The following is a 52,378-nucleotide window of genomic DNA, read 5'->3' as shown; positions in this document are numbered from 1 at the left end:
TTGTGTATATGAGTATAGTACATTATAGCTGTTTTCAGACACACCAGAAGAGGGCATCAGATCCCATTACAGATGGTTGTGAGCCACCATGTGGTTGCTGGGAATTGAACTCAGGACCTCTGGAAGAGCAGTCAGTGCTCTTAACCACTGAGCCATCTCTTCAGCCCTATATTGAGAATCTTAAGGGAAAAGGAAGGTTTTTTTTTTTTTAATTGTTTTGTTTTCTTGAGATAGGGTTTCTTCATGTATCCTCCCCAAGTAGCTGTGAAATGTGGTATTTCTCAGTTCCACAAGTCTTCAATTCCAGGGACTACTCCCTCATCTAACAGATGCATCTGTCAGAACAGCTGTGAGTATCACAGGGACCTGGAGAGGAAGGGCCGTGGTGGACAGAAGCACAGAGGCTGGTTCACTTCAACAATAAAAAGTTTTTATTTTGCCTACTGCTGCTTATATATTGTTTAGCTATCTACTAGAGATAGCATTGCGAGCAGAATTTGAAAGAAAAATAGTATCTTTTGTGAGTTCTTCCTTCCACACGTCTCTGCAAACAGCATCTTTTATCAGCTTATCTGAGTTCTTCCTTCCTCCCTTCCTGCCCACGTGGCCTTGTTTTGCCTGGGAGGATATTCCTCCAAGGTTTTGTCTCGTGCTTAGTTTCCACAGTCATCAGACCACATTTGCGTCAGGGCTGTGCTCTACAAAGGAACTATATAAACCATCTGGACACCAAGGAGTCTCAACTATGACCCAGACGTCCGTAGATGAGAGAAAAACACAGAGAAAAGCCTTTAAGGATGCATGTTAAATGTATTTGAGTGAGGAGGAGAATACTATTAATATTAATTTTGTTTTTATATTTCTTTATTTACTTGATTTTATAATGCATTAGGTTTTTTCTCATTTTTAAGCAAACAACAACAACAACAACAACAAAACCAACCAACCAACCAAAAACCAAACCAAACCAAAAGAACAAAAACAAAACCACAGCACTTATTTCCTCTTTTCAGGTATCTTATATGGGGCATGTATTTCTCTGCCTCACGGTTGCTATTTCTGTATATAGACATATACATGTGATGTGTATATGCATATACCCCCACATGACTGATCTTGATGTTCGGGAAATGATGTCTGTATATTTTTCACATTAAACACATTGCCATGACTGAGACAAATTGCCAATGAATGTTTATTGAGTTGTGTTGAATCCAAGTGCCACTGACTAAATCTGGGCTACCGGTGAATGTTTACCTTCTCCTTATCAGTAAACTCATGTGAGACTTTAAATGTCTTTTTTTCCTTATGCACAATAATGTGACCTGAGTTATACATGAGGTCTACTCTCACTTCTATCACGGGGGTGGAGCCGGCTAAGGAAGAACCCATAAAAATATCCTTAATCTCCAGTCTTCCTCCGCTGGCTGTTCTGGAAAATGTTGTAAATTAATAAAGATGGGCCCATGTAGTCAAAGAATGGCAGACATGGGTGGAGATGTCAAGACTCCATTTTGATAAAGATTAATTCATGTCATCCATAGGGATCTCACACAAGTTTTGAGTATTTTGTTCAACTGTTTTTCCTCTATAATCACGTCGGCAACCTTATCAACTCATCCGACTTCACTATATTGATTTTACATCCAGCTCTCTGTTAGGCTAGCCTATTAATTTACAATTCACAGAATACTTTAATTTTTTAAAAATCAGAAATAACATCTAAAAGTGATGGTTTTATTTTTTCCCTTTTTTATTTTTACATTTTCAGAGGCCAGGAAATAAGCAGAAGGACATTCCCATGATGTCGCTTCATTTGTGAATCATCAACCACAATCCTGTGGTTGTGAAGCAGGAAGCCAAACAGAAATGTCATAGGCCACCCAGGTACCAGGTATCCCTTCCTGAAAATTTCTTACTTTTCTCTTAGTATGAAAACTTAACTAAATTTGAACTGATTTGACTTTTTTTCCATCAAAAACTGGAAATACAGGCAACCTTAAGCCCAATGGTTTGTAGGATCCATTCATCATTTTTTGTTTTTTGCTCTCTATGAACTTCCTTCTCTCTCTAAAAATCAAAATCATTAAAACATTCAGATCAAAACTTCCATCATGATTCTCACAGCCAACCATCAGAATGAGCATGGGGTCCCCAATAGAAGAACTAGGGGAAGGACTGAAGGAGCTGAAGAGGTTTGCAACCCCATAGGAAGAACAACAAAATCAACCAACCAACACCCCCCTCCCCAAACTTCCAGGGACTAAAGCACCAAACAGAGAGCACACAGGGAGGGACCCATGGCTCCAGCTGTATATGGAGCAGAGGATGGCTTTGTGTGGTGTCAATGGGAGGGGAACCCCTTGGTCCTGTGGAGGCTCGATGACCCATGTTTGCTAGGTTGAAGAGGCAGGAATGAATTGGGGAGCACCCCCAGAGATGGTAGGGTGAAGGGGTGAGGGAGTTTGCAGAGGGGAAACAGGGAAGGGGGACAACATTTGAAATGTAAATAAATAAAATAGCCAATAAAAAGAAAAGATCCTCAAAGCTAAATACTTTAAAAAAAAATTAAAATCATGATCAAAACTCTTTTGTTCCGTCACTGTTTCCTGTCTTCAGTTCAGATAAATTATGTGCAAACAAAAGCCCCTGCAAGAGAAAAATTCATCTTTGCCTGCAGTACAGTAAAAGATATATATATATATATATATAAGCATACACACATTTATTAACTTAAAGTTGTGAATTTTAATGCAATTTTAAACTCAATCTTAATTTTATACATTATCATAGTTTCATGGCATGTAAAAGATAGCCTTTTGTGGAAGGCTCTCACAAGACTTGCTAAAGAGGGAAAATTAATTAGTGTGGGAAGCAGATGAAGTCCTGAGGGAATTGTGTGTTATTGACAGGAACGTGGAATGGAAATGGCAAAGCCTTCCACTGATCTGGATCCAGTGCTCGCCAATGGTTAACGTTCCACGAACACGAGTGTATTTATAAAGAATTAACTTCAGCTTCCTCATGGATGACTGAACCTGAGACTTCAGATTAGCTAACACGTGTCCTGCTCATCTGCAGTATACTCTGAATTTCTAGATTGCTGTCAGTCAGACTCTGTGTTGTTCGTGTACATGCCTGTCTATGAATCGGTGACAGCCAGAGAATCGCATCAGGTGCTGGACCTCATGTGCCTTCCACATGGCTTTTGAATCAGGTCTCTTATTAGCCTAGACCAAGTAGGCAACGCTGTTTGTGTAGAATGGCCCAGGGATCTATCTGTCCCAGCCTTTTCAGGGCTGGAATTACAAGAGTATGACACTTAATTTAGCCTTTTGTTGGGGAGGGATTGAATTCAGCTATCACGTACATAAGACAAATACTTTATTTTTTTGTAGGGGTTGGAGAGATTGCCCAGTAGTTAAGCTTTTTTCCAGGGTTCTGAGTTTGACTTCTACCTCAGCAATCTGCAACATCTGTCCTGGACGACTTGAAATCCTCTGCTGACCAGCAATGGCATCAGGAATGCAAAGGGTACACAGTTATACAGGCAGCCAAAAACTCATACACATAACGTAAAACACACTTTCCCCAGTGAGCTGCCAGTTCATCACTGTGTTCTTAAGCTCTTTAGGATCGGCTTAGAGTCTAGGACAGGATCCTTCTGGTTTCTGTCCGTGCTCGGAGCTGACCCAGTGCCACAGCTCTTGGTACCCAGATCCCTCTGGGAGAGAGCTAGTCTCCCAGGAGGGCTAACACACCCAAGAGTACAGGTAAGACCACCACTTCTGCTCAGAGGAACTCTCTGGAGCCCTCAGGACACAGGAACCAAAGAGGAGTCTGGGACAGGATCCTTCCGGATTCGGTCTGCACCCAGAGCTTACCCTGTGCCACGGCTCTCTGTACCCAGATCCAACAGGGAAAGAGCTGGTCTCCCAGAAGTACTAACATAGCTGAGAGCTCAGGTAAGACCACCACTCTACTCTGAGGGACCCACCAGAGCCCTCAGGACACAGGAATCAAGAAGCAGTCTGGGACCGGACCCTTCCGGTTTTCATCTGAGCCCAGAGCTGACCCTGTGCCACAACTTTGGGACCCAAATCTGGCCGGGAGAGAGCTGTTCTGCCAGGAGTGCTGACACACAGACTTACACGAAAGTCTAGCCACTGTCAGTGACAGCAAGGCTAGGTAACACCTGAGACAACCAGATGGCGAGAGTCAAGTGCATGAACCACTTGGCATCTTCAGAACCCAGTTCTGCTACCACAGCAAGTCCTGGATGCTCAACACACTGGAAAAGCAAGATTCAGATTTAACATCATGATGATGTTAGAGGAAATTAAGAAGGACATAAATAACTCCCTCAAAGAAATACAGGACAGCATAGGTAAACAGAAAGAAGCCCTTCGAGAAGAAACACAAAAGTCCCTTAAAGAATTACAGGAAAACACAACCAAACAGGTGAAGAAACTGAACAAATCCAGGATTTAAAAATGGAAATAGAAATAATAAAGAAATCACAAAAGGAGACAATCCTGGAGATAGAAAACCTAAGAAAGAGATCAGGGGTCATAGACACAAGCATCAACAACAGAATACAAGAGATAGAAGAATCTCAGGGGCAGTAGAAACCATGGAAAACATTTACACAGCAGTCAAAGAAAATGCAAAATGATAAAAAAAAAAAACAAACTCCTAACCCAAAACATCCAGGAAATCTAGGACACAATGAGAAGACCAAACCTAAGGATAATAGATATAGAAGAAAGCGAAGATCCCCAACTTAAAGGGCCAGTAAATATCTTCAACAAAATTATAGAAGAAAACTTCCCTAACCTAAAGAAAGAGATGACCCTAAAAATGCAAGAAGCCTACAGAACTCCAAATAGATTGGACCAGAAAAGAAATTCTTCCCATCACATAATAGTCAAAACACCAAATGCATTAAATAAAGAAAAACATTAAAAGCAGTAAGGGAAAAAGGTCAAGTAACATATAAAGGCTGACCTATTAGAATTACACCTGACTTCTCACCAGAGACTATGAAAGCCAGAAGACCCTGGGCAGATGTCATACAGATTCTAAGGGAACAAAAATGTCAGTCCAGGCTACTATGTGCAGCAAAACTTTCAATTAACATAGATGGAGAAACCAAGATACTCCAGGACAAAACCCAATTTATGCAATAAATTTCCACAAGTCCATCCCTACAGAGAATAATAGATGGAAAATTCCAACACCAGGAGGGAAACTACAGCCTAGAAAAAGCAAAAAAGTAATCTTCTTACAATGAACCCAAAAGAAGATAGTCACACAATCATACTTCCACCTCTAACAACAAAAATAACAGGAAGCAATAGTCATTGGTCCCTAATATCTCTCAATGTCAGTGGACTTAATTCCCATAAAAAGACATAGATGAAGTCTGAATACGTAAACAGGACCCAGAATTTTGCTGCATATAGGAAATGCACCTCAGTGACAAAGAAAGACATTTCCTCAGAGAAAAAGGCTGGTAAAAAAATTTTCCAAGCAAATGGTCCCAAGAAACAAGCTGGAGTAGTCGTTCTAATATTTAGTAAAATCGAATTTCAACCAAATGTTATCAAAAAAGATAAGGAAGGACCCTTTAAAATCAAAGGAAAAATCCACCAAGATGAACTCTGAATTCTGAATGTCTATGTTTCAAATGCACCTACATTCATAAAAGAAATCTTGCTAAAGCTCAAAGCACACATTGCACCTCACATAATAATAGTGGAAGACACCCCACTCTAATCAATGGACAGTTCATGTAAACAGAAATTAACAGAGACACAGAAAAACTAATAGAAGTTATTAACCAAATGGATTTACCAGATATCTATAGAACATTTCATCCTAAAACAAAAGAATATACCTTCTACTCAGCACCTCATAATATCTTCTCCAGAATTGACCATATAACCAGTTACAAAACAGGCCTCAACAGATACAGGAAGATAGAAATAATCTCATGCATCTAACTGATCACCATAGACTAAGGCTGGTCTTCATTAACAACAAAAACATCAGAAAGCCCACTTACACCTGGAAGTTGAGCAACTCACTACTTGATGATAACTTGGTCAAAGAAGAAATAAAGAAAGAAATTAAAGATTTTTTTAGAATTTATTGGCAATGAAGGTACAACATACCCAAACTTAGTGGGACACAGTTTGGGAAAGCAGTGCTAAGAGGAAAACTCATAGTCTGAGTGCCTTCAAAAAGAAACTGGAGAGAGCATACACTAGTATCTTGACAGCACACCCGAAAGCCCTAGAACAAAAAGAAGAAAATACACTCAAAAGGAGTAGATGGCAGGAAATAATCAAGGTCAGGGATGAAATCAACCCAGTAGAAACAAAAAGAACTACACAAAGAATCAACAGAACGAGGAGCTGGTTTTTGAAAAAATCAAAAAGGTAGATAAACCCTTACTCAGATTAACCAGAAGGCACAAAATCAAAAAAGAAAAGTGAGTCATAATAATAGAAACTGAGGAAATTCTAAAACATCATCAGCTCCTGTTACAACAGCCTATACTCAATAAAACTGGAAAGTCTGGATGAAATGGACATTTTTCTAGATAGATATCACATACCAAATTTAAATCAGGATCAGATAAACCATCTAAACAGTCCCACAACCCCTAAAGAAATAGAAGCAGTCATTAAGTTTCCCAACCAAAAAAACCTCAGGACTAGATGGGTTTAATGCTGAAATCTATTGGACTTTCATAGAAGACCTAATACCAATACTCTCCAAATTATTCCAGAAAATAGAAACAGAAAGAACACTATTCGATTTGTTCTATGAAGTCATAATTACATTTATACCTAAACCACACAGACCCAATAAATAAAATGTACTTCAGACCAATTTTTAAAGAATGGTGATGCCAAAATATTCAATAAGATTCTCTCAGACTGAATCAAAGAACACATCAAAATGATCATCCATCATGATCAGGTAGGCTTCATCCCAGGGATGCTGAGATGGTTCAATATATGGAAATCTACCAACAAAATATTCTATATAAACAAACTCAAAATAAAAAACAACATGATCATTGCATTAGATGCTGAGAAAGCATTTGACAAAATTCAACACCCTTTCATGTTGAAAGTCTTGGGAAGATCAGAAATTCAAGGCCCATACATAAACATAATGAAAACAATATACAGCAAACCAGTAGCCAATATCAAGCTAAATGGAGAGAAACTTGCAATCTCATTAAAATCAGGTACTAGACAAGGCTGCCCAGTCTCTCTTCCTACCTACACAATATAGTACTTGAAGTCCTAGCCAGAGCGATTAGACAACAAAAAGAGGTCAAAGGGATACAGATTGGAAAAAAAGAAGTCAAAATATCACTATTAGCAGATGATATGATAGTATACTTAAGCAACATCAAAAGTTTCACCAGAGATCTCCTACAGCTGATAAACAACTTCAGCAAAGTGTCGGGGTATAAAATTAACTCAAACAAATCAGTAACTTTCTTCTACTCAAAGGATAAACAATCTGAAAAAGAAATTAGGGTAATGATACCCTTTCCAATAGTCACAAATAACATAAAATACCTGGTGTGACTCTAACCAAGTAAACGAAAGATCTGTACAAGAACTTCAAGTCTCTGAAGAAAGAAATTGAAGAATTTCTTAGAAGATGGAAAGATCTCCCATGCTCATGGATTGGCAGGACCAATATAAAAATGGCCTTCTTGTTGAAAGCAAACTACGGATTCAGTGCAAACCACCATCAAAATCCCAAGTCAATTCTTCACAGAGTTAGAAAGAGCAATTTTCAAATTCATTTGGAAGAACAAAAAACCCAAGATAGTGAAAACTATCCTCAACAATAAAAGAAATACTGGGGGGGAAAGACAGAATTTTAAACAAATGGTGCTGGTTCAACTGGCTATCAGCATGTAGAAGAATGCAAATTGATCCATTCTTATAGTCTTGTGCAAAGCTCAAATCCAATTGGATGAAGGACCTCCACATAAAACCAGATATACTGAAACTAATAGAAGAGAAAATAGTTAAGAGCCTGGAACACATGGACACAGGGCTATTATTCAATGTATACAAAGAACTCAAGAAGTTATGCTTAAGAGAATCAAATAACCCTATTCAAATATGGGGTACAAGCTAAACAAAGAATTCTCAACTGAGGAATATTGATTGAATGACTGAGAAGTACCTAAAGAAATGTTCAACATCTTTAGTCATCAAGGAAATGCAAATCAAAACAACCTTGAGATTCCACCTCACACCAGTCAAAAAGGCTAAGTTCAAAAACTCAGGTGACAACAGATGCTGTCTAGGATGTGGGGAAAGAGGAACACTCCTCCATTGTTGATCAGACTGCAAGCTGGTACAATCACTGTGGAAATCAATGTGGAGGTTCTTCAAAAAATTGGACATAGTATTACTTGATGACCCAGCTGTACCTCTCCTGGGCATATACCCAAATGATGCTCCAAAATATAACAAGGACACATGCTCCACTATGTTCATAGCAGCTTTATTTATAATAGCCAGAATCTGGAAAGAACCCAGATGTCCTTCAATGGAGGAATGAATACAGAAAACATGGTACATTTACACAATGAAGTACTACTTAGCTATCAAAACATCATGAAATTCATAGGCAAGTGATGGAACTTGAAAATATCATCCTGAGTGAGGTAATTCAATCATAAAAAGCACGCATGGTGCGCACTCACTGATAAGTGTATATTAGCTCAACAGCTTGAATTACCCAAGATACAATCCACAAACTCCATGAAACTCAAGAAGAAGGATGACCAAAGTGTGAGATGTTTCAGTCCTTCTTAGAAGGGGGAACAAAAATATTTATAGGAGAATATGGAGATAAAGTTTGGAGCAGAGACTGAAGGAATGTCTATTCAGAGACTGCCCCTCCTGGGTATCCAGTCAATATACATACAGCCAGCATACCCAGACAATATTGCTGATGCCAAGATGAGCATGCTGACAGGAGCCTGATATAGCTGTCTCTTGAGAGGCTCTACCAGACAAATACAGAGGGGAATGTTCACAGCCAAGCATTGAAATGAGAATGGGATCCCCACTGGCGGAGTTAGAGAAAGGATTGAAGGAGCTAAAGGGGTTTTCAATCCTATAAGAACAACAATACCAACCAACCAGAGGTTTCAGGGACTAAACCATCATCCAAAAAGTACACATGGACGGTCCCATGGCTCCAGCTGCATATACAGCAGAAGGTAGTCTTGTTGGGTACCAAAGGGAGGAGAAGCCCTTGGTCCTGCCAAGGCTGGACCCCTAGTGTAGGGAAATTTCAGGGCTAGGAGGCAGGAAAGGGTGGGTTGTTAGGTGGGGGAAAGGGGATAACATTTGAAATGTAAATTAAAAATATCCAATAAAAATTGTGGGAAAAAACCCTGAACATTTGTTCTAGAAATGAAACTCAAGATGGATGATCAAAATGTGAATGCTTCACTCCTTCTTTAAAAGGGGAACAAGAATACCCTTGGCAGGGAATAGAGAGGCAAAGATTAAAACAGAGACTGAAGGAACACCCATTTGGAGCCTGCCCCACATGTGGCCCATACATATACAGCCACCCAATTAGACAAGATGGATGAAGCAAAGAAGTGCAGACCGACAGGAGCCGGACGTAGATCTCTCCTGAGAGACACAGCCAGAATACAGCAAATACAGAGGCGAATGCCAGCAGCAAACCACTGAACTGAGAATAGGACCCCCGTTGAAGGAATCAGAGAAAGAACTGGAAGAGCTTGAAGGGGCTTGAGACCCCATATGTACAACAATGCCAAGCAACCAGTGCTTCCAGGGACTAAGCCACTACCTAAAGACTATACATGGACTGACCCTGGACTCTGACCTCATAGGTAGCAATGAATATCCTAGTAAGAGCACCAGTGGAAGGGGAAGCCCTGGGTCCTGCTAAGACTGAACCCCAGTGAACTAGACTGTTGGGGGAGGCGGCAAGGGGGGGGGGGTGGGGAGGGGAACACCCATAAGGAAGAGGAGGGGGGAGGGGATGTTTGCCCGGAAACCGGGAAAGGGAATAACACTCGAAATGTATATAAGAAATACTCAAGTTAATAAAAAAAAAAGAAAAGAAATTATTCTATTTGAGTCTCTTCTGTGACAATATTACATTAGATTTATGAATAAATTTGTATCCTTGTTTTAGAAAAAACAAAAAAAAAAAAAAAAAAAAGACAAACCAGCAACCAACAGATTGGGAAAAGATCTTTACCAATCCCACACCTTATAGAGGGCTAATATCCAATATATATAAGAACTCAAGAAGTTTACTCCAGAGAATCAAATAACCAGGTTAAAAAAATGTGCTACAGTGCTATACAAACAATTCTCAGCTGAGGAATATCAAATGGCCAAAAAGCACCTAAAGAAATGTTCAACATTCTTAGTCCACAAGGAAATGCAAACCAAAACAACCCTGAGATTCCACCTAACATCAGTCAGTATGGCTAAGTTCAAAAACTCAGGTGACAACAGATGCTGCCTAGCATGTGGAGAAAGAGGACCACTCCTTCATTGTTGGTGGGATTGCAGACTGGTACAACCACTGTGGAAATCAGTCTAGAAGTTCCTCAGAAAATTAGACATAGTACTACCTGAGGACCCAGCTATACCACTCCTGGGCATATACCCATAAGATTCTTCAACATATAACAAGGACACATGCTCCACTATGTTCATAGCAGCCTTATTTATAATAGCCAGAATCTGGAAAGAACCCAGATGTCCTTCAGCAGAGGAATGGATACAGAAAATGTGGTACATCTACACAATGGAGTACTAAACAACAACAACAACAACAACAACAACAACAAACCAATGACTTCATGAAATTCTTAGGCAAATGGATGGAACTGGAAAATATCATCCTGAGTAAGGTAACCCAATCACAAAAGAACACACATAGTCTGATAAGTGGATATTAGCCCAAAAGCTTGAATTACCCAAGATACAATTCACAAACCATATGAAGATCAAGAAGAAGGAAGATCATAGTGTGAATGCTTCAGACATTCTTAGAATGGGGAACAAAAATACTCACAGAAGGAAATATGGAAACAAAGCATGGGTCAGACACTGAAGGAAAGGCTATCCAGAGACTGACCCACCTGGGGATCCAGCCCATATGCAGCCACCAAAACCAGACAATATTGTGGATACCAAGAAGTGCATGCTGGCAGGAGCCTGTTACAGCTGTCTCCTGAGAGACTCTGCCAGAGCCTGACAAATATAGAAGCAGATGCTTACAGCCAACCATTGAACTGAGAACAGGGTCTCCAGTGGAGGAGTTCGAGAAAGGACTGAAGGGGCTGAAGGGGTTTGTAAACCCCATAAGAAAAACAACAATATCAATCAACCAGACACCCTAGAACTTCCAGGGACTAAACCACCATCCCTAGAGTACACAGAGATGTACCTATGGCTCCATCCGCATATGTAGCCTTGTCTGTCATCAGAGTGAGGAGAGGCCCTTGGTTCTGTCAAGGTTAGATGCCTCAGTGTAGGGGAATATCAGGGTAGGGAGGTGGGAGGGAGTTGGTGGGTGAGTGAGGGAGCAGCCTCATAGAAGCAGCGGGAGTAGTGATAGTGGCTTTCTGGAGGGGAAATCAGGAAATGAGAAAACATTTAAAATGTAAATAAAAATTATCCAATAAATGAAAAAAAGTCTATGATATAAATACATAGAGAAAAAAGATCAGCTTAAAATTATATGAGTGAAGCTCCTTATCAATGACTTTTTTCATGCATTGTATCTTTGATATTGTACATAGAGAGGCATTTCTTTGCCAAGGTGGTAAATATTTTTCTCTCTGTTTTATAATTTTGTGTTTTACCTTTAAAGATCTGTAACGTTTTTGCAATATGTGGAGCTAATGTTGTTTTTGTCCTCACATTCCTTGACTCAGTTCACTGTCGAAAACATATCAGAGCCAATACATTCAAGTGCAGGCATGTGCTATAAAAGGGAAAAAACAAACTGTGTTTCACACTATAAAGAACAAAAATGGCTTGTAAGAAAGCCATAGAGATTTTTTTCATTAAATGAAAAAGAAAAAAATCTCATGGAACTAATAATACATAATTTTGTTACTATACTAGACCTTTGTTAGAAAAATGTTTGTTGCCAATCAAAAGAAGGCCAAAATAATAAATTAGCTCTAGGCTAGTGACAAAGATAGGGTCCATACTACTTTATATATACAGAAAACAAGATTAAAATTCCCTACAAAAGAAGCTTGAAATTGGATTTTACTAAGGCCTATCTTTTATTTATTTATTTATTTATTTATTTATTTATTTATTTATTTTCCGGAGCTGGGGACCGAACCTAGGGCCTTGCGCATGCTAGGCAAGCACGCTACCACTGAGTTAAATCCCCAACCCCAGGCCTATCTTTTATATTTTTGCCACCTTTTCTCTAACATGTTTTATGCAAGGCGACATGCAACGAAATTTAATTCCAAGGGTGTTTAAGCACACACTGGTATGGAGATAGGACATAAGGAAAGTGAAGCACTCTATCTATGTAGAGTGAGTATACTTACTTCCCCTGAACAGTAAAGATGGAGAATGTTGACTCCTCCCTCTTCTATAGGGCGGACCCATTCACATTCACATTAAGATCCTATAGATGGAGTAGAGTGATGGGTAAGGAGCCATATGTGGTGACTTACGGTTCCATCTGGTATCACAATACAAAGTCCATGAAGTCTGTCATCTCAGTAAAATCCAGAATATTTGAGAGTAAGCTACTGATAGCCTCTGATTTGGAAAGTGACTGTATAGAAAGCCCTTTTTTTTTTAAGTTTTCTTTCCTTCCTTCCTTCTTTCTTTCTTTCTTTCTTTCTTTCTTTCTTCCTTCCTTCCTTTCTTTCTTTCTCTTTCTTTCTTTCTTCCTCCTCCTTCTCCCCCTCCTCCTCCTCCCTCCCCCCTCCTCCTCCTCCTCTTCTTTCTCCCCCTCCTCCTCTCCTTCTTCACAAACTTTGGGTGCTATGCTATTAGAATTTATATATGATTTTGGTTGGTGTATTTTTCTAGCATTTGTTAAATAAGAAAAGATATATACTTAGTAATGTATAACTCCTAAAAAACAGACAAAATTTGACTACTTCAAAGAAAACCTGCAATATGTTTATGTTCTGGTTTAATTTCTGGCTACGATGAAGTATCTTGACCAAAAGCAACACCGGAAACAAAGGATTTATTTACCTGACAATTCTAGGCCATAGTCTGTCATTTCTGGGATGTCACATCAGGAACTAGTCCCTAGTCCCATCATATCCATAGTCAAACACAGAGAAACAAATGTCTGCATTTTTAATGCTCCGTTATTTTTCTTTACTCTTGGAGAGGTCAGGGCCCGACCCATGACATGGTATGGCCTACCATGGTTTGGCTCCTCCTACACCAATAAACAAAAAAAATCTTCACAGACACATCCACTGGCCAATTTCCATGTAGATATTTTTCCAGTAGAGACTCTTTTACCAGGTGATTCTAGATTGTGTGAAGTTAACAGCCCAAACTAACCAGCATACCTTAGTGTTAAATATGTACACTACATACCAAAGTAACTTGGCTAGTTTCAGCCATATTGCTTTCAGGCTATGTTCTGATTGGCTGGGATGTGTCACTCCTTAGTCCCTATGTTCTGGTGAGATTCTTTGGCAGTTTTTGGTTTTAACTGACTGTGTGTGTGTGACTAAAAGGCTGAATTTTGTTTGCAATTTAGCTGCTGAGAATATGGCCCAATTCTTTCATAGAAGAATAGTGGTCTTAAGGAAATAATACTTTTTAAATGTTCATTTATGTGCCCAAGAAAGGATGTTAGCGAACTCTACAATCAATAACAGATGATTGATGGCATCTCTAGTTTCTGTGTCATCCTATGCTGTTCCTGTGGGAACTCTTCTGTGTTTGGAAACAATCAAATAAACCTTTGAGGTCAGTATACTTCAAATTCTATACACTGTACTCCTTTTTGTTAATACATATCATTTCTTTTCGTTCTACATAATATTCGCCTAAGTGCCTATATCTGTTAATTTCCAAGTGGCCGTGTTTTTGGAATTTCTTTAATAGAAAAATATAATAGTGTATTGAGATGCCCTTTACTAGTTGGCCTCACACTAAAGGCTTGCTGGTGTATGATGGGTTGGGTCATTTACTCAGAATTATAGAAAGTTAAATTCAGAACAAAAAAGCAAGCTTGCATAGATGAACATAGTGTTTACATGGAAGAGGATTTGTATGAAATTTCTATTCTGTATTCATTAAGTGTCCTTCAACATTTCAAGGAGGGAACAAAAGTCTCACTCTTCTCTTGTTCAGATGACACCGTGAATAAGTATGTTAATAAACCCTGTAAGTCTTTCAAAATATTTAATTTATACTATAAAACTTGCCAGGCATTTGAGTTCTTCATGTGATTGTTTGTTTTTGCTTTTAGTACACTTGTGTCATGCTGAAAACAACAATCCATGTGTAGCCAGTGGGTGGCGCAGCTTGGTGAACTGGTGCTCTTGGTTCTGGTGACTCAAGCCGCTCTCAAACCAGCAATGCCTCCCGTGATCAAGAACCAACCTTTCAACATTTTCTGGGCTGCCCCTACTTTGTTTTGTAAAGATAACTTCGATGTAAATATGAATCTTCAAGCGTTCAACATCATTCCCAATCCCTTTGAAACCCAGAGTGGATCCACTATTGCTGTATTTTATCCAAAGGAACTGGGATATTATCCTTATTTCTCTGAAGATGGAACATCCTTCTACGGTGGAATACCTCAGAATGTGAACCTCTCTGAGCACCTCAGGAAAAGTGCCAATGACATTGCGGATGCTGTCTCTTTGTGGCGATCAGAAGGACTTGCTGTTATTGACTGGGAAGGCTGGAGACCCCAGTGGGATAGGAATTGGGGCGGCAGAATAATATATAAAAACCACTCGCTAGCCTTCACTCGCCACCATCATCCTGACTGGGCCGAAACGAAAGTGAGAACAGTTGCCCAGCAAGAATTTGAAAATGCTGGAAAAAGTTTAATGAACGTCACTCTCACGTTGGCGTTAGAAATGAGACCAAAGCGTTTATGGGGCTTCTATCTCTATCCAGATTGCTACAATTATGATTACCGGATAAATCCAGAGTTCTACACAGGTAGCTGCCCAGACGATGAAATTTTCCGCAATGACCAGCTCATGTGGTTGTGGGAAAAGAGTGCAGCACTTTATCCTTCCATATATTTGAGTAAAATATTAAAATCAGACTTAAATGCACTGAAATTTGTTCATTTTCGAGTGAGAGAAGCCCTGAGAATTGCCGAAAAGGCTAGGAAGGACTATGCTTTGCCAGTTTTTATTTTTTCCAGACCATTTTATTTGCAAAGTATTGAAGCTCTGTCAGAGGTAAGAAAAAAAAGTCACATTAAAAACAATGTAGGGTTAATAGAATGTATGTAAAATTTAGAAAGAAACCTTTGGGTGATATTTATTTCTCATTAAAATGTTATTCTAATATTAAAGGAGTATGTTTATTCAACTTAATTTTGAAATTCCATACAACTGATTAGACATGCTATCTAGAGTTTTAGAAGATAAAAGAAACTAATTTAGATCGCCAGTGTTACAACAGAGAAACCCAGTCTCACAAACAAACAAACAAACAAAGAAACAAACTCATTTAGAACTCAAGAGTTTATCGTAAAGGTTCTGGTTGTTTTCCAGACTGGAAGTGTATAAACTGGGGATTTGGGATTAAGGTATTCATCAAATGAACTTTTCATTATACAGTATTATATTTGCTGAAAGGATGGCATGGATTCTATTGAATGTTTCTTAGGAGTCCACCGTATGGGTTACCAGTGTCAATGGAGTGAGTAGTTTATATAAATAGGTATTTTGATAATTGGTTGTAACTGTCAACTTGACACAATCCCCTGGGAATCCCCTGGGAAGAGATTCTCAGTGAGGAATTGTTTAAATTGGGTTGCCCTGTGGTCATGTCTGTTGGGAAATGCCTTAAATCTGCTAGTAGATGTGGGAAGAACTAACATGGGATGTAGCATTTCCTGGATTTGGATCCTGGATGGAATAAAACAGGAAGAAGTGAACTGACGAGCGGGAAGCAGGCAGACATCCGACCTTTGTCTGTTCGTGACCAAATGTGACTAGCTGCTTGCAGTCCTTGCTATCTTGACTTTTTTGTAAATGCTGGGCTGTAACCTAACCTTGTGAATGACAATAACCACATTGTTTCATGAGTTATTCTCCTCAGAATATCTTATCACAGCAATGGGAAATGAAGCCAGGACAGGGGTATCTTCAGCTTTAGCACCGAGTATGAAGTTTAGAACTCTTTGGTGAACTTGCTTGAGACATAATGAATTTGCAGATTCTAGAAGTGCTCAACCATCAACTGGATTGTCACTTGGGGCGTTGCTGTATGGATGTAACCATTAGGCAGATAGATTCATGAGATAATTACTAACCCTACCTGAGTGCCAACAGCTCCATTATTACAATGACTAACACAAACATAAGACTGTTAGAGTTCATTTCCTTAGAACACTATGTTACAGTAAGGGCACTTAAGTGCAGAAGCAACTATTCCTATAAGATTTCAGAATAAAACCTGTTAACCTAATATTTATTATATGTTATTGATTAGACTACCTAGTTTTAGCATCACAAGATTACTAATGTCATTCAAAATGGTAGGTTCATTCAATAAAGGACAAAAAGAATTATAGCATTATGGTAAAAAAAAAATTCCACTTTGACTCAAACATGAATTCCCTTTTACCTGGATTTTGCTTTAGTTTTTTTGATGGACTACTTTCTGTACCAGAAAGAAACCTACATTTTCAGGCAATATTAATTCTTAAGAAGTTCATGCATGTAGAGTTACTTTGCCTTTGGATAACTTTACACCATTAATTCTAATACTATTTCAAGTACAACGTAGACTAAGTGTTTATTTCAGAAGCCAATCTGGGCCAGAGGTGGGAGGTTCAACAGGTAAAATTACTTCCTTGCTTTGCAGACATGACAACCTATAACCCACAAGAGGAGTAGAGAAAAAACTCCTGAAAGTTGTTCTGTAATCTGCACACATGCATGATTGCAGTGTATCTACACACACACACACACACACACACACACACACACACACACATACACACACTTAATAATAATAATAATAATAATAATAATAATAATAATAATAATAATAATAATAATAATAATATTGTTTTAAAAGCCACCTCTCTGAATACTTTAAGGCACAGCTCTTGCTTTCCAAAGTCTTTTCACAGAATGATCCTTCAACTGACAGATTTCTCAAATATCACCTTTTCAAATTCTTTTGGCAAAAAGACTATTTGAGCTACAATAACTACCAGCCTGGCAAGGAAGCCCATTGGTGCAATATTAACACCAACATCATGGGCAACTGACCACTTAATGGTCAGACTTAAGGCCTATTTCACAAGATGAAAGCTATTCTTGACACCATTATTGGGATCAAGAACCTTCAACTAGATGGATCATAAGACTTAGTGAAGAACTATTACTATTATTTAGTAGAACTGTTACTATTCTACTAAATCAGCAAAAAGAAAATGAGCTTCTTTTTGCACTGGATGGTGATTAATACAGAGACTCACACCTAGCTAAGGTATAGAGAATAATAAGAGACCATGGAATGTTCAACCTAAGTGGTATATATTACTTCTACTTCTAAGGCTCAGGGATCATTGCAGAAGAGGAAGCAGGAAAATAGTAGGAGCCATCTTATGGGTTTGCACTTATGGACTCAGAGTGGTTGTGACAGCATGCACAAGACCAACATAAACTAAAGCCAAACAGAATTCTAGAGAGGAGGTGGACACAAAGTTTCAGCCCCAGATGAGGAGCTGAGTTACTTATAGCTCCTAGGAGAGAGGGAGGTTTGGTTTTTGTGAAGAGTCTAACACCTGGGAGGCTAACCATGATCCAGTTGATTGCCACACATCTCAGAGTATATGGGGAGCACAAATTGTACTTGATGGGTTAAAAAAGAAAAGGAGGACACAACATTGAACAAGGGAGATCTGACAGTTGGGGAAGGAGCATGGTTAAAACACATTGCGTGTAATAGGGTGGGCATTTCAAAGAACTAATTTTAGAGGTTATAATTATCCATTCAAAATTATTTAATGACTATGAAGGGTCAATAATACTGTTATTAATACTAACAGCAACACTAATAATCCAAGAAGCTAAAGGATTCACTTAAAAATAAATGGTGAATTAAGAATGTTTTAATGTGTCTATGTTTTCACTGTAACCAGACACCTGAGGTCTGGTGCAGAATATTTCTCTTGTTGCAGCAGATCTGTTCAAACAGTTTCAGAGTTTGGAGCATTTTAGGTTTGGGAATTTCTGCTTAGGGATCCTTTTACTAGTCTTTGTGATCTGCAATTTTTAAGGTAATACAAGGGATGAACTCATTCTTCTACTATGTAAATGGTAACGCATTACTTAAACTTAAGACCAGACTTTTGCCAGGGCACATTTGAAAGAATCAACAAAAACTTCTTTGAAAGAAAGCTCCCATTGAAAAGTTATGTTTCTTAGACAACAGGTAAAAATAATCTATACTGTTGGTTGACAAATAATGCATGCACATCAGGAAAGCATTAAACTTATTAATAGCTTTAATTTACCGTATACCTTTTGATGAATAGAGTATATGGTTTATGAAGCAGAGTTCAGAGGGGATAGCCTATAGTTGACATTTTAAGTATGAGAGTAGGATTGGGAGAGATGCTTCAGCAGTTAGAGCTCATATAGCCCTTGCAGAAGACCAGAGTTTAATTCCCAGCATCTATATCAGGCAGTTTACAACTGACTGTCACCATAACTCCACAGGCCCCAACACCCTCTTCTGGAATTCCCCATGTGCACACACCCCACCCACATACACACAAAACTAAAGATAAAATCTGAGAAAGTCAGAAACTTGAAGTCGTTCAGGTTCCAAGCCTTTCAAATAAGAGACACTTATTTTTGCTAAGTGCTTACATGATTGGAGCTTTTTCAGAGTGTAGGAAAGCTTGGTTGTGGCATGAAGATTTACTCATCTGGTCCTTGAGTGCCCAGCTTTTCAAAGAGTCTCTAATACATCATGGGAGAGGAAAACATTTAGACCATTTCCTCTGTTGTTCACCTTACCTTCCCTATCACTCTGCTTCTAGTTTTTGGCCTACAACCCTGAACACAACCTCCTCCTCAATTTCTAATCTACTCAGTCACTCAACTTAAAAGTCATTTGAATGCCTTCTTTCTTCTCTTTCTATTATTTGTCAACAGGTAGCTAAGAATTATATGTCCAAATTAGAAATGACTCTAATGTCTTCCCTCCTCTTTTTTTGGATGATCATTGCACTTGTTGGGCCTTCTAATTTTTCACAAAACAACTCCCATCACTCCTAGTTATTATCTTTGATCTCTACCATCGTGACATCCCTACCCAATGTTTTTTTTTAATGACTGCAAAAATATATCTTACTAAAGTTGCAAATTTGTACTATTCTAGCAATAAATACCTATAAGCAAGTCTTTTTCTATTGATAGTATTTGTTCTTTGACAATTTTATACATTACATAATACATTTTGACTACCCTCATACCTTCCCTACCCTCTCATACTTCCTTCCTTTTCTTGTGACTGTTGTTCCCTTCTACAAATCTCTTTTCCACATTCAGGTCCTTTTGTTCTGTTCTGTGATCTTGACTTTTTAACAAGGGCTGTCAATGGGACTGTGGGTTTGGAACTATCCATTGGTAACTGGTGGACTCATCTCTGGGTTACAACTGGAGACGATGAATGACTAACTCACCTAGACTTTCTTAATAGTTAAATGGTTAGGAGGGTAGAGTCCATGAGCTCTTCCCATTCATGATTCACTGTTGACAGGTCCAGTCTTGTGCTTGTTCAGTAAACTCAACTGTAGCTGCTTAGATAACGTGTTTGGAATGACTATATCTCACTTTAAAGGTAGAACTTTGCAGCCTTCATCCATATTTGTATTGAGAACCTTAGAGGGGTGGTGAAACAGTTATGTTTAGGGCTGAGTACTCTCAGCACCTCGAACAGCTTGAATCACTGGATTCACAAAGTCTTTCACTGAAAATAAAGCTTCTCTGGCAAGCTTGGGAGTAGCATTTGTCTATGAATATAAGTATAAATATTTAGAAGGAAGTTCCACATTATATAAAGAATACTATTCAGTTTCCTCATGGAGTCTGATTTTCCTTATCGCGGGTTTAAAACTTTTTTATTATAAAATATTAAAATATTTTTATATAAAATATTATTTATAATTTGGTTACATTTTCCTTTTTTCACCTCCAAACACTTCCACATACCTTTACTTAACCCTCCCCACTCTCCTTCAAATTTGCAGCCTTTTTTACTCATTATTATTATATGTATATATTATGTATGTATGTATTATATATATACATATATTCCTAAGTATAACCTCTTCAGCCCGTATAACTACCTATATGTTTATTTTCAGGGTTGATGTTTGGCACTGGACAAGCAATTGTTGTGCTTTTCCGTGGGGAAGGTCCCCTCACCTTTTCCCGGCTTTCTTCAGTTGCCTTGTCCTTTGGGTAGTTCTTTGTGTAGAGTTGAGGCCTCATGGGCTTTCCTCCATCCAGTTCAACATGTTTATTGCTGTCATCTTTGTTCAATGTTCCCTGAGCATTAGGGGTGGGGATGTGTTGTTGATGTATATTAGGATAGGGATCCACAATTCTGCAATTCGGTTAGTTATGGTTGAAGTAAGTGTCTTTGTTACAGAGAGAAGTCATCCTTTTCGATCTACATTTGGTCAGTGAAGTTTTCATGGGTACAGACTGCTACAGTTAGGAGATATAATCTCACAGTAAGCTCCCTGATCCTCTGATTCCTACAGTCCTTCCACTACCTCTTCCACAATGATCCCTGAGCCTTAGGGGTGAGTTTGTGTTGTGGAGGTATCTATTAGGACAAGGATTCACAGCTCTGCATTTTGGTTGGCTGTGGTTGTAATAAAGGTCTCTGTTGCAAAGAGAGGTTTCTTGGATGAGGGGTGAAAACTACACTTAGGTATGGGTATAAAGACAAATGTGCATGGGTTGTTAAAGATTTCTAAGGTTTAGTAAATTAGTGGTGGAAGATTCTCTTCCACTAACCAAGTCTTCACTATCATTTGTCACCAAGTAGTTAGCTAGTTTTTGGTACCAGACACGGTCTCCCTCTTGTTGAGCTGCTGATCAAGTCTTAATACCAATTAGAGAGATACTGTCTTTTGGCCAGGTTTATAGCAACATGCATGGATTTTGTTTTTGTGGAACAAGCCTGAAATCCAATCAGGCAAAGCAGCTGGTAATCTCCATAAAGATAGTGGGCACATCTTGCCTGGCATGTTGGTTTCATAATTTATAGGGTTCACAGATGGGTGAACCAGTAGCTTGTACAGCATTCTCTGGGACTAGAAAATCTAGGCAGTCAGGAGAAAACGTCTAGTTCAGTCTCACTTGATTTCTCTGTATCCTATAACCAAGATACATGCTGTGTTTATCACTAGGGTCTCCTCAAGTAGGTAAGAGAGATGGTAAGAGCTGATTTAACAAGGCCTCTAGGGACTTCCTGACTGAGAGCACATAATGAGGTATCCCACCCTGGCACTGTGGTTTATTTTCCTTCAACACACTATGGAGTTTAGGAACAGAACTATCTTAATACTCTTAAGTAGATAATTTATCATTGCAGTTGGTTCTGTTTATATACAAGGATTCATATATCTTTATTTCTCTCCTAAATATGGATATTATTTCATTGTATTGTCTTTATATGTTTATATGTCTATCTTAAACAATATTTTATAGAACTCCAGATCAAGGATTAGAATCTATGTATTTTTATAGCCTCATTATTTACAGCATTTCCTGGCATACTGGAATATTATCAGATAATCTAAAATGCTCAAATCGCCTTTTCCAGTTCTTTTATACTTTTTTTTTTTTAAAAATAACAAACAATCTTAATGAGTTAACATGACTTGACAAAAACTTCTCCTGGTCCTTCTCTTTTATAGGAGGACTTAGTGCACACAATTGGTGAAAGTGCTGCATTGGGAGCAGCAGGAATAATATTGTGGGGAGGATATGAATATTCTGATACAAAGGTCAGTGTTGATTTCTCTGTTAGTGTTACCTTCTAGTCAGTGGTTCTCAACCCTTCTAATGCTGTGATGCTTTGACCCCTCCCCCCCAACCACCAAATTAGTTTCATTGCTACTCTATAATGGTAAATTTGCTACTGTTATGAATTGACATTTTTGTAGATAGAAGTTTACTAAAGGCATAGCAACTCACAGGTTGAGAACTGCTGTCTAGCTAGTGATCTTAAACATGTAAAACAGTTTAAAAACATTTAAAAATGTTTTCTCACATCAGTTGGCTGCCAATTATTTGTTTCTTCGGCTTTAACAAAGTTCAAAGACTGTAGGGATGAACACTGATCACCCACCTCTATACTACACTGTGGCTAACAGAAGGGTGGACCGGTGTAATCTTCAATTGGGCAGCCTAAAGTAAGAAGCCGATTATTATATTCTAAGGGTATAATTTGAGGTGTGTTAAGTAACTACCCTCAATCTTACTTTCTTCATTTAAAAATCGTACTAGACTTAAGCTCACAAGGCAGGAATTTTAGTCAAATAAACACTATTATATATACCGAACACACGTTATTATAAAAAATTGAAAATAATTTTATTATTATGAAGAATAGATTTTTTTACAATTTTTTATTTTGATGGTAGCTTATGATAAAAGTGTACATGGAAGGAAAATTGTATTTGTACAATAGTTGGTTGATATTTTTAAAATTTTGTAGCTAGAATATTTAACCTAGAATTTAAGTTATAACAAATTTGGAAGGTCATAATCCAGTATTGTTGATTATAGATACCATGTTATACAGCAGATTTCTAACATTTGCTTGTTTAGCATGCATGCATCTTTCAGTGTATTGATTTGGCAATTTAGATAACTCAGGTATAAGTGGGCTCAGACTGGGGTGCTTTTTGCTATTTCTTTGATTACTCAGCATAATGTCTTCTGTGTTCCTTAGCTTTGCCCCAAATGGCAGAATCTTCTATTTTTTTTTTAAAGATTTATTTATTTTGAGTATTTGGGTACACTGTCACTTTCCTCAGACACATCAGAAGAGGGCATCAGATCTGATTACAGATGGTTGCGAGCCACCATGTGGTTGCTGGGAACTGAACTCTGGATTTCTGGAAGAGCAGTCAGTGCTCTTAACCACTGAGCCATCTTTCTACCCACTTACTTCTTCTATTTTTAAAGACTGAATTACATTCAATTGTATATATATCACATGATCACTATCTATTTATCTCTTGATGACTCTTAACCACTGAGCCATCTTTCCACCCCCCATTACTTCTACTTTTTAAAGACTGAATTATATTCGATTGTATATGTATCACATGATCATTACCCATTTATCTCTTGATGGACACTCAGGTTAGTTACAGTTCTTGACTACACAAAGTAGCCCTGCATTGCATATAGAAGTGTAGGTGCTACTTCTAGATCATAATGTAACCTTTCTAAATATGTATGCCCATAACTGTGTATATGAGCACATATGTACGTGCATGTATATGCATGCATATGGTAGCTCTATTTTTAATTTTGAAAGAGCTTCCATACTATTTTCCATAGGTCTTGTATCTTTCCATTTGAATCAGCAGGCTAAAAGGGTTTCAAACAATGCAATTGATACATGTAATCTCTACATTTGTCTTGATAGTAGCCAACCTTATGGGTACGTGGTAATGTCTCATCATACCTTTGATTTGCATTTTTCCCTGAGATTTACAAATATGTATTTATGTCTTTTCTATTTCTTTGTACAGGTGAGCTAGCCAGCTTTTTTTCCCCTTGAGACAAAAATCTCTCTATATAACTGACCTAGAACTTTCTATATAAACTAGTCTGGCATTGAACTCAAAGAAATCCACAAGCCTCTGCCTTCCAATTAAGTGTTGGGATTAAAGATGTGTGCCACCACGTCCCTGTCTGTTTATTATCCATATTTTCTATGTTAGGGACTGAACCTGAAGCTTCAATATGTTTGGCAAGGTCTGTCCCAGTGAGCTATATCCCTGGCTTTCATTTTATCTCATGTTTTTAGATGAGATCTTACTACATTGTCTGGGAGGGCCTTGAACTCAACTCTGTGGGTCACGCAAGCCTCAGACTTGTGATTCTCTTCCGCGGCCTCCCAAGAAGCTGGTTATAGGTCTATACCATCAAACTTGGCTGTGCTGGTGTTTGTTTTGTTTCTTTCCGTTATCGTGCATGTTATTTTGAGTCACTTCTGGTATGTAACTAGTTACTGTGGGAAATAGGGGTTTTACACATCTTTTCTTTTACTTTGTAGAATACCTTCTCATTCCACTGACAATTTTGCTTTTTCTTTGTTTGTAGAAGTGTTTAGTCTGACATAATTCGTCTTGTTCCTTTAGTCTTCTGCAAAAAAGCTGTCACAGTTGACAGGAATTAGGAAGAAAAGCAAACTTTCTGCTTAAAGTTATATCTATTTTTTTTGTGTGTTTAAGTTTAACCAACTTTTTGTTAAGTTTTGTATGTTATATAAGTGAGTGGTTCTATTTTGTTTAGATCACTTCCCCCCCAACACTATTTGTTAACAAGTTGATCTTTTCCATGTTGTGTATTCTAGACACCCTTGTCAAAGTTCACTTGATTGTATACATGTGAATTTATTTCTCTGGACTCTGTTCTGTTCTAAAAGCATCTCTTATATTTTTTTCTTACAGGAGACTTGCTTATCTTTGCAACAAACTGTTCATGGGCTATTGGGCCCCTATGCTCTCAATGTAACATCAGCAGCAAAGCTCTGCAGTCAAAGTCTATGTAACAGCCATGGAAGATGTATTCGGAAGACACCCGACTCCTCCTTTTATCTGCATATGCCTGAAGATAACCAAACGAATTCTGTCACGAGCAAAGGTGTCAATTTTGTCATTTCTCCAAAAAGTAAACTGAAGGCAATAGTGAATATGAAGAATGGATTTGTGTGTCACTGTTACTATGGCTGGCACGGAGAGTCCTGCAGATCTCACTCTCCAAATCTCCAAAAGAACAAGGCTCCTGCAACTGGATTTAATTTAGCAGTTTCTGTTGGCATGACCTTATTTGTGATTCTGATGAATTTTTTCCTAGTCCCTACTACAATGGTAATTTTTCTGTAAAACACCGAAGAGAAGAAAACATTATCTTTCTCTGATTGCAAGCCTTTTCTTAAGAACTTTTAGTTTTAAGTTTCATACACATTGTTGGTTGCTCAGTTCATGGTGGGTAATTGGAATTCTAATCTCATGAAGATTAGAAGTTAAGGATAAACAGACATGTATGATGGTGATAGTAGTCTATAGAATTAAGAGAAAACAGGTTTAAGGCATTAGGAGGTATTAGAAAGCACTGGAAATTTTATAAAAGATTGTCACATAAGGCCTTTATAGTGAGAAATCAGAGAGTAGATGAATTAAGTCAACACTATCAGGGAGACAGATATTAGAGTTTTCTCCTATAATCTGAGCACCTGGAAGGCAGAGATAGATGACAAGTTCAAGGCCAGCTTAGCTGACAAAGTGAGCTCAAGTCAGTCAAGACAACATAGTGAGAATTTGTCTGGGGGGGGGGATGGTGGGGGGGAGGGAACTAGAAACAAAATAGGAAAGATCCAAAAGAATGTATCTGGGAAATAAAAAAAGAGCAAATCCAGAGGATTAATTCCAGGGATTGTGAACTTTTAAATCACAACAATAATAAAAAACAACAGCACCAACAAGAAGGACACCAATAGGATCGTCACCTATGGAGATGAAAATGACTCTTTAAATGATCTCATCAAGGATTAACTTTATCCAGAGTACGTTTGTCTCATCAATACCAAAAGATAAACTTTACTAGCTTTCTACACAATTGAATTTAAGTCAGAAATTCTTTTGTTCAATACTTTTTGGTTTATTGAAATATACTCTATCCAAACAGTCTCTTAATTGTCACTGGATGGTGATTCATTTGAAATTTCATTATGGTGACCTGACATAACCTAGCTGTCATCCAAATAATTTTATTTCACAAAGATCCAACCTTTCCACAAAGGTTCAATAGAGTGTGGTGTCCTATTATTAGTTTTCTAAGGCTAGGACAGGTATTTTCCTCTCTAATATGTCTTAAATTTTGCATTATTAGGTAGATATCATCCTGGAACACACATAGAACTTTATGAAAAGTCATATTCAGATTCTCACAGTCACATTAATTGTTTCATTAATTAGTTATTCCATTATGTGTTCTGGGAAAAAGTAAAAAGTAAAGAAAGCAGTACGGGAACCTAGATTGATGGGCATGTATAAATTCTCCTGTTTTGTTGGTCTCCTGTAGCACAAAACCCATATTTACAGGAACTAAAGCCTTTGGCACAAACATGCAATGTCTTTCATAAGCATTCAGTTGCCTACTAAGACACACAAGGAGCAACTACTCTTCCTACTCTTCCAGTGATGAAAACGTATTTAACAGCTATTACAGCAGGGCTCAGACACCTAACTCCTTCTGGTAAAGCAGGAAAGGCAAATGTTGAGTAGTAATACCATTTTGAAGATGAAGGTAATAAAACAGGTAAAGAATAATAGAGACATGCTCAGTTGTATCCAGCTACCAGTGAATGAATTAGAGGCAGAATCCACTGTTTAAAATGCCCCTGAACTAAACCACTACCCAAAGACTATACACGGACAGACCCATGGCTCCAGCCGCATATGTAGCAGAGGATGGCCTTGTTGGGCACTAATGAGAGAAGTCCTGCTAAGGCTGGGTCCCCTAGTGTAGGGAAATGATGGGGGTGGGTGCGAAGGGGGGGTGGGTGGAGAGGGGGAACACTGGTACAGAAAAAGAAGAGGGGGATGGGATAGGAAGTTTATGGCCAGGGAAATCAGGAAAGGGAATGACATTTGAAATGTAAATAAGTAATATCCAATAAAAAAATAAAATGCGCCTGAAATCATTAGGGAATATGAAAGGATTGGTATATTAGGAGAAAGGGGAAAACAATTAGTAGAAGAAATGCTAGCAACCCTAGATAGTCATTTACAGTTTTCTAAGTAAGAACACTAATGGATTTGATTTCACTAGTATTATAAAATACAAACAATGCCACATTTCGGTTTTTTAAAATATTTATGTGTATGACTTGCTTTGCTTATATTTAGGTATCTACATCACGTGCATGCAGTGCCCTCAGAGGCTAGAAGAGGGTTTCAGGTCCCCTAGAATTGGAATCCTGGACAGTAGTGAGGTGCCCTGTGGGTGCTGGGAACCCTACCCAGGTCCACTTCCAGAACAGTTCGTGCTCCTCTGTGTAGAGCCATCTCATGAGTCCCAACGGTCACATTTCTAACAGTAGATTTTTAAAACTGTCCTTTGCAAATCTGAAGTCAAATGCAGGTTATGAGGGCCTTTTCAGGCCTTGTTGTCTTTTCCTTTAGCTGGCGTATGCTTGCACTCTGTGCTTCATTAGCCACCTCATGAAAATGAGAAGTAGTTGTGTTTAACTCAAAGACAAATGCACATTTGTGTCTTTCATATCTATTTCAGATATGCTTCCCAAGGCAACCAGCAAAGGAATCCTCTGTTGGCCCAATGTCTAACAAAGTATGTGACTTCTTCTGTGGACTCGTAGTGGTTTGAATATGCTTGGCCCAGGAAGTGGTACTATTAGGAGGTGTGGCCTTGTTGGAGGAAGTGTATCATTGTGGGCAAGGGCTTTAAGACCCTAATCCTAGTTGCCTTGTCCCAGGCTGGCTTTGAACTCAGAGATCTGCTTGCCTCAGTCTTCTGGGATTAAAGGCATGTACTACCTTGCCTGGACCTAAGCTTTTCATAACCACTATGCCTCAGGCTCTCCATGCCAAGATCTGGGTTAGAACCTTGTGTCTTCCAGCCTCAAGATCTGGACCACAGGTGTGCCCTCCATTTCTGGTTGTCGTTCATTTCAGATGTAATCAAATTGACAATTAGGAATAGCCATCACTACACTTCATTTTTTTTTAATGTTGTCAGTGTTATGTATTTTATCTCTACTTCCCCATTCTCTAGTGCCAGTTTTCACTTTCTTAATTTCTTCTCCTTCACACTGTTGGTTAGTGTTATATGTCTGGTAGTCCTTGGTCATCATATCCTTGAAGGACTCAAGTTGTTGAAAAAAGTCTACCACAGGGATTTAACTCCCGAGCTTGAGTCACTTACTCAACAGAATTCTGTACTGCATGGGAGATGATCTCTGTGATAAAGACGGGCATGTAGACAAGTAGCATTCCATCCGATGCACGTGAGTGGAAAGCACGCAGGTTGGTAGGAACTCCCATAATTACCAAAGGAAGGAGGGAATTATCCTGAGAGAAGAGTGTTAATTCCCAGAGAGCTGAACAGCCAGTCTCTCCTGCTTTCTGTGCACACTAGGGAGACCACCTTTCTGCATTTAAACTACACTTTTGCATTTGGTCCAAATCACAAGTGGAGACCTTATAGCGGAAGGGCTGTTTAAGTATTCTGATGGGCATCAGTCCTGCTTGACAATGTACATATTTGGGGAATGGCAAAGACGACCTGCTGTTCTGAGATCTGTAAACAATATTCCAACAGATAACTCTGAGAATTGCCTTCCATCCACTCCACGTGTTTTCCTTTTCTACTGCGGAAGTGTCTTTTGAGGAAGGAATAGCTGAGGACTCCATAGTGCTGTTTTTCTATGGACCTTGTTTATTTCTGTTTCATTTTTCGCATTTTCTCATCCGATCGCATCTGTTTTCAGTGTGTGAGTCTTATCAACCCTTCTTGTATCCAGCTTTATATTTATTTTGTCTAATCCCGGGAGCAGAGAATGGCATATCATTACAAATACCCGCTCAACTCATCACCTTGAGTCGCCAGTTCTGGTTGATTCGGTCATTTTCTCAGGATGATATGGAATGCCCCGCTGAGGTCAGTGATTCTGTTGTTGAGGCCAGCACATGAGGGTCTGTTTGTTAAAATAAGCACAAAGCCTTTGACCCCCTTTGCTCTTCCTTCTGGAAATCTTCCCCACACGGTCCTCTTGACTGCTTCCCATTGGAATCCCAATCAGTTGTCTTTTCTCCCTGCTCAGGTCAGCGAATCTAAATTGGATATTTCAAGAAAGCAATGCTCATTTATACCAAGATAGTTTGAAGGGAGCCTGACTTTGATTATAAAGAGATTTAATGGAAGCCTCTTGTTTAGCTTGGAGGACTGAGTCAGCCCTGTAATGACAGGCTTCCGGGAGCGCTGGGACATCCTGGCCGCTCCAGCCACTGCTCTGGAGCAGGTGAATAAAGGACCAGCAGGCAAACAAAAGCAAAGGTAAACTATACTTTATGCTCTGTCTGAAAAAAAATTTTAAAGATTGTTTTTCAAAATGTCTTCTTACAACAGCTAGAAAGAAACTAATCTTCACTTCCTCGAATATTCCATTTTCTTCTTTTAGCTAACCTTTATTGTTTAACTGAAGTACCTTCTTAAATATGGACTACTTTTGGGAATCCAGGATCTTAGAAAATGTGTTTGTCCCTGGTAGTTGTAAATTAAATTTAGTAATTTTTATCCACTATGTATTTATATTTGAAAATATTCTCACTTTTGTGTTTAGTCAAGCTGGGTTACTTCTCTTTTATGTTTAGAGTTTCTCTGAAAAGCAGGATTTTGTAGCATGCATTATGGCTGTAAGTTCTGAGGTGGTAAACGGTGTTCCACAAAGCAGGCCTGGTAAACAGCTGTGATGCAGGTTTATTGGAGTGCTACACACTTGAATCATTTTATAATAATTAGTGGTAAAAAATTCCTCATGCTAACAATTTCCATTACAGTAGCAGTGCATTTATTCAATAAAATACCTTTCATAATCTTTAGTAATGTCTTGTAATCTATTCTGTAATTATTGATCTATCACAATGATTAATACTGGAGGGCTGCTGTTTATAGCAAATGTTACAGTTCTTAGGAAACATGTAATGTTGAAAGGCGTCAGAAAATAGATGTTTCTATCATAAAAATAGGTTTAAATTTTATCCAACCACTCTGAAAGCGACTGAGTAGAGAATAATCACTGACTGTTTTTCTCGAACCAGTTTGTACTTCTGTACTTTTGTCTCATCTTTTTTAGAAAAATATATGTATGTGAGCATGTTTATGTGACCCCTCTTCCTAGTTGGTAAGATATTTTCTAAATTCTTTCATGAAATAGAATGACAAGAACACATGAGGCAATGTTTCTTTGGTAGAGTATTTTGGTGTGTCACGAACTGGCTACTCCAGTCTGGACACCTCCTGTCTTTGCATAGGTATTTCAAAACCACTTATGGTAATGTCAATGCAGCCCAGAACTGGTGCTTGGAACGTTTCTCTATTTCTTCCCCGTGTGAGAAGATTCTCTTACATTGCATGGGGGAATTATAATTCTGAATTACTTTACTACTTTTGTTTTGTTTTGTTTCAAGATAGGGTTTCTCTGTGTAACGTTGGTTGTCCTGAAACTCACTCTGTAGACCGGGCTGGCCTTGAACCAATTCACTGAGATCATCTGTCTCCCAAGTGCTGAGATTAAAGGTGTGCACCACCCACCCACCTGGCAGTTTATTTGTTTTCAAGTTGCAAGGCTTGTAACTATCCAGAGTGCAATTTGTAATCTTGGGGAAATAAAAACCTATTGTAAAAAGTCAAAGCTCATTTGTTTGAAAGGACATTTCCTTTGCATCGATGATTAACGTATGACTCTACAACTAATATAGAAACTCGCTTTCTTTACTATTGTATATGTACCAAGCCTAAGGTAGAGATCCAGTTATCCGATGACCTTTAAAAAATGGACACAAATTAATACTTAGTTAACTGTTTGCTATTTGGTCAGGGGTTTAATTCCCTGGTTATAAGATAGCATACACTGCTTGCCACATTTACTTGCCATATTGGGGTTTCTCATTTATCCAGAAAGGATGCTGAAAGTCTATGTCCAGGACCTTAGACAAAGATGAAATACTATGTAACTAGTCCCTCAAGATATAAACCTTAAAAAAATAAAAGAACTAAGAAAAGTACGTAGTACAAGGATTATTTCATTAACCCTTTGTTTAGGTACCAAAGCCTTTTCAGATTAGGTAGCTTTAATGAACTTGATAACTTACCATCAAGTGTACTGAAGGCTGACAGAGATGTTTCAATTAGAAGGTGGTTATAAAGTCAGAGAACGCTGTACGGTCAGGCATACATCGGTTACATGTGGGAGACCAGAGCATAGCTGTAAGATGCCCAGAGTCTGTTCAATTCAGTGAGATGACTGTGCAGGGTAAGAAAGTTGTCCCTGAGGAAACTCAAGCAGGGAGTGTGACACGGGATTTCAGGGAGGCAATGAATGAGTGAGCAGGACTCCATATATTTGTGCTAGAGAATTAGAGTTTATATCCTCTCTTAGATGGCATTTCTTAAAAAACAAACAAACAAACAAACAAAAAAACCCAAAATGGTTCTGCTTCACAAAGAAGTATGACTTATACTGAAAAATAGTGAAGTTTCCATTTACTAGTATTATGTGAATTTTCCTGAGAAGATGGATAGAAACGTTGTTATTTATTCCAAATAGAGAACACCGACATAGCAAAGACGGGTTCCCACCCAAATCTGGCTTTCATCAACCAGTGAGTTTATCAGGGATGCTTGTGAGAACATAGGTACGGAGTGACTTTCTGGAACGTGAATGGCTCTTGGGTGGCTGCCCATCACTGAGAAGCTTCCTTCCCACTTCACAGGAAATGCTCGCCATGGAGGCTCAGCCTCCAGGTGATAGGTGATTACTCACAAGAGCTGTACAACCAGTTCCTCTTGCAAGTTGTATGAATGCTCGCCACCAAGAGGTGTCCTCCGCCGCAGCTATTTGGGAATTACAGAGCTTTGTGGAGTGGCTTGGCACTTCTTACGAATTTCCTGTGAATGTTTGGAGCCCTGTGAGTACCAACACCCCCTCTATGAGGGAAGGTTTCCATCCAGAGGAAATAGCTTTGTAACAGGAGACACGGAAATGGTCAGTATTATATACTTACAAAGTTAAAGCTTATTTGAGAAGAATAGAAAGGAAGGTGTTTTATAGAACCTAGATATCACAGTAGTTCTAAAATTTGTTCAAAAAGAAGGCATACTGATGTTCCTTGATTATGTTGTGAAACAGACTTATAGAAAATTCTGGACATACTTGTAAATTACGGGCCTTCAAGAGACACGATAATAAAATGGATTGTATTGCAATACAATTGGTGCTAAATTTTTAATTAAACATTATGAGAAAAACCCATTGAGAATCTATCTATCTATCTATCTATCTATCTATCTATCTATCTATCTATCTATCTATCTATCTATCTATCACTCATCTATCTACCTACCTACCTTTTTTTTTCCCTAGCAGGCAGAAACCCAGCTCATTGAGTTATGACATTTAAAAGGGAAAGGATTCATAAGGAAAAAGCATGCTTCTTATAGGCTGTTGCTCCAGTGACTGTTACTGGATTGTAACCTAGTACTTACTACTGCAGAATTGCCAATGCAGCTTTGAGATCACCAGCTTCAATCTGCTTTTCAGCTTGATAAATATTTATGTATTTTATAATGTTTAGGAAAACACCACAGTGAACTATACTTTCTTTGAGAGTTTGGAAGTAAAATCACATCTGTTGGATCTCCAAGGGACTGGGAACTCTAGGATATCTCTGTCAACCTTTATTAATTTCCCTTGACATCTTAAAAAGGTGTTTGAAAATTAAATCTCAACATCATGTAAAAGAAAAAGAAGGGTTATAAATTAGAGCATTAGATTTCTTCTGCAATGTATTATGATGATGTCAGGAGAGTATGAGTTTTAAAATTTTTGCTGGGTAATTTCTTTAATCTTAATATGCACTGTCCTTGATGCATGAATAAAAAAAGGAAAAAATTGAGCTATCGTCAAGACTAAGGAATAATTTAATTCCAGCACTTGGAAGACTATGACAGGAAGATTACAGGTCAAGGTCAGCCTTAGTGCAAAGAAAGATCTAGTCTCCCAAACAAAAATAATACAAAATTTAAACACAACCAAGAAAAAGTAAACAAAGGTAGAGATATAGTTCAGGGATAGAGTGCTGTTTTCCATGGACATGTACAAGGTGCTGAATTTGTTTCTCATCAGAACCAAAGAAGAAAATACATATATTCAGGTTGGAGACGTTAGGGGGATGTTGGCCCAAAAACCGGGAAAGGGAATAACATTCAAAATGTAAATAAGAAATACTCAAGCTAATAAAGAAAAAACGGAAAAAAAAGAACTTCAAGCCTCTGAAGAAAGAAATTGAAGAAAATCTCAGAAGATGGAAAGATCTCCCAAGCTCATGGATTGGCAGGATTAATATAGTAAAGATTAGTTTGCCTTTAAAGTGAAGCTATAGGTGACAACTAGTGGTATACTTTGTCCAAACTGCAAACAACTTACTTTTACTGATTAGTAAATTTTATATGTTCTTTGTATTTTTCAAAAATTAGAAACATAAAAAGAAAATGTTTTGCTATATACAGATGATTAACTAATAACACTATGTACTAGATGCTTATATGTTTTTCCTAATTCTCAGTATTACTAGCAATGCTGAGCTAAACAAAAATATATTGAATTGTTCTGTGCAAGAATATCTACTTCCTCTGAACAAAATTTTTGAGAGTAAAATTAACTTTAAAGGTTAGAATTTATGAGCAGTGAAAATATGCTCTACCTGAAGCCATATTGTAAACTAAAATGAACAAAAATTATCTGGATATGTAAATATCTTTATTCATTAAAACACATCCTTCCCCCCCGCCCCCAAAATGTGGCGATTGTTAAAAACACCACAATATTGTTACTCATAACACTTTGAATCAACAGTCTTTTGGGGTCATCACAGGAAGTACTTTATAGTCATCCTGATCCTTCCAGAACTAGGCTCAGTTTGTCTTACTGAAATATGCTTGAATGAATGCTAAGGGTCCAGAGATTCGAAGACCATCAGGCCATACTAGTACTCAATTAAGGGGGCTTATTGCTTATGCAAGAAACAGAGTGTTTATATCTCCAGGCACCACAGGTAAAAGGATGTCAGAGAGAGCTATCTGTAGGACTTCAACTTTGGTTGGGTGACTTGAGAGAGTCTAAGAGTGGGGAGGGGGAATGTACCCAGAGGGAGTAAATGTGTGAGTAATGAAGAGTGGTTATGCGCAAGACTTCGGGTTTCATTCCTAAGACTGCAAACAAGCAAATAAACAGAAGACCACAAGAGCAGAACCATCTCTGTAGTCATTTGTTCCTCTGAGACAGATGTGTTTGGAATTCGTGCATTGCAACCCTGACACCAACACCTCCCTTGCTTGAACGCGATTTAAAGGGGCCCTTACACTGACTCACTTTTATCGTGGCTTGACAATGAACTAGCCTATCTTTGCTAGCCTGTGAAATTACCCCATCTAAAGTCAGGCTCCATGGTTTCAACAGCTTCTGAGTGTTGGTTTACTCATTTTAGGTTTTAAACATAGTTTATCACAACTTTTCTGCTGAGAGGAATAGAGGAGAGTGGCTTCTTCGCTGACCCCTGTCTGTATGTGGCAGACTCCACCCAAGGGCCACCTACTCGCCGCCGTCTTCACTATCTGGAAGAGTAAACCAAAGAGGTAAGATCGTGGGGGCTGGAGGGGTTCCTGGAAACACATTTCACCTTTCTGTGGCCTTTGTAGTGTTCATCTTTCAGTGGGCAACATTGGAACTGTGAAGCCAAAAATCACAGGATAGTAGTAAAGAAGCCTTCATGAGCATGCCTTTCTCTATGGGGTGAAGAGAGCTGACAAGAAACCTACTTCCGGTTGGGGATTTAGCTCAGTGGTAGAGCGCTTGCCTAGCAAACGCAAGGCCCTGGGTTCGGTCCCCAGCTCCGAAAAATAGAAAAAAAAAAAAAAAAAAAACCTACTTCCTTTTCTTTTGTTTAAAGGCCTCCAAAATGTCTTCAGAGACGGTTCTATGTTCCCACATAAACCCGGCTCCTGAGCAGAGAGAAACAGATGATAGAATTTAGGGGCAAATCCAGGTTAAACTCCTCACCCATCCATTCTGTCAACATGTTATCAAATCTCCCTCAATTCCTCCAATTAAAGACGCATTTAAAGAAATAGACTTTCATGAGAGGAGCATGGGGAGGCCAGAAAGCAAAGGCAGGTTGATATGGGATGATTATGATTAGGTGCGGAAGTCAGGCAGTGATCTGCACTTCTACTGGTTGAGGTAGAGCAGGGCTCAGAAGCAGGGGCTGTGGATGCATGGATGGGGTGAGGGGAAGGGGACCTGAGGAAGCTTGAAGCAAAATTCAGTTGTATGCTAGTAGGTAGAGTAGTGTTATTCATCTTCAGGCTGTAGAGATCTATCCAATGAAAGAAAATACTTAATTAAAAATGACATTTGAATGTTTCACTTTACTTTAGGACTTCTTAAATATTGTTTCACCAAGTAAGCCCCAAAGTCCAAATGCTTCCCCAGCTTTCAGTAGAGCTTTGATGCTGATTTGGACCTCGATAGAACTGCCTAGATACATCCTACTCAAGCTTTTGAGCTGAGATCTTGGGATTCAATGAGTCTAAGCAGTGGTGTTGATAATGGTGATAAAATTCCAGCACTGAGGACAGGAGTCGGGGGAGATGGTCCCGTGAGAAAAGTGCTTGTTGCAGAAGTATGAGAACCTGAGTTTGGATCCCCAACGATTACATAAAAGCAGATGCCGTGGAGCTCACCTGTAACCCCAGCACTGGGGGAATGTAGATGGGTAGAATCCTAAAGGTCACTAGCCAGCAACCTAGATGAATAAATGGGTTTAAGGTTCAGAAAGAAGTGCTTACTGTATTAAAAATTGAGACAGCAATAAAGCAAGATACTGGGCATTGACCTCTGGTCTTCACATATTTATGAGCAGGCAAGAGCACTTGCATACACATACACATTCACACACACACACACACACACACACACACACACCTTTCTTTGTTTAGAACTGGATTTGGTGAGCGTTTTGGTGAGCGTTTAATGTCCATGATTCTGCTGTTTTATGCCTACATTGTTCTCTTGGTACAGAACTTTTCTGTTCACATACGGTAGATTTTACTTCAAACCAGAAACTCTGATAGAGGATCTTCCTATGAAACCTCTTCTGACTTAGGAGAATTTCAGTTATTGTATGCAACTATCATTTTAACCACCAGAGGTCACCAACCAAAACTCATAGTATTTTTCAGGTCTAGCATACTAATGTGAATAGAAATTCTAGGTAACCCATGAAGCTACCCAATATTTATTTCACTCCACATTTCACTGCAGAATTCACCACAAAGGAACTGGAAAGGAATCTTTTCCCTCGGCCCTTCATCAGCAAATGTCTGCTACAAGTCTTAACATCACGATGGCATACTTAAAGCATAAGGCATACCATTTCCCTGGTACAACAGAACACTTCACACCAATAAGGTCTTTTCTGTAGCTACCTAAAAGTAGTTCTTCTGCAGTTTCTCCCAGAAGACCGAAAGGGAAACATGACAACTCTCCATCTGGTACCCATTCATCCTGAGTGCACCTCCACTGACGTGTTCCTTGTCACCGACCTCAGTTTCCTTCTTACATCCCTCACAGCCAAGGTAGTCACTCGTCTAACCTATCCAAGCATTTCCTATAGCATTTTCTTGTATGGCCTCATCTTTCACGTGATGGGACATCAATCAGAGCTCTCCATTTCTGTCTTAGTTTCCTCTTTTGGGAAATAAAAGTGCAATCACAGATTGTTATATAATTGTTATAAGAAAGCAATTAAAGTGTTTTAAGTTGTAATGCCTCATATTGGCAAGTTTTCCAACGTGATTGTAAGTATTATTTCACATCTGTTTTTCATCACGGACCTCACATCTTCTTCATACTTTATTATGGATATAAAGGTTTTGTAGCTGCTAGGCACTTTCTGAATTCTTTTGCTTATCCCTGAGTAGAAACTTGATCATGACACTTGATTTTACATCTCAGTTCATTCATCAGAATTGTTATAATTTTAAAGTAAATCGTTCTTTGAAAATATAAATAAGCAGTCACAGCATCCCTCCTCTTAGGAGTAACCACTAATGGAAAACTAAATTTCTCCACAGGCCTTTTGGATTACGTTGAAGAAGAGGTAGTGTAAGTTTCTATCTTATCATGCAACTATTGTCTGAAGGACAATTAAGACGCTGTGTTGTTCAACCAGTACATCTTACATCAGGGTTGCTCATATTTTTTATCCTGAAGTCTATCTCATCCCTAAAACCTGCTCGACTTCCAGTTTACCAAAGGAAACCCTTTATAGCTGCTTGGAATGCTCCAACAGACCTGTGTTTGATAAAATATAATTTGGCAGTGAACTTAAAAGTGTTTCAGATGGTTGGAAGCCCTCGGCTCAAAGACAGGAGGCAAAATGTTGTTATATTTTATGCCAACAAATTGGGATCTTACCCATGGTATACATCAGAAGGGGAACCCATCAATGGTGGTCTTCCCCAAAACACAAGCTTACAGGTACACCTGGAAAAGGCTTACCAGGATATTAATTATTACATCCCTTCTGAAAATTTCAGTGGACTTGCTGTTATAGACTGGGAATATTGGCGCCCACAGTGGGCCCGGAACTGGAACACCAAGGATATCTACAGACAGAAGTCAAGAACTCTTATTTCTGATATGAAAGAGAACATATCCGCTGCTGATATTGAATATTTAGCCAAAGCAACTTTTGAGAAAAGTGCCAAAGCTTTCATGGAGGAAACTATCAAATTGGGAATTAAGAGCAGACCCAAGGGCTTTTGGGGTTATTACTTGTATCCTGACTGCCACAATTACAATGTTTATGCTACAAACTATACCGGGTCATGCCCAGAAGAGGAAGTTTTGAGGAACAATGACCTCTCTTGGCTCTGGAACAGCAGTACTGCCCTGTATCCTGCTGTTAGTATTAGGAAATCCTTTGCAGACAGTGAAAATACTTTGCACTTCTCACAATTTCGGGTGCGTGAATCACTGAGGATCTCTACCATGACATCACATGATTATGCTCTGCCGGTATTCGTCTACACACGGCTGGGCTACAAAGAGGAACCTTTGCTTTTCCTTTCTAAGGTAAGACTGTCCTTGCCCCTTAGTGGAGGACTTCTTCTGTATCTAAAACAAAGCATTTCTTTGTTAATTTTGCCCTTTGAAGAACACTATTAGTGTAAAGCTAGCATCTTTCTTTTTTTTTTTTTTATTAACTTGAATATTTCTTATATACATTTCGAGTGTTATTCCCTTTCCCGGTTTCGGGCAAACATCCCCTCCCCCTCCCCTTCCTTATGGGTGTTCCCCTCCCGACCCTCCCCCATTGCCGCCCTCCCCGCAACAGTCTAGTTCACTGGGGTTCAGTCTTAGCAGGACCCAGGGCTTCCCCTTCCACTGGTGCTCTTACTAGGCTATTCATTGCTACCTATGAGGTCAGAGTCCAGGGTCAGTCCATGTATAGTCTTTAGGTAGTGGCTTAGTCCCTGGAAGCTCTGGTTGCTTGGCATTGTTGTACATATGGGGTCTCAAGCCCCTTCAAGCTCTTCAGTTCTTTCTCTGATTCCTTCAACGGGGGTCCTATTCTCAGTTCAGTGGTTTGCTGCTGACATTCGCCTCTGTATTTGCTGTATTCTGGCTGTGTCTCTCAGGAGCGATCTACACTTCCGCACTTCTTTGCTTCATCCATCTTGTCTAATTGGGTGGCTGTATATATATGGGCCACATGTGGGGCAGGCTCTGAATGGATGTTCCTTCAGTCTCTGTTTTAATCTTTGCCTCTCTCTTCCCTGCCAAGGGTATTCTTGTTCCCCTTTTAAAGAAGGAGTGAAGCCTTCACATTTTGATCATCCGTCTTGAGTTTCATTTGTTCTAGGCAACTAGGGTAATTCAAGCATTTGGGCTAATAGCCACTTATCAGTGAGTGCATACCATGTATGTCTTTCTGTGATTGGGTTAGCTCACTCAGGATGATATTTTCCAGTTCCAACCATTTGCCTACAAATTTCATAAACTCGTTGTTTTTTGATAGCTGAGTAATATTCCATTGTGTAGATGTACCACATTTTCTGTATCCATTCCTCTGTTGAAGGGCATCTGGGTTCTTTCCAGCTTCTGGCTATTATAAATAAGGCTGCGATGAACATAGTGGAGCACGTGTCTTTTTATATGTTGGGGCATCTTTTGGGTATATGCCCAAGAGGGTATAGCTGGATCCTCAGGCAGATCAATGTCCAATTTTCTGAGGAACCTCCAGACTGATTTCCAGAATGGTTGTACCAGTCTGCAATCCCACCAACAATGGAGGAGTGTTCCTCTTTCTCCACATCCTCGCCAGCATTTGCTGTCACCTGAGTTTTTGATCTTAGCCATTCTCACTGGTGTGAGGTGAAATCTCAGGGTTGTTTTGATTTGCTAGCATCTTTCTAAACTACTGATCTGCTTAGACTCTCCCTTTGTGGAAAGTAAATTTTTTATGTTTCTTTTTTTTTTTTAATTTACTTTATGTATGTGAGTACACTGTCACTGCCTTCAGACACACCAGAAGAGGGCATCAGATCTCATTCCAGATGGTTGTGAGCCACCATGTGGTTGCTGGGATTTGAACTCAGGACCTCTGGAAGAGCAGTCAGTGCCCTTAACCACTGAGCCATCTTTCCAGGCCATTTTTTATGTTTCTTATTAGCATTCCTTTTTATAGGACACACCGAGGTAGAAAAAACTAGCCTATGGTGCTAGCAGCTACTGAATTCCCTATGACTGGTTATTGTGGGAGATTATTAAAATAGTTTATAGTGAGCAGGTTAAAAAGTTAGAGAGGATGTTTTAATATGGGACTGTTTGGCCATACATGTAAAAGTAGAATGAAAGACATTCTAAATATAAAGAACATATGTAAGCCTGTAGACTGAACCATCTTAGATACAATTACTTCTCTGATCTGCTAATGGAAATCTGGTAGAGCAGTGTGGACTTAGTCTTCCCTTCTGTCTGAAACTCACACTAACCTCCAAAATGAGCTGTGAAAATTGAATCAAGAATGGCAAGAGGTCACTTCTGGGAGGTTTGGAAATGCTATCTCAATTTTTACAGAACCACCATGACTCTGGAATTGGAAAACATACTTACATATGCTTATATATTATTCTATATATGTTATATATACCAGAAAGTATATTTTAACTTTACATATATACACATACATACATAATACATACATACATATATTCATATATTTAGGTCAATAATGTCTGTTTAGTGAGAATTCATTTATTTTTGAAAAAAGAACTCTAAAATTGAAAGGCACAGTGTGCATTCTGCACATTGCACAAGGCTCAGATAACCTTTTTTTAATAGTGACAGCTCAGAAATCGTACTCTTCCTTCCCAGGAAAGCATCATCAGAATTTGGGCCTCATCTCATTCTGAAAGGGGAGCTGTGTTCCAGCATTTAAAACATTAGCATGCACACCACTGTACTCAACCAATCATAAAAAATAATCTACTCATAGGTTTTAAAAATATCTGATGCTCATTTATTCCAAACTCTGAATGACTATGAAGGGTTTCCATTTTTTTTCTGCAATATGTCTGCCTTTCAGAATGCATGCACCCATACAGTGAGGATTGGGTAGCACATCTTTTAACCTTCCCAGAACTCAGCTTCTTGGTTATCAACAATAACAAAACAAATGAAAACAAAAAACAAACCACCCCGACCAACAAAACAAAACAAAACAACCACGGAGTACGGGTGGGGACCATCTACCCCACTGATCTAACAGAAGAATGATAAAAATCAAATAAGGAAAGGTATGTGAAAATTTGAATATCTTCAGAAATACAGGTGGAATAGCTATCATTTTAAAACAAGCATCAAAGCCTTGAACTTGACCATGGGCTATCTAAGAGTCTCAGGCAGCAGTCATAGCTTCAGAGAACAATACAGAGGCAGTGATACCTCATTTCACTGGGAAGATGGCCCACACTGCCAACATATAAATTCAGTCTAGACAGAATGTGATGTCATGCTCTATAAAAACGATGAAGTGTATTTCTGTGGCTGAAGATTTAAATGTTTTTCTGTAAGCAATTAGTTTTCTGTTATCATACAAAGTAAGTTCCATATTGACTCTGTTACTTCATTATATATCCCACTAGTACACTACTTTCTAATATAAGCTCTGGTAAACACCAGGGACCAAAAACCAAGTATGAAAAACGATTCCTCTAAGGCATCCTCCTACCCTTTACTTCCTTTGCCCCCTTACATATACACAATGTAAATTGATTATATCCACCCTGCACTTTGCCCCTCAAACTCTCCCTGGTCTTCCTTTCAATACATGTCCTTCTCATTTCAAGTTTCCTTTTTAATAGCACACACAGTCCAGTTAGTGTTATGGTAGAGCCCGTTTGCGAGCCCCAAAAGACCACCCAGGAGTCAATCCCAATGCAATCGCACTAGCTTGAGTTTAGGCCACCCACGCCTCCATCTGTGACGCTGCAGGACCTGAGGATGAGCTCTCAGTAGGACAAGGTGTTACAGGAAATGGCAAGCAAGCGAGGGGGTTTCTAGCCTGGCACACATCTGATTGGGTGGGGGTGGGGGAGCTCTTATGGAGTTGTGTTGCCCTTTAAAATAATTGGCTGGTGCTGGGAGCCAAACCATAAACTTAACTTCTGCTTTCCTCTTGATTGGTGGTTGTTAGGAAGTAAAATGCCAGGGGCAGGGTTGTAACCTGGAGACACAAGTTTGTTGGGGAGTAACCTGGAAATTGGTGCTAGAGAGGTCAACCTTAGGTCAGGTTCTCTACGATGGAGTATGAAACCAAGAACTGGTCTCTCGCTATCTGCTTGTATATGAGTATGGAACCATCTAAGGGATCATTAGCCACTTTCTAGTAGCTACAGCCTCAAAGACAAATGATTCCCTATCTCTCCAACAACCACCAATAGTTTCTCAAGTAGGAGTGGGGTCACATGGGTTCTCTACCCCCTGTAAGACTAGAATTTTAAATAGCTTGATCTTGTTCAAGAAACCATAGCTTCTGTGAGTTCACGAGTGCAGTAGCCATACTGTATAGAGAAGGCAGTGTTTCAAAGCACTCCTCCTCACCTACGAGCTCTGGCTTCCTCTCTGCCCCCATATCCACGATGTTTCCTAAACCTTAGAATGGTAGAGTGTGTGGAGGATTGACATAATGTCCGACACTCATAAACTCTTATTCTTTACACGGAAACAATTGTGAATTTGTTTGAATCTTAACTTAACTTGTTCTTATTTGTTAACTTATTCTTAACTCCTTGACTGGAGTTAACAATAGGATATAATAAATACAAGTGATTACAGACAGCTTGGCAATATGACCGCTCAGCAAAAGTGCAGTCGTAGGCTTCTCTCTAAGGCCTATGGCCTAACCAGTCCTAGGCCTCTGTCCAGGATCTCATTCCTAGATATGAATTCCCTCCTGTGGAGTGGGCTGCAAATCTAAGCGCAAAGTGGCTGGTTACCTGTCTAACAGATAAGACATTATCGTACCACTGGGTGGATCTTGTTTTGGTGGGTGGTATTGCAACAGTATTACCTACCACTATGATAGGTGAGGCCATTGATGTCTTTTTTTCTACCAGTAGCCTGCTTGGCATCTTGGCACTATTTGAAACTAGCTAGCATGGATGGAGGAAGTTTTCTGATTAATGCCAGAATGGTTTCGTTCTCTTTGTCCTACAACCAAAGTACTTATCCATTTCTGAAACAGTGATTTGATTCTGAGGATCGTGAGCAGTAAAGCCCAGAGGCCAGAGGCCATACTGGGACCCAGGGGTCCATTTTGGCTACAACCACTTTGTTCCTTTCTTCTTGCTATCCATGAGGCTCCAACTCTTAGGTGGTCCTTTTAGACTCCCAAAGGCATTTCTCTAGTGTCTTTGCTGTTCTGATCCCCAGACTATACCTGGTCTGTTATCAACTTGATCTCTGCCAGATTACAGTAAATCAATATGACAATCACTTTTTAAAAAAAATTACTGCCTCATCTTTGGTGAAGATGTGCTTGAAAACTTGCTATGTCTTCAATCTGTCCTAGTAAACCCCTTCTCATAATGGCACTAAAAGACTGTCATACTTAAACTAATGTAACCTTAGAAAGTATGACTAGCATCACATAAATCTGTAACTTCCATATTTAGTGAATGTAAATCAATGACATAAGTACGAGATGTAAATTCTATGGCCGGTCTCTCCTTTGATAATGTCTCCTTAATCCCAGGAAGACTGGGAGACTTCCTTCTGAGCACAGTGTGTGACTATCATCTTGCTAGTCTCAAGGCTGTATCGTGTCAGTGGTCTGCATTTTTCTTACATCTTTGAGTCAACAGATGTACTTGCAGTCTGCAAACTGGGCACTATGGGTGATTCCTCTTCTGCTCGTATTTACCAGACTGTTGACAATTTTCAAAGCCTTTTAATGTACGTTATCTCAATTGAGCCCCAAAGAACCTCCCCTTCCTGTTCTGTGTGCTGTCAGATGATATGGGTCATGGAGAATAGAAGTGGATATGAACCACAAAGGTAAATTAGTTTCAACTTAACTCCCTCTTCACGTTTCAAAAATCTCCAGGAAAAAATGTCTGTAAATATCTGTGTACAGATGAACATTGTAAATTGTTCATTTGTTTGATATACTGGAGAAGTGTCAGGGGCCAAAGTAAAAGAGTTTGCTCTCTTTGCTTGTATTTCTCTCTAACTAATTTCTATACCCAACTCTCTTATATTTCATAGGTCCACAGTCGTGTTTAGGCACTAAGGTAGTCTTTAAATGATAAAACACAAATTCCTCCTACTGAAAACTCGAAATCCTTTATCTTAACCATATTTGGAGAAACCCTTGTAGGTTTGTCATTGCCAGATGAGTCTTAGATAAGCCCCATTATATCCAGTACTTTAAAATAAAATATAGTGTCAGGGGCCAAATATAAAGGCTGAAAAAATCAGAGCACATTAAGCACTGTACATTTGCCTGGCTTGGATTCAAAAGGACAAGAAGCCACCTGAGTGACTGTGCTCATGATACCCCGCAGAGGTAAGTGACAGAAGGAAGCTAAAAGACTTCTTTCTGGAAAAGAAAAGTCTTTAGATTCTGTGTAGGCATTTATATATTTGCTTGTGAGCAACTGTCCCCAATCAAGTTTAAAGAAAAAACTTTTGGTGACTATTTCTATATCCTGCCTATTAAATTAAAAACAATAGCCTGCCTATTAAAGTGTAATATTTTTTTCTTTAAAAATATTCATATTAGCCAGGCATGCATTCTTAATCCAGGTACTCAGAGGCAAGCAAAGGCAGGATGATCACTTATAAGTCTGAGTTTAGCCTTATTTATATAGTGAGTTCCAGAGCAGCCAAGGCTACACACACACACACACACACACACACACACACACACACACACACACACACACACACACAGAGACACACACACACACACACACACACACACACATACACACACAGACACACACACACACACACACACACACACACAGACACACAGACACACACACACACACACACACACACACACACATACACACACACACACACACACACACAGACACACACACACACACACACACAGCACACAGACACACATACACACACACAGACACACATACACACACACACACACACACACACACACACACACACACACATACACACACATACACACACAGACACACACAGACACACATACACACACACACAGACACACACACACACACACACACACACACAGCACACACACACACAGCACACAGACACACACACACACACACACACACACACACAGACACACACACACACACACACACACACACACACAGACACACACACACAGACACACACACACACACACACACACACACACACAGACACACACAGACACACACACACAGACACACAGACACACACACACACACATACTGTTGTGGTCCGAGAATATGATTCCGAGCATCAGTTTGACATTTATGTTCCTCTAAGAAAGCAGGGGGTGATATCTAGGGATCATTTTATCTCAATCTATAATTGTAATTCCTAGTGATTTATCTTCCAATGACTGATCAACTCTGTTCTCTCCCATCCAGCAAGATCTAATTAGTACCATAGGAGAAAGTGCTGCGTTGGGAGCTGCAGGCATTGTTGTTTGGGGAGACATGAATTTAACTTCATCTGTGGTAAGTCAGTACCTTAGGGTAGATTGTTCTGTTTTCTGTAGAGATTACTCTAATCAAAGCTCTCATTATTCCCAAAGGAAGCCAGATTTGGGATAAAACTTAAAACCTGTGCCTAGTACCTAGATCTGTCTAAAAATATTAACTTTGAAAAGATAGAGATCATGACACAAATATTTCTTTACTATTTATCATATGCTAAGAGAGTAAGGTTTTCCGTTTTGTTTGCTTTGGATCCGCTCACATCATGGTCATGAAAGCTAATGACTACTCATTCATAGACAAGGAGACAAGGGGAAATCAAGCAGGGTGACAGCTAACCAGACTAGTTAGTAGTAGAACTGATATTGATCACCACAGATTTTTCTGAGACAAGATCTATTGCATTGGACCACTACATGAAATAGGTTGTATCCTATCTGGGGAAGCAGAAACAGATAACTTTTAAACGGTCCCATTGAAAGTATTTTTTTTTCCCTATAGAGAAGCCAGCTGGGCTCTCTAGATCTCTAGACTCTAGAGCAACAGAACTTATTAAAATCAATGTATGGTCATATAATATACTAATTAATATATACATATATTCATAGAATATATATATATATATATACATACACACATATAGGCATATATACATATGTATGTCCATACACTGAGGTTCACCAAAGGCTGTCTACCAACAGAAGGTTCAAGAATCCAGTAGTTGATCAGTTCAGGAGACTGAATGCCTCAGCTTGTCTTCAGTATGTGTCAGAATCCTGAAGAAGCAGGGCCTAAGGTCAGGAACAGAATGGACTTGCTAGTGAGAGTGAGACCAAGCAGGCAAAGTGACAGCTTGCTCCCTTCTTTCATGTCCTTTATTTAAGCTGCCAGCAGATGTGGTCTGGATGAGAGGTGGACCTTCCCATTTCAAAGATTCAGGTTAGAAGTGGGTTCCCAATTCAAATGATCTAATTAGAAATACAAACACAAAACAAAAACAAAAAAAACCAAAAAACCCTCCCATAGGTGTAGGCCCAGTCACCTGGGTTTTATTTAATTCCAGATGTAGTCAAGTTGACAATGAAGAATAGCTATCGCACACATCTGTGGGGATTTATACGGAGAGCCAGAGGTTCAACTGCAGACTTGTGGAGCTTTGTCAGGAAATAACATATGTAATCAAGGCAACCTCTATGTAGAACATATACTAGAACACACACACACACACACACACACACACACACACACACACACACACGAATGATCTAGTGTTATTAGCTTTCCTGGGTCTAGTAGTATGTAGGAATGTAGAACCTACAACAGGTTATGTTTGATTATACTTAACAGAGAAGTCCAGAATGCTATAGGTGGGAGGTCTACAATAAATCAGCAAATGTGACAGCTCAGATTCTAACATGACCAGAAAAACAAAACAAAGCAAAAAAAAACAAAGCAAAACAAAACCAACAACAACTAATTTCTTTCTTTCTTTCTTTTTTGGAACTGGGGACCGAACCCAGGGCCTTGCGCTTCGTAGGCAAGCGCTCCACCACTGAGCTAAATCCCCAACCCAGCAACTAATTTCTAAGAAACAGCCTGGAGCATCTGCTCTGATGTGGATTCTGCTTTGTGTCTGTTCCTTTCTATCTCACACTACTCATTACCTTGACAGCTAGGAAAAGAAAGGAAGGAAGGAAGGAGGGAGGGAGGGAAGGAAGGAAGGAAACAATGTATGACTTGAAGAAAGGCAAGGACCTACGTGTTGATCAGTCTAGCTTGCTGCTTCAGCTACTTTGACTGTAACCTCTGCCTCTAGGGCCTTTCTCATTTCCGCTCTGAGACCTTTGGGTTACTGCAGAATTCAAGAGTTTACCTACTTTTGGTAGGACAAAGTCATCCTTTCAGTTCATTCTAAAGAGCTGCCTCTGGTTCTAAAACCTCTAATCCAGCTTTTTTTTTTTTTTTTTTTAACCTTTCCAGGAGAACTGTACAAAGGTGAACCACTTTGTGAACTCTGATTTTGGTAGCTACGTAATCAATGTGACCAGAGCAGCTGAAGTGTGCAGTCGTCATCTTTGCAAGAACAATGGGAGGTGTGCACGGAAGACATGGAAAGCAGCTCATTACCTCCACTTGAACCCTGCGAGTTACCACATAGAGGCCTCTGCAGATGGAGAATTCGTAGTGAAGGGAAGAGCGTCAGATGCTGACCTAGCCACCATGGCAGAGAATTTTCTATGTCACTGTTATGAGGGCTATGAGGGGGCTGACTGTAGAGATATGACAGAGGCCAGTGGCCCCTCGGGGGTTTCCGTTTCCTCTAGTTCAGTAATAACACTGTGTCTGATAGCTCTAGCAGGTCATCAAAGCATTCAGCTGTGACATAATTGACTTTAAAGGGAATTGTGTCCTTTTAAGTAGGGTATTATGGAGCAGATGGATTTCACACGCTCCTCTGAGTTCCTCTGAGAGACATTATAAATCAACATTATGTCACAACATAAATAGGAACCTCTTACCTTCTTTGCTACACTTTGGTTGGAAGCCAGGTCTAAGAGAATAAAGCAGTGCACTCTGTTCTCTTACTTGAATGTTTCAATGGCATTTAAATCAAAGTTTATTCTTTTTCTAATTATATAGGCACAAGTGTGCAAATGAATAGTAAGCTTATTATTTCAAGCACATTTTCTAGGAAAGCAGTTCATTTATGGGCAGGTTACAATGTAAGCACCTGGTTCAACAGTCGTGACCCTGTCAACTAATTCATCAGAGGAGGTGAAACGCAGTGCTACTCCGCCAGCCTCTGCCTCACTTGCGTCTGTTTCTCTGATGAACTCATGGAGGACAGGATTACTACTGGTGTGGTTTCTTAAGAGAAAGAATTCAGGTTGCTGACTCCAACTCATCACAACCATCAACCTCTTCCTTCTCAGACCTTACCAGTCTGCAAAACAAAAAGGTCCAGGATCCACTGAACTATAGATCCAAAAGCTGAAGTCCTGTTGACTTTTGAAAGTGGAACCTTTCTTTCTTTTCTTTTTTATGAAAAGAAAGTGTATGAGGAAAATCAGCTACTTTGTCTTCCTCTGTTCCCCATATAAATTTTGAGTAGTAGATTTGGGTTTAGAATCACTTTGAACCTGATTTGAATTACTCTGTTCACTCTTTATGTGGGGTTATAAATCTTAACAAGTTCTTTACAGCCCCCTTTATCTTCTGGAATTTGGTAGTATAATTCTTGTCTCAGCGAATTAGCACAATAATTTGCCTTGCACTCCTGGGTTCTTAGTAATGTAGCTGATCCAGGACAATCTCTTGATCACTAAAGCAACAGTCAAGCTGTTTCCTTCTGTGGACAGAGACCATTTATAATCACTTAGACATTGTGCTGTGTTCCTTGAAGGATACTCTCAGGGGATACAGTTTTCTCTCCATAAAGATAATTTAATAGGAAGAGAAACTCAAGAAAGATATGATGATACTAATAAAGAAGGGATACCACTTGATGTTTTCTCTTTTTTCTTAACTCTTTCAACTCAGGATCCCTGCTTGCCAGAGGTGACTGTGAAAGTTTAATTCTGAAATGTACACTAGAAAAAACAAAGCTTTAATTATACTGTGAATGAAAGGTATGATTATATATATGTATATATATGCTATTTAAAAATTAAATTCATTTTTATATGAAAGTTGATGTGATTAGCATTATAGAGCATTTACAAAAATTTTAACAATAACCAAAGAAATCACCAATAAACACCTTACTGTAAGCTGGTAACTTTTTATGTAGTTTTTACTAATATTTCTTATAAAATGATTTTTGTATGGCTATAATTATATTTTATATTCTGTTTCAATTAATGATGTGTTTTCATAGCATTTTGTAATCTTCACGCATGTTTTTAAAAATCTTTTTCTCTTCCAGTAGAGGGATTAAAGGTTAGGATTTATGCAAACTAAGCAAGTGCTTTAACAGTTATTTTATTTTGAGTTAGAGTTTAAGTTAGGTAGGCTGGCCTGAAACTTGTTATGTGGCTACAGACTATGGCCAGAAGAAGCCACATGTATGTCAGAGATTACTACTACGACTACTACTATTACTACTACCACTGCCCACTCCTCCTCCTCCTACCACTATTACTACTACCACTATTACCACTACTCCTACTCCTACTACTACCATGACCACTACTACTACTACCGCTACCACTCTTCCTCCTACCACTACTACTACTACCACGACCACTACTACTACTACTGCTACCACTCTTCCTCCTACCACTACTACTACTGCTACCACTCTTCCTCCTACCACTACTACTACTACCACGACCACTACTACTACTACCGCTACCACTCTTCCTCCTACCACTACTACTACTACCACGACCACTACTACTACCACTCTTCCTCCTACCACGACCACCACCACCACTTTTCTTCTTCCTACCACTACTACCACTACCACTCCTCCTCCTACCTCTACTACTACTACTACTACTACTACTACTATGACGATGATGACCACGATGTTGTCTTTTTGAGACAGGATTTTTTTCTGTGTTGCCTGGCTGTCCTGGAACATACCCTGCAGACCAGGCTGGCCTCACTGGAGATTCATCTGCCTCTGCCTCCCGAGTGCGGGGATTAAATGCATGGAACACCACCGAAAGATTCTTACAAGGCTCACTGACTGATAGAACTTCTGAGATTGTGGTTATCTGGAATGTGGCAGGTCCAGGACCATAATATATTGGGCAATTTTTGGCAGTCTTAGTAGCCATTCATTGACTACTTGTTCATTTCACCTAAAATCCCTGTGACCATCAGATAAATCTTCCTGGAAGTGATCTATGATGCAAAATGGTGTTAGAACCTACCTAAGACACAAAGAAGTATTGCAGCCTTGAGCCTTTTCTTTTGAGGCACAAGAGAGTTATCTTTTCATGCCACCTCAACAGAAATTACTAAGGCATCTGAACATCATTCATTATTGTTAGTCAAATCATACAGAAATGTAACTTACAGTACTATTTTGTCATTGTGCATGCAGAAATTATTATTATTATTATTATTATTATTATTATTATTATTATTATTATTATTATTATTATTATTTGTTATCCCCCTCCCGGTCTGCCCTCCAACAGTTCTTGTATAAAAGTAAAATTTTGAAAAGGTAGTGTGAGGCTGAAGTGATGGCTCATGGGATAAAGGTGCTTGCTAATCATCAATGCATTCAATGGATGAATTGCATCCCAGCAATCCACGTGGTAGAAGGAAAGAACCCCTTTCGAGTGCTATTCTTTGATCTCCATATATTATACGTAATGGTCAGGCCCTCACACTAAAATGAACAAGTAGATAGATTTATGTAATAAAATATTTAAAAGAGAAAAGATTGATATCTTCTTAAAAATATCACAAGTTAACAATTTATAATTGTCTAATTTATGGTATACACAGTGATGTTAAGATCCTTGAAACAACCTCGACAATTAGATTGACATATACTTATTTTCATGTGATAACGTTTGAAATTTACACTTAATCATTTTGAATTTCAAGACACACTTGTCTATTATACCACTATCTATCATGCTGTAAAATAGATTTCAAAATAAAAACTTCTGTGTTCTAAGACTTCGTGTTAGCTATTATTTCTTTACTTTTCAGATCTTCCTTATAGCTTATTTTTATTGGTTATTTGTTTATTTACTCTTCAAATATTATCCCCCTTCCCAGTTTCCCCTCCAAAACCCCCCATTCCACTCACCCTGCATCCATGACCCTCACCCACCCACTCCTGCCCCACTGTTTTATCATTCCCCTATGCTGGGGCATCAAGTCTTCACAGGACACAGGGCTTCCCTTTCCTTTGATGCCTGACAAGGCCATCCTCTGCTACATATGCAACTGGAACCATGGGTCCCTCCGTGTGTATTCTTTGGTTGGTGGTTTAGTCCCTGGGAGCTCTGGAGGGTGGGTGTTGTCTCCTTGGTTGATATTGTTGTTGTTCTTATGGTTTGCAAACCCCTTCAGCTCCTTCAGTCCTTTTCCCAACTCCTTCATTGGGGTTGCCATGCTCAGTCCAATAGTTGACTGCATTCTAACAGAGTCTCCCAGGAGACATCCATATCAGGCTCCTGTCAGTAAGCACTTCTTGGCATCAGCAAGTGCCTGGGTTTGGTGGCTGCATATGGGATGGATCCCCATGTAGGGCAGTCTCTGGATGGCCTTTCCTTCAGTCTCTGTTCCACTCTTTTTCACTGTATTTCCTTTAGACAAGAGCAATTCTGGGTTAAAATTTTGTGAAGGGTAGGTGGCCCCATCCCTCAACGGGGGCGGGGGCGGGCATGCCTAACCTCTGAATATGGTCTTTTCAGATTCTGTTTCCCTTTTGTTGGGTATTTCAGTTAATGTCATCCCTGATAACCAAGTCTTTCTCTAATTTTGGCTTCTATGAACTAAATCGTTTTGCCTCCCCACTATAACTAAGAGCTTGTGATAGTTGGTCTTTGCTCATACCAAACTGTGTACTTTTATTCAATTCTACATAATAACACACACACACACACACACACCAATGAACAATAACAGCATTTCTTAACATCATGTGCACACACACACCATATTTCCCTCTTTGTTTACCTGTTTCTTGGTTGACACTGTGATTGATTTTATATCTTTGACATTATGAATTGGACTTCAGTGAATAGAGTTAAGATTGCAGATAACTGTTTAATGAACTGATTTCTATTGTCTCGGAAAATAAGT

At 39.1% G+C, this 52,378-nt stretch overlaps 2 protein-coding genes across 2 annotated transcripts; both read left to right on the top strand.

Annotated features, from left to right (window-relative positions):
- Positions 1–13,739: 13,739 nt before the first annotated feature.
- LOC116902925 (hyaluronidase-like) lies at positions 13,740–26,221 on the top strand. The gene is made up of 4 exons (XM_032905249.1): positions 13,740–14,027; positions 14,533–15,484; positions 22,210–22,299; positions 24,985–26,221. Exons 2-4 carry the CDS (start codon positions 14,564–14,566, stop codon positions 25,417–25,419), a joined length of 1,446 nt encoding a protein of 481 aa, XP_032761140.1. The 5' UTR covers positions 13,740–14,027; positions 14,533–14,563; the 3' UTR covers positions 25,420–26,221.
- Positions 26,222–29,563: 3,342 nt separating this feature from the next.
- LOC116902924 (hyaluronidase-4) lies at positions 29,564–49,558 on the top strand. The gene is made up of 5 exons (XM_032905248.1): positions 29,564–29,611; positions 34,822–34,969; positions 37,469–38,471; positions 45,533–45,622; positions 47,582–49,558. The coding sequence occupies exons 3-5, from the start codon at positions 37,518–37,520 to the stop codon at positions 47,981–47,983; spliced, it is 1,446 nt and encodes a 481-aa protein (XP_032761139.1). The 5' UTR covers positions 29,564–29,611; positions 34,822–34,969; positions 37,469–37,517; the 3' UTR covers positions 47,984–49,558.
- The last annotated feature ends 2,820 nt before the right edge of the window (positions 49,559–52,378 follow it).

The sequence above is a fragment of the Rattus rattus genome, chromosome 6, assembly GCF_011064425.1.
Source record: "Rattus rattus isolate New Zealand chromosome 6, Rrattus_CSIRO_v1, whole genome shotgun sequence".
Taxonomy (NCBI): domain Eukaryota; kingdom Metazoa; phylum Chordata; class Mammalia; order Rodentia; family Muridae; genus Rattus; species Rattus rattus.
This window is presented reverse-complemented; position numbering and strand designations above follow the sequence as displayed.

Coding starts and splice junctions, on each gene's coding strand:
- LOC116902925 (XM_032905249.1), top strand. CDS start 14,564: ATGTGTAGCCAGTGGGTGGCGCAGCTTGGTGAACTGGTGCTCTTGGTT. Junction 15,485..22,209: donor GTATTGAAGCTCTGTCAGAG/GTAAGAAAAAAA, acceptor TCTCTTTTATAG/GAGGACTTAGTGCACACAAT. Junction 22,300..24,984: donor ATGAATATTCTGATACAAAG/GTCAGTGTTGAT, acceptor TTTTTCTTACAG/GAGACTTGCTTATCTTTGCA.
- LOC116902924 (XM_032905248.1), top strand. CDS start 37,518: ATGCAACTATTGTCTGAAGGACAATTAAGACGCTGTGTTGTTCAACCA. Junction 38,472..45,532: donor CTTTGCTTTTCCTTTCTAAG/GTAAGACTGTCC, acceptor TCTCCCATCCAG/CAAGATCTAATTAGTACCAT. Junction 45,623..47,581: donor TGAATTTAACTTCATCTGTG/GTAAGTCAGTAC, acceptor TAACCTTTCCAG/GAGAACTGTACAAAGGTGAA.